This window comes from Perca fluviatilis, chromosome 5 (genome assembly GCF_010015445.1).
Source record: "Perca fluviatilis chromosome 5, GENO_Pfluv_1.0, whole genome shotgun sequence".
NCBI lineage: Eukaryota > Metazoa > Chordata > Actinopteri > Perciformes > Percidae > Perca > Perca fluviatilis.
Window position 1 is genome coordinate 14,780,925 of NC_053116.1, and position 70,965 is coordinate 14,851,889.

General features: G+C 39.6%; 5 protein-coding genes across 11 annotated transcripts in view; 3 read left to right on the plus strand and 2 right to left on the minus strand.

Annotated features, from left to right (window-relative positions):
• Nucleotides 1-311: 311 nt before the first annotated feature.
• Nucleotides 312-24,194, plus strand: LOC120559093 (voltage-dependent L-type calcium channel subunit beta-4-like). 2 transcript variants are annotated; one of them, XM_039800517.1, is made up of 15 exons: nt 312-688; nt 1,431-1,523; nt 11,554-11,673; nt 12,497-12,619; nt 12,711-12,826; nt 12,912-12,991; nt 13,106-13,125; nt 15,560-15,637; nt 16,586-16,644; nt 16,749-16,849; nt 16,942-17,093; nt 17,177-17,272; nt 18,801-18,971; nt 19,175-19,220; nt 21,337-21,464. In XM_039800517.1, exons 1-14 carry the CDS (start codon nt 608-610, stop codon nt 19,202-19,204), a joined length of 1,320 nt encoding a protein of 439 aa, XP_039656451.1. In that variant the 5' UTR covers nt 312-607; the 3' UTR covers nt 19,205-19,220; nt 21,337-21,464. The 2 variants fall into 2 exon arrangements, with proteins under 2 accessions (XP_039656451.1, XP_039656450.1); XM_039800516.1 differs by lacking the exon at nt 19,175-19,220 and having other exon boundaries at nt 21,337-24,194.
• Nucleotides 24,181-33,283, minus strand: ddx23 (DEAD (Asp-Glu-Ala-Asp) box polypeptide 23). Its single transcript, XM_039800515.1, has 17 exons — nt 33,138-33,283; nt 31,954-32,105; nt 31,652-31,771; nt 31,041-31,134; nt 30,884-30,949; nt 30,658-30,796; nt 30,441-30,574; nt 29,766-29,878; nt 29,519-29,662; nt 29,075-29,300; nt 28,672-28,817; nt 28,365-28,542; nt 27,120-27,362; nt 26,849-27,000; nt 26,637-26,745; nt 26,139-26,313; nt 24,181-25,954 (listed from the first exon to the last, which is right to left on the minus strand). The coding sequence occupies exons 2-17, from the start codon at nt 32,103-32,105 to the stop codon at nt 25,731-25,733; spliced, it is 2,415 nt and encodes an 804-aa protein (XP_039656449.1). The 5' UTR covers nt 33,138-33,283; the 3' UTR covers nt 24,181-25,730.
• Nucleotides 33,284-42,781: 9,498 nt separating this feature from the next.
• Nucleotides 42,782-53,007, minus strand: LOC120559665 (rho-related GTP-binding protein Rho6-like). Its single transcript, XM_039801574.1, has 5 exons — nt 52,681-53,007; nt 51,631-51,718; nt 45,895-46,004; nt 45,143-45,277; nt 42,782-45,007 (listed from the first exon to the last, which is right to left on the minus strand). The coding sequence occupies exons 1-5, from the start codon at nt 52,798-52,800 to the stop codon at nt 44,762-44,764; spliced, it is 699 nt and encodes a 232-aa protein (XP_039657508.1). The 5' UTR covers nt 52,801-53,007; the 3' UTR covers nt 42,782-44,761.
• Nucleotides 53,008-58,433: 5,426 nt separating this feature from the next.
• prim1 (DNA primase subunit 1) lies at nt 58,434-63,388 on the plus strand. Its single transcript, XM_039801575.1, has 13 exons — nt 58,434-58,679; nt 58,807-58,964; nt 59,198-59,304; nt 59,389-59,462; nt 59,554-59,690; nt 60,524-60,582; nt 60,746-60,855; nt 60,996-61,087; nt 61,207-61,339; nt 61,434-61,503; nt 61,591-61,694; nt 62,125-62,223; nt 63,207-63,388. Exons 1-13 carry the CDS (start codon nt 58,559-58,561, stop codon nt 63,224-63,226), a joined length of 1,284 nt encoding a protein of 427 aa, XP_039657509.1. The 5' UTR covers nt 58,434-58,558; the 3' UTR covers nt 63,227-63,388.
• Nucleotides 63,389-64,412: 1,024 nt separating this feature from the next.
• Nucleotides 64,413-70,965, plus strand: part of naca (nascent polypeptide associated complex subunit alpha) — an 8,481-nt gene continuing 1,928 nt past the window's right edge. Inside the window, exons 1-3 of one of the 6 annotated variants that reach the window (XM_039799781.1) lie at nt 64,413-64,518; nt 65,103-65,177; nt 68,287-68,712. In XM_039799781.1, coding sequence (XP_039655715.1) covers nt 65,108-65,177; nt 68,287-68,712 — 496 coding nt within the window. In that variant the 5' untranslated portion in view covers nt 64,413-64,518; nt 65,103-65,107. Of the gene's footprint in view, nt 64,519-65,099; nt 65,178-68,286; nt 68,713-69,257; nt 70,701-70,965 lie in introns of all 6 variants that reach the window. The other 5 variants (XM_039799779.1, XM_039799782.1, XM_039799780.1 and 2 more) reach the window with 5 other exon arrangements.

The window sequence follows — 70,965 nt, forward strand, 5'->3', positions numbered from 1 at the left end:
ATGATTATTGTATGTGTGTATCTGTGTTACCAAAAAATCTCCCCTGTATTATGAATTCACAGGTCCACTCTTTGAAGATCCCATACATATTTGACTGTGGTTGTTTGAATCCTCCTTTAACAAACACACATTACACACAAAGGGAACAGGGAACACGGTGATTATATCAACCAACACATCTCTAAAAAGAAAAAGAAAAGATTATAATTGTATACCTGTCCCCTCTTAGAATAGATTTTTGCGCCAGCTAAGCCAACCTCGACACCCCCGGCAGAGACGCACACATAGTACGGACCTGTACGGTTGTTCGAGCGATGACGCTCCAGTCTAATGGTTTATTTTAGCTCCGGAATTTTTCCTGCTCCATGTACATTTTTACCCCCGATTTAGATTATAACACACCTTGTGGTTGTTGTTTTTTTTTACCCTAGCTAGCTTTTTTATATCAGCTGGGCTCGGATACTAATCGCTTTTTCCCCCTCCTCCATATTTTCCGCTCATGCCGCTTCCCCCGCTGTCTTTACTGCATTTTAGATGTATTTTGTGTCCCTTGTTTCCTCCAGTAACCCATGTCTGTGTGCATCTCGCCTCCCTGCGCTCTCAATAGATGGTGCAACTCAAAATGTCCAAATCGCCCGTAGACCCACTGTCTGCTGTGGAAACAGGCTCTCAATCGCACTATTTTCAGGTAAATCCACCAGAGTTATTACTCCTTTATTCACACATATAACGAGAAAAGTGCGGGTGGGGGAAATGTTAAGCTAATGTCTTTGCTACTTGTTGTTGAAATTGATGCGTCGCGATTTGGCAGCGAGCTACTTTTTAAAATATATTTATTTATTTGTTTTACCTCCGCCTTCACTGAAACTGCAGATTGATGCTTGATCGGTGAAAAGCCAGTGGGTATACGATCATCAAGTAGGCTCGCATATGGTTATTATGCCTCTCGTACATAAACACACACACACACACAGGATAAAATCTCCTTACATGTTGATACATTTGCTGCTTTAAGTCTCATCAGGCCTTTTAATTATTTTTTATTATACATTTCAATGCATTTATTTACACTAATATAGGAAACCAACACATATCAGTAACATGAATAGCCTATATGTTTTATTTTATTGGCGTAAAGGTAGAGGCAGACCATGACTGACTCACCTGTAGCCTAAATCTACAGGGCCTGTCAGCACTCTCACTGCAACATCCACGCTGTCTTATTAATGGTTTGTGTCACAAGAGGCCTATAGGAGAAAACCTGTCTCCTCTGTGCAGCTAGATTAATTTAGTCCTGAATTATAGGTAGGCTTTTATTTTGTCAATATTACAAGAAAAAGCCTTAATCAGCATAGTGCAAGCTGTTATCATGCTATCTTTCTATGTATCTTTCATTATTCTTTCCCGCTTGTGTGGCTCTTTCATCACAGCTGCCCAGGAAGTTGCCTAAACGCAAGAGCCGCTTCAAACGCTCAGATGGAAGCACGTCTTCTGACACAACATCCAGCTTCGTCAAACGGCAGGTAAAACAAAAGCTCCCGGAGCCATTTGTTGGCTTTCTTTCTCCTTATTTATGCATGCATTGTAGGCTACATCATGCAGTGGTACATCACAGTCCCAGGCTGATTACCACACTGATTTGTCAGTGGGACCAATGGAACAGGTGTCTCTGCATTGTTTAGTTGGCATTGGTGCAGCGCCTATGTATTTTTCACAGGTTTAAACTATTGCTGGGGAATCAAGGATCCTCTTTTGGACTCACAATAGTTACAAAAAGACATGTGTAGGTCGGTATTTATTATCCTGTTATACAATACATGAATTTTTCTGCTCTGCAGTTTTATCCAAAGAGTTGCATCCTTAGTTTCAGTTGTTTTTTTGCCCAGTAGAGAGCAGCAAAATACTTGAAAAATGGCAGTGAATTACATCAAAATCCCAACACATGTGGAAGACTCAGATAGAGATTTGATGGTATTTAAGACAAAACTCTAACAGATTTCTGAGCCTCATGATGTAACTGCAGGGCTGTTGTGAATCATACCCTCTCATCTTGATCAAGACAGTTTAAATTTACCTCTATGTGTTTGTTTCTGAAGATGTATTTGATTTGATTTGGGTGTCAGGGTTTTAGTGTCACAGAGAGTCTAACAGAGAGAAGAACTTGATCCCTGTACAAATTAGTTTGTGAGAAATCAAGAGATTTCACCGGGCCACAGAAGGACTGTGCATGCAGAGCTCATCCCAAACTGCTGCTAGATCCCGAGGTTGACGAGCCTTGACACATCAAAGAAGAAAAGTCAGGAGTTTGGAAGGAATCAAATATCCCTCCTCAAAAGGAGCCTGATGTACTTATGACAGAAACCACAAGACTCTATACTCCTGCAGGCTTTTACAACGTCTGTAGAATATGTCTCAAGTATCCATTGAGTCTGGATCAATTCATCTAGAGCTGAAACGACTAGCGCAGAATAGGATAGAATAGATTAAAATAGAATAAAACTTTATTGTTCACCACTGTGGAATATTGTCTTTGGCCCTTCATTGAAACATTATATCATACACACACACACACACACACACACACACACACACACACACAAACACACACACACGTCAAATAACAAGATTGACAGTATGATGTAGTTGATTATTCAGTTAGTTGATAGACAGAAAATTAATCTGCAACTATTTTGATAATTAATTAATAATATTAGGTCATTTTTCAAGTAAAAATATAAAAACGCTTCTCAAATGTGAGGATTTGCAGACTTTTGTTTTACAAAACAAGTGATTTAACGTCAACTTGGACTCATGGAAAGAGTCAATTTTTGTAAACCAAACATTTAATTGATTTTTTAAGAAAATAATTATCAGATTAATCGATAATGAAAATAGTTGTTAGTTGCAGCATTTAGACTATCAGGCCGATAACTCCGTATCAATACTACCGTATCGGCCGATACTGACAATGGGGCCGATTTATTCCATTCAATTCTTTATTATTATTTTATTAATAATACATTTATATCTATGCAATAATTTACTACATTTTGTTTTACAAAGTTAGGAAAGCAACTAACTTTCTCAAGCCTGATGTTTGCTTACACACAGAATGATCACAGTCTCTTCCACACAGTGAGGCATAAAGCTTATTAATTAAACCAGTGTTTCCCACACATAGACTAATTTGTGGCGGTGCGCCACACAATCAACACCGGCCGCCACATATTGCGTTTCGTTATTGTTTTTTTAACGCTATTTAAAACACGCAGCATATTCGTTCAGCTGCATTTCCTTTCCCTGCTCTCCTCCGTCTCTCTGTCACTCGCGTCTCTCTCACATAGGCCACACACACACGCACACGCACACACACACACACACACACACACACACACAGCCCCTCCCCTCCGTGCACATAGCATCTGTCTCCATGAAAACGAGAGAAGATGGCAGGCGAAATTCACAAGTTCACTAAAGGTTGGTATCTTGTGAACACCTTTACAAAATCACACATTAAAAAGTGCTATAAAAATATTTTATATTCTGAATACAATGTTGTCAGTGTGTTAATGTTGGAGTCCCGACCCGACTCTTAGCAAACAAGCGATTGGGCCTGCTTTAGAAAGTTAACTAGTCACAAGTTTGCGGTAAAATGCAGTTGAGTTGTCGATGTCAAAACACTATATGTAGCAGCTGTGAATCAAATAAACGCTTCAATCCAGATGCGTATTGAAAAGTATTTTCCGCGACTGAAAAAGGCACGTGTTGAGGATAAGGACCAGGATGAACCGGAGGTATCAGTCCGAAACAGAGCTGAACAGTCCGACCAGTGTAATTAGTTATGTTATTAACTTGTTTACAATGTTTTCAGGCTTCAACCAGTGAAAGACAGGGTCAGGGAAAGAAAGAGATAGATTCGTTAGGCATTGAAGAAAGAGTAGGAGAGGAGGACAGCAGCCAACGGCGTGTCCTCCTCAGATTTTGATACTTGATTGTTACGATCGTGCTCCAAATTGCTTTCTGATCTGTGGGAAACACTGGTATCGTACCGTTACTCGGTATCGGCCGATACTCAAAGCCCAGGTATCAGTACCAGGACAGAAAAAGTCGGATCGGTGAATCCCTAGTTTAAACCAGCTTTTGTCTGGACTTAATCAACTAAACCCTAGAATAAAAATCGTAAAACGTTGTTGTTAGTAAAGAAGTTGAAATGCCTCTTCATTAAATAAAGTCATGCTGAAACGATTTGTATTTTGGATTATCGATTAATCATTTAAAGTGAGAATGTGTAAAAAAGAAATAATTCAATCCTCCTCTTACAAATAAAAAGGTAAACTCATAAGCTCTATTCCGCACACTCAGATGTGAAGGACCCAATGTGATATCTTTGTATTGCTTGTTTTTTCACTTATGATCAATTTTTATGAACTATAGACCAAGCAGATATTGGCCAATTAATTGATAATGAAAATAACTGTTAGATGCACCCTAATATCAAATGTTGCAGTTATATTCAATATGTCAATTTATATTCAAAATAAGAAAAAAGCTTGGCAAGCCTGCTGTTCAACATTCAAAACTGATGCATATTAAATAAATAATCTTAGTGAAATAACATTTAAACAGTTTTTAATGTTTTGTCCACTGCAACCAACGATTATTTTAATTATTATTATTTTCATCCCCTTGATTAATTGTTTAGTCTATAAAATGTTATGTGGAAAAGTCATGGAAAACGGCTATCACAACTTCCCAAAACCCAAAGTGACGTCCTTGAATTGTTTGTTTTTTGTGGCCAACTGTCCAAAACCATAAAATAATTCATTTACTATCATATATGATACAAATCCTCATATTTGAGAAGCCAGAACCAGCAAATATTTGGCAATTTTGCTTAAAAAATGACTCACAATTATCAATGTTCTTGTTTTTGCAGCTCATATCAAAATGTAGTTGAAAAGAAAGTAGATGAAACACTTTATAATCAAAATAAAGTTCCACATTAAAATTCACTCATCAGGTTTTAAGGACTAGAGGCATGATATTTCTTTTCTTACCAGAACGAGTCGTTGCAAGCATTATGAAAAATAACTCAGTTTCATGCTTACTGTAGCACCATTAGTGTGACAGAATGTGGAGCAGTCTAACTGAGAGATGTTAGTGAGAAGGAGAAGGGAAAAAAAGGGCTGAGCAGACATCTTCTTCAGGCGGGGACATTAGTTATCCTGATCGGGGGGCTTAATGACAATCTCCAGATTTCCTGAGAATATTGCACGGCTTAAAATATTCATGAAGCTCATTTTGAGGGCCTCAGGCAATGTGATGTGTGGGTTCATTGTTCACACAAGCACCTTTTAGTTTCTTTTCAATCATTATACCTTCTCTCTCTGCACGCACAACAGGCACCCTGCACCCCAAAGGTGATATGATAAAGTGTTTCATGCAGAAGGAGTAGATTTGTGATAGGGGTGGGGTGTCTATGGAGGTGCAGTGGAGTATGACTCATTTCTGCAGCAGGATACAATAAGCAGTATGCTGCCATAAGTGTGGATATATGTACTATATGTAGGGCATGAGGGGTTGAAACAGGAGGACAAATCTTGAGCTGTGTGTTGCGATTATGACAGCTTTTGTTTTCTTTTCCACCTGTGCATGTTAAAATTGGACTTAATAACCAAGAATGGGATGTAAATTTAGCGAGGGAGGTTTGATAAAAAAAAGCAAAAAGCTGCGTTTTGTGTGTGTGTGTGTGTGTGTGTGTGTGTGTGTGTGTGTGTGTGGTAGGATTGGATGAGGTGGGGTAAGAATAGAAAAGAGGTGTTGCTCAGCTCCAGTGCAGGTCGTCCCTGGTTAGGGGATGGGACACAGTACAGTCTGTCTGCATTTTACAGCATGTAGTGATATAGAGAGAGGGAGGGACGGACAGCAGCATCACCACATTAACTGAGTAAGTATAAATGACTCTCGACACAGTCAGCGCCTTCTTCGCCCCGTCTGAAACCCCTTCTCCTCGCGTCTCCCTCCTTCATCTCTCTGTAGCATTTCCATCGTATTGTCGCCGCTCCTCTCTGTGTTTTGTCTTTGTCTTCCACGCTTCCCCCTTTTCAAAAACGCTTTTGTTTCTTTCATTTCTTTACCTGCTTTACTTTTTGATTGCCATAATCCTGTGTGTGCGCTCTTCACAGTTCCTCGCGGACTCTCGTGATTGATCTATTTGACACACAGTATGCCTGATCTTGACTTTGATATTGATGTAACCACAGAGTGATTCATTGCATTGTGTATCAGAGAGCTCTGTGCATGTGTAACTTGCTGACATTGAATTATGACCGCACAGTTAATCGAACACCTTTTGAAATGGGATATTTGGCTACTGGATTTCCAAATCACTGGAGCTTGCAGGTTTTTTTGTGTTTCAGCCTCCTGAATAATGTATTCTGCTGTTGTGCAGAATCTCCTTCCTGCACATAAAGCCAGAGGACTTTGGTTTTAGCATTAGCGTGCACACGATTTCAAATAACATACTGTTTTGTGCATTTTAAATCCATTTATTGCGAATAATATATATTAAATATTACTACCAAGAATTTTTAAGGCGTACGGTAGATTTTTGAGTTGTGTTTTTCCTGCTATTTAGGTACCCATTGTTTTTGGCCATGCTAGCGTTGTAGCTCTAGGCATGGCAACATTGATCTGTCGGTCAATTTACCACTTTGGTCCAGACTGAAATATCTCAACTATATGATGTTCTGTACAGACATTCATGACCCCCAGACGATGAATTGTAATAACTTTGGTAATCCTGTAATTGTTCATTCAGCGCCATCATCAGGTCAAACGTTCAATTTCTCCAATACTTTGGTTTATGAGCAATGCTAAACAATGCTAAGCTAGTACAATGAGCATGGTAAACATTATACCTGCTAAACATCAGCATGTTAGTATTGTCATTGTGAGCAAATTAGCATCCATAGCATGCATTCATTTAGCTGAAAGCACCAGTGTGCCTAACGTGGCCAGTATGCTTCAACAGAACTGCTTGTCGGACCGTTGAACATCTTCAACCAGTTAGTCTGTTTACAGTCTCACATTGCCAGCCCTATCTCTACAACAGTAAGGTCTGGCTACACAACAGCCTATACATTCCATGATAGGAGAAAAAAAACGCTCTGTTTGCATTTCTTTAAACCAATCACAATTGTCTTGTGCGGCGCTAAGCTCTGCGCAGCCACGGTGGCTCTGCAAAATGGTCTTGGGAAGGAACTTGTTTTGGTGGAACATTTGCACCCCGCAAAAGAAAACATACATAAATGTTCACACATAGTGAACATAGTTAACTGTTCACGCAATACAGTAATGTGAGCTATTTAAATTACTCTTATTACCAGTGTATCGCCGTGTGTATTTTGTCCATAGCAAATCCCCACCAATCTGTCCCTAAATGTCCCAGTTGGATAGTAAATGCCGTAAATATATTCTTTGTAAATCTTTACAATCATGCCCTGAGAGAACCAAACAGGCCCGCCTTGTTGCACGATCCAAATTTTCTTCAAAACTTGCCATTTTCAGTGTGTCGCTGGCTAACTCAAAGTTAGCTTTAGTTAGGAGTTTGATGTTTGACAGTTTTGTTGTTGATCCAGACTAGGGTTTGTATAATGTCTACTCTGTACTGTTAGGGGGGTAGACTGGTTATTGGTTCACCAGTATTATCAGCTGATACTTGAAAAAAACAGATGTATCGTATGGACAAACTTTTAGCTGATAAGGCTCTAGTTAATTACGTATATATGACAATGTATCTGGAGTCTTCCATAGTTTGACATTACCTAGAACTGGTGTGGCCCTTGATCAACAAGCACTTTGTAAGCTGAGCTGTGCTTTTATTTAAACTTTTTGTTTATAAAGCAGACGCACTCCAATTTTTTCCTTCTTTTAAATTATCTAAAAGTTCTCCAGAAAGACATGCTGCTGGCACTACAAAGTAGAGGATTTCAAAACTGTAATCCCCATGTAATGCCGCATGACTGTCAGACCTAACTTTAGTGAGCTTAAAGCAAGTGAATGACAACAAGCCAACCCAACCCTGTCAACATCAGCTCCTTTTGGTCCAGTAGCGCTTTCCTTAAATATCCAATAAGTAATTTTTGGACTATACCAATTGGAGGTACTTACATATATAACTGAGTAGTTAAAGTTATAAATAAAAGGGTTCAAAAACATTATTGATATAAACTAATGTAACTTAAAGTAGTGATAATCAATATATTTATATTAAGAATGGATGAAATTACTGGGCCATTAGAAAGGGAGAGAGTTATCACCTGACTCTGCAGCTTTACGATGCATTCCAGGTTCTTTCAGCTCATTGTTTTTGTTTTCCACCTCCTAATTTTACTGTTTTGAGTCACTCACCACTCTCAACATGGTTGGTTTTAGACAGGCAACAGGCAGTTGTTTGCAGCTAAAAAAAAGCCCTAATAAACCGATTGTACACTACCCGTTCAGCACCAAACAGCAGACAGACACAGTTGGTGGCTAGCTGGTGAACATAGTGGAGCATTTAGCAGCTAAAGAGCCAGATATTTCCCTCAGGGGTTGGTGGAGAGCAAACCAGAGCTAAAAGGAGAAAGAATATTGAACTTCTTGACTTGGATTTATGAGGTGGACACAAACACCACTCCAAATGAATGCTAATGTTGCTCCGTGTCTGCTGGATCTCTACAAACTGTTAAACCAGTGAACAATGCATAAGTAAGATCATGTTAAAAATTAATGTAGAAATCCCCTGCTGTTCTGTCCCAAGATTAGGATGACTTGGCCCTCTCGAGGACTCGACTAGCTGGATGACACACTTCCTTGTTGGCCCCTCCCTGTGGAGTTGAGGCCATCAGTGTTGCAGTGTGTAAAGAATAATCACAGAAGCAGAATAGGAAGGAACAGAGTTAAATTTAGCCCCCAGGCGGGGACATTAGCTGTAAAAAAAAAAAAAAAAAAAAACACTACAAGAAAACAAAAAAAACAAGACATGCTCAGACCAGACGATAAAGATGTACTCACATCATTACACTCTGCATTGCAGCTCAGCTTCACCTGCAAAATACACTATTTTCTGTTCAGTTACATTTGTGGTAACACTGTTTTGTTTTAGTATTTGACAAGGAGCCAGTGTGCAGCAAAGGTCCACAGCCTCATGTCCAAGCATTAATAATGAACAGCAATCACAGCCCAGGCAGCTCTCTGTGTTCTAACATCATGAAACAGCTCTCTGACATAACGCCTTTCACTTGCACCCACCACCATATTTATTCCACTTTTATGTCTGTGTGTGTTTGAGCGCGTTCCCAGTGAAGACAGGGAAACCGTCACAGTGAGAAAAATTCTGATTCATGTCTTTATCAGGCTCTAGCGCCGTCCATCAGCCAGGTATGCAACTCTCTGACCGCCTCTATCTGTGTGTCTCTGTCTTCTCGTGCCCCCCCCTGCCTCCCTCCTGCTGTGTTTTCCCCTCTTGTCTTCTATCTGCGATGAGGATAGATATCTAGGTCTCACTCCACTCCTTCATAGCATTTTATTATGTTCTAATCTCATCTTCCCCTCGAGATAGCCTCGCTTTATCTTGTCGTATAAATCGTTTATACACTCTCTCGTCTCTCCATCACTCAGTCACTCTCCGTCCTCGTAAACATCCTTCTCTTTTCAGTATATCTTGTAAACGATATTCAACAACACCCCCCCCCCCACACACACACACACACACACGAACCACCACCTCTTCTTCTCCGTCTCTCTTTCTATCTTTCCCGTTCTTCCTCACCCTCCTTTTCTCTCACGGTGCTGCTCTGGCACTGGTGCAGTGTTGCCTTGCAGAGCTTGTGAGTGCTAGAAATCAGATCTAGTTATCTAACATAGACACACACACACACACACACACACACACACACACAGAAAAAAATAAACGAGGAGAGGTGTTCGCTTGCCATTTCTCTGGGGCTTGAAGTGGTAAAAATTATTTTGGATTATATGTATGCATTCTGAAGTGCAGAGAAAGCTAAAGGTGGTGGTTGTTTTTCATGTCTGGGCACTTATTTTTTCCATATTTTGAGCCTGAATTTCCTTTTGTTGTGCCATTGCTAATTGGTCCTCCAGAGGATTCGTTTGTATATGTTGGCAAGATGGATGACCAGGACTAAATCACTGCACCCTGGAGGAGAGGACAACCAAAGTGAAAACTGTATTATGTGCTGTTTTTTAGTTTCTTTACACCCTGCTTTATTTGCAAGAATATGTTAGTTACCTTTATCGGAGTGTTTTCTAGTCTGTCTCATTCATCACTTTTATTCTTTTTCTTTCTTGTTTGTCTCCTGTCTCACCTCTCTCTCTCTCTCTCTCTCTCTCTCTCTCTCTCTCTCTCTCTCTCTCTCTCTCTCTCTCTCTCTCTCTCTCTCTCTCTCTCTCTCTCTCTGTTGCCTGACTTGGATTTGTGTTTGCTGCAGCAGTACTCTTTACTGACAGATTTAGGACTGAATTGCTTCAGAGAAGCCAAATAGATACCAAATATAGGAGAGGTCACACACAGTAACCAAACTAGAACATCACTTCATATTCTTCTCCTTTTCATGTTCTTCTCTTTAGAAATCAGCATCATGGTTACTGTCTTATTCTCTCTATTAATTGAGTATTTGTTTTGGCTACAAAATGCCCATAATAATTTACCAAAGTCCATGGTGTTGTTTTCAAATATCTTGTTTTTCTTGTAAACCGTCAAAAACCTAAAGATATTTAGGTTACCTTTATTTAAGACAAAGAAAGGATAAATTACTTCACATTTGAGATGCTGGAACCAGTGAAATTCTGCTATTTTTGCTTCAGAAAAGATTTGAACGATTATGAGAGTCAATTAAATAACTAATCGATTCAGTTCTACAGCTTATGACACAGACATTTAAGTAAATAACCACAGGAAACCACCTTACAGGTCTTACAAGGCAGCAGCAGCACCTACGAAGTGAACTTTACCATTTTACTTTGTGTAAAATGTCTCTTTTTTGTGCTTTTATCTGTCGCTTTTAAGCATAATGTGCTAGCCATCCCTGGGATGTGTCCTTAAACCTCTTACAATGAAAAATGATAAGCAGCATATATTTAGCTAATGAGGAGCTGTCCTTGGAGAATAAACATGGGGAACAGAGGATGTATATGTGCTGCACTGTGGGGGATGATGGAATGGATTGGGGCCAAGAAGGAGAGAAGAGGAAGCAGTTGCCTCCTTTGTGCTATATTTGGTCTACCAGAGGATGGCTGGTGTGGGAGAGCAACGCATTGTGTTGTAGATACATGAATGTGTTCATGAATACAGACACGTATTTGCATGCGCACCAGCACATAAAGACTACAGAACAGAAAGACAGATGAAATCATGAACAGCAGTGGATCTACCTATGTAACCTCATAGTTGTATGCCTCAGTCATCTTCACATGACTAGATGGTCCTAATGTAAGAAATGATTAATTACGGTACAAATAATATTTCCACCTCCGACTCTCTCCTGACAGGGGTCGGCTGATTCGTACACCAGTAGACCGTCGGATTCAGACCTGTCAGCAGAGGAGGACCGCGAGGCGTATCGGCGTGAAGCCGAGCGCCAGGCACAACTGCAGCTCGACAGAGCTAAGGTACGTCATACAGGGATTTACACTACTACAAACTGTAGTGTTTAACTGTTTTAGAAGTCAAAATATGTAGAGGTGAAGTCTGTAGTCACATGTAGGCCTCTACTGCTCCAGAAGAACTTTCATACATGTCTCATACCTCCCAAATGTATGAAATATGGAAAATTGTCTTCCAAAATATTTGTTTACAGATACGTCATCAGATAAAAAGTTAGAAAAGTTATATAAACCAGTTACTGCTGTTGATGAACACATCCGGTTGAGTGTTTTAGAAAAGTTATATATAAACCAGTTACTGCTGTTGATGAACACATCCGGTTGAGTGTTTGTCAGTGTTACACACTACAGGATGATCCAGTCTCAGTCACAAAGACCAGTAGAGTTGCTGTGAACTGACCTCTACTCTAAACTTACTATCTGTAAAGAATTATGAACCAAAGACATAATTTAGTCAAACAAAAGAGTTTAAATCTACAGTACATCCACAGCCAAAATGTTGTTTTTAATGCAAACCAGAGGTGAGAAAAAAAATTGTTTTGCAAGTCTCAAGTAAATCTCAGATCTTGGCTATAAAGTCCAAGTGCAGATCAACAGGTCCCATGTCAAGTCCAAGTCAGAGTGGATCAAAGTATATGTGTCGTCAGAAAATTAAGGAGTTGATTAGCTGCACTCTTTTTAGTTAGTGTAATTTTTCATCTTTGGGCTTAGGGCAGATATCAAGTCAAATCAAAAGTCTAAAGTCAGCAGATACATGCCTGAAGTCCAAACCACATGTTTGTACTGCAGTTTCTGACACTGACAAGTGTTTTTCGTATTGTTTGTACAGTCCAAACCTGTAGCGTTTGCAGTAAAGACGAATGTGAGTTACTGCGGAGCTCTGGATGAGGACTGTCCTGTCCAAGGAGCTGCAGTCAATTTTGATGCCAAAGACTTCCTGCACATCAAAGAAGTGAGTGCTTATCTGTTATGTTGCACACCTTCATTACATTAAAACAAGACATATGTGACATGGTTCTGTTTTGTCTTATTGAACTTAACAGAAGTATAATAATGACTGGTGGATCGGCCGGCTAGTAAAAGAGGGAGCAGACATCACCTTCATTCCCAGCCCTCTACGACTGGAGGCGATGAGACTCAAGCAGGAGCAGAAACAAAGGTCAGTTAATAGTATCAAAAGTCTCAGAAGACTCATTCCCACAATACAAGTTTGATAATTTAGTGTGTTGTTGTTGTTGTTGCAGGAAAACAGGGGGTAACTCCTCCAGTCTAGGGGACATGGTGACTGGGAGTTGGAGGACCACACCGCCATCTGCAGGTGAATGTAAGTATTACAAATATTTCTTTTATTTATGCTGGAACAAAAGACAACTTTTTCCTCTGCTGTCTTCTTCTATCTTGTTTCTTTTATTGATTGTTATTTCCTTGTTTTCACAAGCCAAACAGAAGCAAAAACAGGTAGGTTTTGATACTTTATGATGACAGCATCTGCTCTTTATGATGACAGCATCTGCTCATAATACACAGTTTTTGGCTTTTTTACTTTGAGGGGTGTTTCAGGGTATCTGAAGGTCTTGAAAAGTCTTAAAAAGGTCTTGCCTTCTATAGACAGTAACATTAGTTATAAATTTTATGAATAAGCTGTTGGGAGACGTTATACCTATATATTACTTCTTATACAGTATACAGTGCCTTGCGAAAGTATTCGGCCCCCTTGAACTTTTCGACCTTTTGCCACATTTCAGGCCTCAAACATAAAGATATAAAACTGTTTTTTTTTGTGAAGAATCAACAACAAGTGGGACACAATCATGAAGTGGAACGAAATTTATTGGATATTTCAAACCTTTTAAACAAATAAAAAACTGAAATATTGGGCGCAAAATTATTCAGCCCCCTTAAGTTAATACTTTGTAAGCGCCACCTTTGCGGCGATTACAGCTGTAAGTGGCTTGGGGTATGTCTCTATCGGTTTTGCACATCGAGAGACTGACATTTTTGCCCATTCCTCCTTGCAAAACAGCTCGAGCTCAGTGAGGTTGGATGGAGAGCGTTTGTGAACAGCAGTTTTCAGTTCTTTCCACAGATTCTCGATTGGATTCAGGTCTGGACTTTGACTTGGCCATTCTAACACCTGGATATGTTTATTTGTGAACCATTCCATTGTAGATTTTGCTTTATGTTTTGGATCATTGTCTTGTTGGAAGACAAATCTCCGTCCCAGTCTCAGGTCTTTTGCAGACTCCATCAGGTTTTCTTCCAGAATGGTCCTGTATTTGGCTCCATCCATCTTCCCATCAATTTTAACCATCTTCCCTGTCCCTGCTGAAGAAAAGCCGACGGCCCAACCATGATGCTGCCACCACCATGTTTGACAGTGGGGATGGTGTGTTCAGGGTGATGAGCTGTGTTGCTTTTACGCCAAACATAACGTTTTGCATTGTTGCCAAAAGTTCGATTTTGGTTTCATCTGACCACAGCACCTTCTTCCACATGTTTGGTGTGTCTCCCAGGTGGCTTTTGGCAAACTTTAAACGACACTTTTTATGGATATCTTTAAGAAATGGCTTTCTTCTTGCCACTCTTCCATAAAGGCCAAATTTGTGCAGTATACGACTGATTGTTGTCCTATGGACAGAGTCTCCCACCTCAGCTGTAGATCTCTGCAGTTCATCCAGAGTGATCATGGGCCTCTTGGCTGCATCTCTGATCAGTCTTCTCATTGTATGAGCTGAAAGTTTAGAGGGCGACGCGGGTCTTCGTAGATTTGTAGTGGTCTGATACTCCTTCCATTTCAATATTATCGGCCTGCACAGTGCTCCTTGGGATGTTTAAAGCTTGGGAAATCTTTTTGTATCCAAATCCGGCTTTAAACTTCTCCACAACAGTATCTCGGACCTGCCTGGTGTGTTCCTTGTTCTTCATGATGCTCTCTGCGCTTTACACGGACCTCTGAGACTATCACAGAGCAGGTGCATTTATACGGAGACTTGATTACACACAGCTGGATTCTATTTATCATCATTAGTCATTTAGGTCAACATTGGATCATTCAGAGATCATCACTGAACTTCTGGAGAGAGTTTGCTGCACTGAAAGTAAAGGGGCTGAATAATTTTGCACGCCCATTTTTTCAGTTTTTTATTTGTTAAAAAAGTTTGAAATAGCCAATGAATTTCGTTCCACTTCATAATTGGGACCCACTTGTTGTTGATTCTTCACAAAAAATTACAGTTTTATATCTTTATGTTTGAGGCCTGAAATGTGGCAAAAGGTCGAAACGTTCAAGGGGGCCGAATACTTTCGCAAGGCACTGTATCTATAAACTACAAGTGTGACGGTGGATTGTGCATGTGCAAGGCTGTTTAACCGTTTTGTGTGGCGTTATGTATTATTATTATTATTATTTTGTTTATTATATATTATTACTGCTAGTCACAGTAGCTAGGAAGCTCATCGTCTCATAATAGGCAAGTGTCCATTTAGCAAATAAATGACACTGTAAATCAGTCGATTAGTTTTTCTGCCACTTATCTGGGTCCAGGTCAAGTTAGTGGATTAATAATATTACTAAGAATCATATACAGCTGGAATGTACTGACATACATGTGATATAAATGTTGATCAATTCATGTACTTAATAAATAAGTATAGGCCATAATTGCCCCTACTGGTTTTACATCATTTGTTGACTGTTATGACTGTGAAAAGGGTATTACATTTAATTCTAAGTGGTATTTAAAAGTCCTCAATCTAATTTGATGAACGCTGTAACACCGAAACCCTGATACATATTTTTTAGCTTTTCACAACAAACAAACCCAACCCCCATCATTTCTAACCCCTGCGCTCTCTGTTCTTCATTCCCCTCGTGGTCCCCTATTTCTGGCAGGAACACGTTCCACCCTACGACGTGGTGCCCTCTATGAGGCCGGTGGTCCTCGTGGGACCATCGCTGAAGGGCTATGAGGTCAGCCTCCCCCCATTTCACCTCCAGCAGACAGAGAATGACTCTCACTCTTTTCGCTGATAAAACTGTTCCTGCACTGCTGCAATTTGTTGTCTGAGATACTAAGGCAGATATATAGATATATTTTTGGGGCATTTTAGGCCTTTATTTATATAGGACAGCTGGAGACATGAAAGGGGAGCAAGAGAGGGGGAATGACATGCAGCAAAGGGCTGCAGGTCGGAGTCGAATCTGCGGCCGCTGCGTCTAGGAGTATATGGGTGCCTGCTCTACCAGGTGAGCTAGCCAGGCACTCAGGTAGAGGTATTTTACTTCTGGAACCTGTTCATTACATTATCCATTAATCTTTAAATTTGACCTATTATTTAACATATTGTCTTCTTATCTCTGTAAAGTGCCAAGCCCTCAAAGAGGAACGTTTTAATACAGCATACTCTTTCTCTGGTATATTTTGAGAGAAAAATTAATACTTCTACAACTTTACATTTGCATACAATTTGCAATTGTCCCACTACATTTATTAATTCATTTTATATCATACAGATCATTTATGATAGATATAAAGATTAAGACTAGAAATGATGTCCTGGAAAATGCTTAATCAGAAAATTAGGATATGAATTTATTTGATCAGAGATTGATTACAAATACAGCATACATACATACAAAACATGCATTGTGTTTTCAGTGGATACTTTAGTACTCTTACTCAAGTAATTCTTTTCATGCCTACTTGTACCTCTTCTCAAGTTATTGTTTTTATAAAGTAACAAAACTTTTACTTGAGTACACTTTTTGAGTATTCTACCAATGTACTGTCATACATTGAAGGAAGAATGTCTTTTATCTGGTTGTTTTGGTATCCCGACATTAAATCAAAGCAAACCATAATTTATTTTGGATTTCTTTTTAAAAAGTCTGTCTCTTACCTCTCATCTTCCCACCTAGGTGACGGATATGATGCAGAAAGCTCTTTTTGACTTCCTGAAACACAGATTTGAAGGAAGGTCAGTAAAATGGAGCGATTAGAGAATAATCTCCGTAGATGTGGAATGTTGGGCCTTCAATAAATCTGATCACAGCATATTTTTCCTCTCTACATTTGCGGCAGAATCTCAATCACACGTGTAACTGCTGACCTCTCTTTAGCCAAGAGATCTGTCCTCAACAAAAGACCCATAATGGAGAGATCCAACACTCGCTCCAGCCTAGGTGATTAATGTCAGCATGAAAACTCCTGAAATCTTTGGGAAGAAAGAAGCAATGAGTTTAAACTTAAAATCTAACATGTCTTGTCTGTGCAGCGGAGGTTCAGAGTGAGATCGAGAGGATATTTGAACTCGCCAAAACCCTGCAGCTGGTGATTCTGGACGCGGACACCATCAACCATCCCGCACAGCTAGCCAAAACCTCCCTCGCACCCATCATAGTCTATGTGAAAGTTTCCTCACCAAAGGTACAGTAGGTTACTTCATTGATGAATTTCGGCTGCCTCATCTTCCTCAACTTTTAACGTTATCTTTACCTCTTTTCTCTCAGGTGCTCCAGAGACTGGTCAAATCCAGGGGAAAGTCTCAGAGCAAGCACCTGAATGTGCAGATGATGGCTGCAGACAAACTCTCTCAGTGCCCCCCGGTGAGTCCAGGATGTCTTTCTAGTGCTGTACTGTTTGGTTGTTCCTAATCAACCTGTGCAATATGAATATATTTTATGAACATACATAGTTAGTTGATGAAGAGGAAGAAGGAAGGTCCAGATTGAAGAATGAATACCGTAGTGAATAGTCCAGAGAACCATTAGATGCCATTCAATTGTATGTATCCATTAAGGGAGCCCATAGGATTAAGCCTACTGACTTTGGTGATCCCCGACTTTTTCTCCAGCACCACCATACAGTTGACATCATTGGTCTTTATTAAAATACCTCAACAACTATTGGATGGATTGCCATAAAATGTGGTATATGCATTGTCAAAGGGGTGAGTGTGAGGCAGCAATGGAAGGACCTAAATGCAGACAATGCAGACCAACATCAACAGTAAGAGTTCAGGGCTTTATTGCAAAAAATAAAAGTACATAAGTTCACTGGCATGGGTAGAAAAGTACAAACAGAAGTTGTAGGTTAGAAAAGTACAAACAGGAGTTGTATTGAGTCGATGGGACAGCAGGAATGGCGCAGGCAGGCAGGTACAGACAGGGTTCAGATACAGGTCCAGGTAACAGGGTATCGGATGCAGGTACAGGTCTAGTTAGTGTCGCTTTGCCAGACTCTCCTCCAAAGCGCGCAGAAGGAGGGTCTGGCTACTCCAAATAGCATTCGGGGATGGGAGGAAAACGTGCTCTGGTTTAATGGCATTTCTTTAAACCAATCAGAATCGTCATGGGCGGTGCTAAACTCTGCACAAAGCCACTGCAAAATAGAAGCGCGAGAGAAAACTCAGATTGGACAGACAGATAGTCTAGCTAGCTGTCTCAATTTACCCTGCAGAGATCTGAGGAGCAGTCAACAATAGTCCTCATAAATCCACCAAATTTAAAATTCCAACACAAAGAAAGCGGAAGGAAACTACATGAAAATACATGCACCCGGCGGAATTTCCTACAGCACCGGAGCAATCCCGGAAGTTGAACGCAAAGGATATAGACAAAGGTCTAGGTAGCAGAGGCTCGAAAGCAATGACCCTAAGCCATAAAACCACATTAAGTGCATCTCAGTTCCCTTAAATTGCATCCCTGGTTCCTCCTCTTGCTTCCCTTCCTCGCGTCTTAGTCCGTCCCACCAAGGAAGAATGGGAGAGACAGAGGAAATCATGGGAGGAGAGAGGAAACGAGGAAATGTGGTTCAACCGAGGACCGAGGAGCTATCACATAAGGGAAGTGAGATGCACCTACGGATGATCGGACAGGGAATGAGTGGAAATGGGCATTGTTCACTACTGCAGAGCTGATGAAAAGTCTGAGGGTCTCTGGTGGACAGGTAAAGAATGGATTAACAGGTTAGGGTAGTGGGAATGTGGCTGGAGGGATTGAGGCAGATTTTGTGACACTTCTCCGCTGACCTTTTTATCCAGCTTTCTATCTTTTTTTTCTGACCGAAATGACCTAGCTGGTCAGATAATGGAACAATAATATGATCTTTACAAACATTATAATTTATTTGCAGGATATGTTTGATGTCATTTTGGATGAGAACCAGCTGGAAGATGCATGTGAGCATTTGGCTGAATACCTGGAGATCTACTGGCGTGCCACTCACCTCCCAGGCAACACCCCTCTTAACCCCTTATTGGAGCAGAGTCTAATGACCCCGCCTTCTGCCATCTCAAGTCTACAGGTGAGTTTGTCTAAATCTGTTTAAAAAGCACTGTTTAAATACTGTTTTAAGACTCTTTAAGTAGGAATCCTGTTTTGAACATGTTGAATGTTGTCACTGTCTTTACCAGCTCTTCCCATCTCAGATTGTCACTTTGTTTTGATTTGATTGTCTCCGGTTGTCTTGTCTGTCCTGTCACTCATCCATGCTTAACATTTTTGCAGTTTTCTGAAACACAGGAATTAATTGAGTGATCGCTTACAAAATGGGGTGAGTAGTAGGGTTTATATATATATATATATATATATATATATATATATATATATATATATATATATATATATATTTGCACTCTAATCCCAACAATCCCCTCTTACACACCTGTACACAACACAGCAGCTGAGACAGTGAATGAACAGCATTTTATTCATTCAGATCTCACCACAGAAAAGATTACGTGTTTTTTCTTCATTGCATCCTGCCTCCTTTCCTTTAGTTGATGGTCTCAGGTGAATCACTGCTCCACAAGCTTTCTGGGAGGAAATTCACAAAGCAGCTCCAATTTAATACCATAACTGAGAACGTCACGTTTGGAACTTATAAAATGTTTGTATGAATTGTCGAAATTGGACCATTATTCTCTATTTTCAATCGGGGTTGATCCTTTCCCAAGCATGCTTTGTGAATAACGCCCCCGCTCACAGTGGCGTATTACCCTATCTTGAATGACAATGCTAATTAAAAGCATATGATGATGATGTATTCACTGGAACTAAATGCAATTTACACAACAATAAACTGAGACCATAACATCAGCACAGAAAAATGTTATGTTCTGGACTTCCTAACCATTCATTCAACTGTTTCACTGGCATTTCTTTTGTTCGGTGTCTGTAGTATTAATCTGTGTACATGCAGACAAAACACTGTAAACTAAAAAGGACTTTGAAAAGACTTTGCAAACACTGCTGCATGCCAATTATTCAAAGGGATAGTTTGGAATTTTTGAAGTGGGGTTGTATGAGCTACTTATCCATAGTCAGTGTATTACGTACAGTCGGCACACGCCCAGTTTGGAGAAGCAGGAAGGAGTCCCAGCATGAAAGTTAAACAATGTGCTGCTGTGGATGGGGGCAGCAGCTAAATGTATTTTAGCCATCTAAAAAAGGCCCATCTTGTGGCCGGGTTGGCTCAGTGGGTAGAGCAGGCGCACATATACTGAGAGGTTTATGCCTTGACGCAGAGGTCCAGGGTTCTAATCTGACCTGTGACAATTTCCTGCATGTCTTCCCCCTCTCTCTCACCTAGCTGTCCTGTCAAAAATTAAAGGTGGAAAAAGCCCCCCAAAAAATAATCTTAAAAAAAATAGGCCCATTTTAAAAAATAATATCAGTTTAAGTGTACACTATATTTAGAATATTTTCACCATTTTACCTTGCTGTCAGACAGCCCTGGTTAAGTTGACGTGGGGGGGAACTGAAGCCGTTCTATGCTCTCGTCAAAGCCACCAGACTCCATTGATAGAAAACATTGATAAAAAACGTAAATTTATCTCGCAGAACACGAGAGTTGCTGGTCTACACCTGTCCCAATCAGTCAGTTAGTTGTGTTATTGTGTGGCTTTGGTGTTTTAAAGGATTTGGATCTAACAAACCTAAGAAATGATCAGGGCAGCGGTAGACCATCAACTCCCGTGTTCTGCAAGGAAAAAAATTCTGTTTTTTGTCAATGGCGTCTGGTGGCTTTGGCGAGAGTATAGAACAGCTTCAGTTCCCCCCCACATTAACTTAAACAAGGCTTCCTGCCCATATCTAGGTTGAAACAGTTACTGGTCGCTGGGATTGTTCCTGCTGGTTGAACTGGGTGTAAAGAGATATCTTCCTAAAGCGACTCCAATGTAAAACAAAAATGTTTATGAAATTAATGATAAAATGAAATATTTGGTTAAATATCTCTCCGCTGCAGCTCAGCAACAAAGCTGTCTGTGAAACCACAACAACAGATTATTGATTTTACCAATTAACTTTAGCTGAAGCCTCATTTTAGTTTCAGCTGAATTTTGAACTTCTCCTACATTGCAAATAATAATAAAAAAACCTTTAGGAAGTTGATGTGTTTGCAGCCAGTGTGGACAAGAGGAACAATTGCAGCAACCGATAACTTTTTTAACGTACATATGGGCATGTGAATGTTGTTTTAAGATAGAGTTCCTTCAAAGTTCAAAGTCCTTGATGTGGTGTTTGCATTATTTTGTCTACCCTCTGTGTGTTTGTCTATGATGTTCTGTTAACAGAAAGTCTGAAGCTGCTTTGAGATGTTGACCTGTTTTCGGGAGCTTTCTTTTGACTCTCTATCTTCCCCCTCCATGGCGACTCAAATCCTCCAGAACAAGAACCAGCCACAGCCTTGTGAGGCCGTGGGCTTGGAGGGTGAGGAGGAGGAGGCGGGTGAGGAGGCCCACTCCCCCCTGGAGCAGGACAGCCTTATGCCGTCTGACGAGGCCAGCGACTCCCTGTCTCGTGGCCGGAGGGGGAGCCCGTGCCACCGGGGGGGTGCGGAGGATGAAGAGGAGGAGGAAGAAGAAGAAGAGGAGGAGGAAGAGGAGGAGGATGAGTTTGCCTCCCCCTGCCATGCTCGCACATACAGGGACATGTACCCCCCTCACCGTGGGCACACTGGCAGCGCCCACAGTGCCAATGGGCACGAGTCACAGGACAGGCTGCTCCAACGTGAAGCTCAGCAAGGTCACAACCAGAGGAACAACCGCCAGCGCAGCCGCCCCTGGCCCCGAGACACCTACTGAGGAACGAGGCCCCCCCACCCCCGGCCTCCAGATCAGCACAGAGAACCCCCCACCCCCCCGAGCCCTCCAACTGTCGTACGTTCCCAAACAAACAATTTAGAGATGAAAAAACTTGCACCCAAATCAGCTCCAAATCAGAAACAGATGCCCCGTTATTAAGTAGACAACTTTAGGTCTATTTTTTTTTTAAGAATTTAGAGTCACTCTCTTCCAGACTCCCACTTATAATTTATCTTTAGGGGATGCACTGACCTCTCCAGGGTTATATAATTCAGATTAAAGTCAACAGGGCTACTCACCTCTGCAATGGAAAGGTTTCAGGCTACCAGCTGTAGGCAAACTCAAACTTTAGCTGCTTTGCCTAAGGTTTCTCTATTGTAGGATGTCTCATATACTGGCCTTAAAATTCCTTAAAGACTTTTAACTATCTTTACTATTGCATGTTTGAGTATAATTCTTTTAAAACTATTTGCACATTAACGTCAGAACAGGAACAGAATGATCTTTACGGATAAACTAATGTAGGAATGTCTACTGTTGAATCCATTTATGGGAAATAGTAATGCATTTGATCACAATGTATATACTGAATGGGCACCTGGTTTTGTTTCATTGCTACTATATTTGTTTGATTTTGTTAATATGGACTTGTTTGTTGTTTCAGAAAAAATGTTGCCACCCATGTGTTCACTCATTATACTCTGAAGACGGTGAATGGACACTCACACACACACACACACACACACACACACACACACACATCAGACTGAGAGTCTCTGAACGGTCACAGGCTGCAGTACAGCGTCAGCGTCCCCTACAGTGCAGTGTGTTCTGGGCATCACTCGCCTTTGCTGTTGCACAATCACTCTAAACACCTCGAAGAAATAGAAAAAAAACAATCTCAAAATGGGCACAGAGAATGTAAAACACAACGTAGAAAGGGGAATGTTATCTTTTAAAGGGTGAATTATTTGCCAAACTTTGCTTGTTTACATTGAATCCTTCACATATGATTAAGCACATATGCTGCACATGCTGCAGCTCCTCTTCAAATCTTCAGAGAATGTAAGCTTGCATGCCTTTTTGCACCTCCAACACCACCCGGTGTCTCCAAACCCAACCGATCGCCCTGTAATTCGATTGTAGCACGTTATTGATTGTAGCATCCACAGTTTCTACACTTCTCTCACTCCCCTTGTGTGTCTTTTTGCCAAACATTGCGTCACGTACTGCAGTTTGATTCGATTTCTATCAAAGCAGATCCTCAGGTGTAAGTCCTATACACACTCATCGCGCTCAACTCCACGTAACGAATGTGTCGTGCTCCTGAAGGACTCGTAGCACCCGTGACACGATGTCATTCTGTTTCTGCACCCTCATTTAGTCCACGAGCCGATGAGGAGTTGGACGTGATGCAGACGAGCAGCGACCCGCTTCGTGAAATGGGGTCGATACTGTTAACAGCCGGCTTTAGGAATTACTGGTTTACTGCTTCCATGTCTCACAGGTATCTCTAGCTAGTGTTCTGTATATTTTGAAGACAACAACAAAAAAAATTAGCATGATTGAAAAAAAAAAAAAAAAAATCTATGCAAGTGTTGCATGAAATCTGATTGTTTCTTTTTACAATTAAGTATTTCAGTAATGCATTGATTCTGATTCTCCTCGTTGTCTTGTAGTGATAGTCTTGTCTTTGGGGCTACTCACTCCTCACACACTAACATCACTATTACTGAAAAAAAAAAAAGAAGAAAAAAAAATCAGAATGCATCACTTTATTTATCCACAAACATTAATATTGGGGAATTTTTTTTTCTATCCACAATATTGGGTGGACACTGGTTGACGCACTTTTAAAAGTCACTCGCTTAAAAATTGTCCCGGTCCAAGATCAGGCCTACAATTTTATTTTTTTTATTTGTGATAAAAATGAATGAGTGAATTATTAAAGCCCTGCATGTTTTAGTTCACCAATTAGCTATTTTCATTATATTTTGGCAGAGTATGTTTTTCAAAGCGGACCAATTTAGCAACTGATGAAGCAGTTGAGGTTTTTCAATTTATGAAGCACAATTTTTACAATTTACTTTCCTGTCTTATTCTGTATGCAATACTAAGCCTAAACATTGAAAAACTTTAAACGCCTTAGACCATCTGGACTTCCTCTTTTTGTGTGAGTAGAAAAAAAAATTGCACTACTTTTCTTTGGGATGGTTGCTTTGTAATGCAATAACTGCACTAAATATAACCGTGTATCCACCAGACTACCACAGCGTGCTAGCGTGATCCAACACGCCTCTTCCCTCTATTTATCAAAAGAGACAGCAAATGTGTAAAAAGTGAGACATTTCCTGCCTGATGCTGTATAGAATGCTTTCTATTTGAAAATATTCACAATGCTAAGTAAAATATGACTTCAAATAAACATGACATTTTATGTACTTTTAATTGTGTGGGTCCCTTTTTTGTTTCACTAATGCACTCAATTACTCTTTAGTACGTGCCATGAACTTTTGCACAGACGTTGATCGTCCCCAGAGTTTGACTTTTCCTCTAGCGCCACCATGAGGTTGATACTTGTGGCTTTTAAGTGACCAACTATTGGATGGATTGCCACACAATTTGGTGCAGATATACAATGTTCCTTTTTAGGATTAATCAGAGTAAGTTTGATGATCCTCTTGACTTCTTACGTTTAAGTACCACAGACCGTATAAAACCGGCCACATAACTCTCGTCACAACTGGATTCAAACTGTTGCTAAACTCTCGATTGCTGCACAGAAATCCATGACATCACAATTTTCCAAATGGAGGTTGTCAAAAATGAGCGAGCAACATTTTGGTCGAACATAGAGTGTTAACGTAGGGCCTCATCGTCCACAGTAAATAATAAAATGTTTTCAGGGCCTTTAAACAAAGACGTTGTCAGCTGTTGTCTATGAAATTCAGAGATAATCTGACTGTTCTTCACAGATACCACAGAGGTCAACACTTTTAAATATAAGAGCAAACTTCAGGCACTCACACGTAGAGGAGCAGGAGTAACGTGGCATTTTGATTAAGTCTTTATTGGTTACATGGCTTGTTCGTAATTCATCAGAATGAATCATCCTCAGCAGGTAACTTACACACACACACACACACACACAACACACATTTTCGAAAATTGTTTAATGAACAATTCATGTAAACAAAGCTGTTTTTAATCAAAACTCAACATCACTCCTGCACCTCTTTGTTTGAGTGCTTTAAGTTTGTTCCTTTGTACATTTCAACCTTTTTTCTGCATCCCAAGATCCACCCACTGAGCACTATCAAACTATTAAAAAAAACTTCTTGCCACAGACAGAAGTCGTTCTCATACGTTTTTAGACAGTTGTGAGACAGACGTCGCTCAAATTTGCTGTATTCACTACGTACAAAGGTTTCTATTTAAAAACAATGAAATGCAGAATGCATTTGAAGAAAATGGCTGGGACTTCTGGCATTGGTCTCTTAAACAGTCAGGAAACTCTAATTATGGTTAACAGAGAAGTAATAAAGGATAGCACTTACTACTCATCTACACTCACATCCTGGTTGGTATTTCTTACATTTGATAACTGAAGAGCAAGATCAGTTACATTATCACATCTTGGTTATAGAAGAAAAACAAAACAAGGACCACGGACTTCACATTTACACATCTTTGAATGAGTAGAAATATTCAAATTCACGCACATCGATGACAAACTGCCCATGTTTGAGTTTAAAATCCCCAAACCAGTGTGGTGATGATTTTTGCACCAGTGAAAGACAACTGCCTGGCTGAAAAAGACAAAAACAGACCAAAAGAAAAAAAGGACCTTGTGACCAAATCCTGAATGTAAAACAAGAGAAATTCTGTGCAGAAACAACATGATGAAACACGAGACGCTGATGAGTGTGTGTTCGGCGTATAAAGTCCGATTCTCGTATGGAAACATCCTTGATAAATCAGGCAAAGATGGTCTCCTCGCGTCTCTTCTTGGTCAGGATGGTTCCGGGTTTGTGCTGAGCTTCCGGGTGGTTGGTCAGCTCTGGAGGACAGGTGGAGACCGGGCTTTCCAGGATGGCCTGCTTCAGGTCGTAGAAAACTGCAGAGTCCTCTTTGGTAAGGAAAGTCAAAGCCATACCACTCTTACCGGCACGACCCGTACGACCTATACGATGGATGTAATCTGCAGGAGGAGGAAGACACCAACATGGCTTAGTAAATACTTTGTTTTATATGCATTTTATGTTATGAATTCTTACATGTCACCAAACAAATATCCAAATATCCATCCATCCATCCAAATATCCATCCATCCATGATGTACAGACAAGAAGGAAAAGACAAATGGTGAGAATGAGGCTTCTTACCTTCAATGTTCTTAGCCATGTCATAGTTGAGGACCATGGAGACGTCATGGATATCGATACCTCGACCAGCAACGTCGGTGGCCACCAGGATATCTTTGGCTCCTGCCTTGAGGTTGGAGAGCGCAAACTCTCTCTGCTCCTGGCCTTTGCCACCGTGCAGCGTGCAAGCATTGTACTGAGTGAAGAAAAGACAACTGAGGTTATATTTTGAACGCTAACACAATGTTGTTTAGCAGGTTTAGCAACATTAATTAGCACTAAACACGAAGTACAGCTGAGGCTCACGGGAATGTCGCTAGTTTTGCAGGTATTTAGTATCAGACAATATAACAACATTAGAAAATGTGACCGTGTTTGTACCAATCGTCATCTTCAATCTCATTTGATTGTTGCTTATTTAGTGGACACGAACATTCAACGTTGTGAAGAAAAACGTAGCGTAAAGTTTTCAGGTGATAAAAGACATTTTGGACCCACTGGTCCAGTCCAGTGACTTACCCCCATCTTCTCCAGAGACTTAGCCAGCACGTCACAACCCTTCTTCTGGTTGACGAAGATGATGATGGGAGGCTCGAAGCCACGCGACAACACCTCCAGCAGCTTCTTCCTGCACCACACACAATCCAAAACCACTCAGTAAGACACCTTGACATAAACAAACGAGATATTTGATTTTGACAGTTGTATTTATACGTTTGTGTCCGTCTCACCTCTTCTCTCCCTCTGACATTAGCAACACCTTCTGTTCGACTCTCTCGTGAGGTTTGCCAGCAGAGCCAATGTACACCACAGCAGGACGTCTCAAGTAGCTCCTGGCCAGTCTCTCTACAGCTGCAGGCATAGTGGCTGTGAACATGACCGTCTGAAAAGGTGCAAAAAAATGTTTTTAAATAAAAGCATGAAAACACAAATAACGTGTGAGAGCAGCTGGCACCTACAAAACAGTCTCGTTTATAATTCACATTTGACCGATAAACATACTTGTCTGTATTTATGTTTTCCAGATTCAAAGTTCAGCATCATTTTCTCAGGGTCCTCTGCTTCGTCGGTGTCTGGTTTCTGATTGGTCACTGGGATGTACTCCAGAATCTTCTGGACGTCGGGCTCGAAGCCCATGTCAATCATACGATCTGCCTCATCGAGGACCACATAGGTGCAGCGGCCCAGAACCAGGTACCGGTTCTCCAGCACATCGATCAGTCGGCCGGGGGTGGCGATCACAATCTGTTAGAGAAGGAAAACACAGCTGGTGAATATGTGCGTTTTGCGTACGAAGCACTGTTACCTTATGACATTAGACACTTTTAGACATTAGAAAACAGTCTGTTTGTTTACATTGTCTGAAATTGTTTTTGTTAAAAAGGTCTGGTAAGCCAAATAAACAGCTGCTAAGAATCACACCAACCAAAACATATCCTACCACATATTTTCCTCCATTTTTAGGCCTTTATTTGTTTACATTTTGGCAAATGTGTACCATTAAAAAGGTATATGGAATTATCCATTAGCAGTTCTTGTATAGCTGGATAACTTCCAAACGTGATGATTATCAGGCAAGATCTGAAGTGTCTTTTTTCTATGATTTCTAGTCAGATTTATGGTATTTTAATTAAAAATAAAAAGAAAAAAAAAAAAAAGAAGGAAATATAAGTATTTTTTTTTTAATTTTTTTTTTTTTTTTTTATTATTAATTATAAAATTTTATATTAAATTTAAAAATTTTTAAAAAAAAAAAAAATTATAAAATAAAACAAAAGCAAAAGCCGCAAAAAGGGGCGGACCCCCCCCGCCGCCACCCCTTTTTTTCCGCCTCTATTTTTATTTATGTTTTTTATTTACTTTGCTTTTTTTTTTTTTTTTTTTTTTTTTTTTTTTTTTTTTCTTTTTTTTACTTTTTTTTTTTTTTTTTTGTTGTTTTTTTGTTTTTTTTTTTTTTTTTTTTTTTTTTTTTTTTTTTTTTTTTTTTTTTGGTTTTTTTTTTTTTTTTTTGGGGGTTTTTAGCAGACGGGGCGGGGGAGAAAAAATTTAGAAACAATAATTATAAATTTTTTTTTTTTTTTTTTTATAAAAAAAAAGCATAAAAATATATGCGTGTGTGGGGCTTTTTGTTTTTTTTTTTTCCAGTGTTGCCCTTAGTGAAAATGAGTTTGACTTTAGACACTTAGATTATCTAGTTACTGTTTCAGTGGCATTTCCCCACACAGGTGTAAATACTAAATGTTTCACCTCACAGCCCATTCTGAGACGGAAGCCCTGGTCCTCTCTGGAGATTCCTCCAATCACAGCCACTGTGCGGATGCCAAGCGGTTTACCAAACTTTATGGTCTCCTCTTCAATCTGCTGCGCCAACTCACGAGTCGGAGCCAGGATCACAGCATAAGGACCCTGGTCTGAGTCTTCAATCCTGCATGTACAGCCAAGAGAGCAGAGAAACGTCACAGACAGTTACGTCAGTAAAAAAAATGCCAACGGAAAAATGCAGCGGGACATTGTTAGTTGGTTTACTGGAGATGATTTGAGCATGGGCTGTTACCTGTCAATCTTTGGCAGGGTGGTGATCCAGACAAGCAGTGGAATCAGGAAAGCAGCTGTTTTACCGCTACCTGTTTCGGCCACACCAATGATGTCACGGTTCTGTAAACCAATAGGAATGGCTTGCCTCTGAATAGGTGTCGGATCCTGGAATTTAAGAGAGAAAAGTAATTATCAGTGATTCAATTTAAATGAACCAGTGAAAAAAAAGTGAGGATATATCACTTTGTAGGTCAATTAGAAGAAAATAGAAAATTAAATTAACTAACTATTACAATCATGAGCTTTTTACCTAACTCTGTGCACAACTGGAACTAAAATAACAGCTTTATTGGCTTGTGAAAGTTAAAAAAAACACATATTCCTCTTATGAAAACTTCAACATGGAGTCTCAGTGCGCCGACCTTGTAACCACACTTTTCGATGACCTCCAGGATGTGATCGGGCATTGAATACTCCTTCCAGTTCCTGATGGGGTTCGGGATCTTTCCTCCCTTGGTGGTGATGCTGTAGTCCTCTCTAAAGATTCGCCAGTCTCTGTCCGTCATCTCATCCAGCTTCTTCTGAGACCAATGTCTGTCGTCCCAGCGCTGCTTCGCTTCCTTCTTACGCATCTTCTTCAGTCTTGTCCTGAGAAGAGAGAAGAAAGATACTGTCATCAAGTTGTTGAGCCAGTACCAATTGTGTCTACTTTATGTGTCTGACAAACATTTTTCATTGCATAAACACATTTTTAGACAGATTTTCTAGTCAGTTTTTTATTTTTAGGTTTTTTTAGTTGCTTTTTAAAAACCACCAGTATCCTCTTTAAAACCACAAACAGACCTGATCATCTCTATTTTACTCACTCTTCCTGCTCCTTCTCTTCCAGCGTGCGCCTTCTCTCCATTAGGTCACCATAGAAATGTGACTGGTCTCTTTTCTGCTGCTTCAAGTCGATGCCCGCGATGAAGCCTCGTCCGTACAGCTGCACGTGGTGCTTTTCTTTGTAACTGAGACAGATTGTGAACATGTTGTTCAGACTGGTACACATTCTGACAAAACAAAAAACCTGCTTCAATTCGAGAGTGATACAACGTGTTCATGTTTACTCACATTGGGTTGTAATCGACTGAGGTGTCTTCAGAAGCGTCCCACTCGAACACAAATTTCCTGTCGTTCAGGTGACGAGTTCTCCGGCGTTTCTTGAGCCCACCCAGGTAACGCTCCTGTCAAGATCAGATATTTAATTTAGTTCATTACATCATTCAAGTTTGATCATGTTTTAGAAGGTCAACATTTTTTAGTTTGCGATGCTTGAATACCAAAACTTAACAGGTTAACTACAAATAACAGTCAAGTCACTTTTTTTTTTTTTTTTTTTATATATATATATATATATATATATATATATATATATATATATATATTCAGTTAAGTCAGTTAGGACAAAGAACACGTTACATTGTTGGCTTCATCTGTATAAGTGATGGCTTTTCAGGCAGAGGTGTCCGTTACATAAATCTTTGTTACGGTTCTATTCAAGGATGAAAAGAGCCACAACACTAATTTGATATTTGGTACCTGCTGGTACCGAGAACAGCAGTGACTTGATGTGTATTTTGCCGTTGAAGCATTTACAAGGACATTGCTCCGGACAGGATTTACTGTAAATTACAAAACGACCAGTGATTTGGCAGTCAGAATGGGGCTTCAGACTTTATGCAACATTTAAAATTGCCAGTCACAGCCGTCATTCATCTGCTCTACGCAATTTCTCATGAGACTAACCTTGATGGCGTGGAGTTCTTTGCTTTTATCTTTCTCCTCTCTGAGCTTTTGTCTTCCATCATCGTCTTCATTCCCGTTGTTTTCTCTCTCCATTCGCTCTCTTCGCTCTCGTCTCTCTCTTTCCTGGGGGTCCTCTGTAAACACACAGTCTCAGTTATGATCATTAAGCTTTCATAAACAGCATGCAGTACTGAATGAGCCAGAGGCTGATACACACCCATCATTTTTCTCCCCATGTCCTGGAACATCCTTCTCTTCTTCCTCTCATCTTCCAATAATCTCCTCCTTTCCTCCGTCTGTTGCTCCCTCCGTTTTAGAGCCTCTGCTTCTCGCTCTGTCTTGGAGAGGAACTTGGGCTAAAAAGAAGAAAAAAAAGAAGTAAGGAAAAGATCTTCTCCGGTTTAAAAAGAAAAGTCAAATGTGAACCTCAGGAAACTTCTCACCTTTGCCTCTGCTTCCTCTTCTGCCTTCTTCTTGGCGAGAAGCTCTTCCAAAGATAAAGGTTGGACCTGGACAGAAGCAACACAGGTCAAACACGCAAAATAACAACCTAAGAAATGATGTAACGCTATGAAAGATTCAGCCAAACCAGATTTGTACCTTTTCTTTTTTCTTTTTTTCATCTTCTTCCTCTTCTGTTTTTATATCCCTCTCTCTCTTTGATTTGGCATCCTTTGACTTGGGTGAGAGACTTCTACAATGGAAAGTTAATTTTGAACAGATGTAATCAACCTCTTTCAAAGTAACAATCACTCTTTTGCTTATTTGATAATTTCAACAAACAAAATGTTCATTGTAACCTAACCTACTCATACACATCCAATGACCCAAAAGGAGTCACAAAAAGAAACAGCTTATATTAACTGACACAAATACAAATAACATAAATACAAAAGGTTCGCCATTTGACTGACGTAGTAGGTTTGGCACTTCTGCATTACCAAGTGCCGAGTCGAATATACGAGAACTGTCAGTTTACCAGTTATAATTACAACTTAGCCATTGGCATGAATGTTGTTTACAAGTTGGAAACTGGTAATTACAATAACTCTGATATAACTTGAACGCAGCATAAATGTGAATGATTATACAGTTGTTTGAGAATCTTTAGAGTTGTGGCAAAAACATCTTTTTGCCCGAAGAATGTGAATCAACATTCACATGTGATCCTTCTCCATCTCACAAAGCGGTGTATTTCAGCATTCACATACCTGGATCTCTTACTGCGATCTTTATCACGTCGATGACCTTCTCTGTCCTTACGGCCCCTCTCTCTGTCCTTATCTCTGTCACGCTCCTTGTCTCTATCCTTGTCTTTCATGCGTCGGTCTCTGTCATTATAATACAAATCATATACAGTACAATGTTTAATTTCAACAACAGACAAACTGAAGGTTAGTTATGCAACAACAAAAATAAGACAAATGCTGTGTGTGTAATTATGCAGAAACAATAACAATTAGAACTCTAATATATTGTTAAAGACAGGGCTGCGCTCTTGCATTTTAGTTACCTTTCTGCAGACTTGGAGCGATTTCGTTCACGAGAACGATTGCGCTTGCGTGTAGGCGAGAGTTTACGTTCTCGTGAACGGCTGCGTTTCCTCTCTCTGTCTTTGGACCCTGAGGATTCAGCATCCTTCTTATCTGTGGAGTCGGCTGCCATCTGTAAACAGAAAGAGCCTGTTGTTACTGTTAAAATCAGTTATTGAACATTCACTTGGGTAGGTTTTTGATAAGGAAATGTACTACTACTACTTTTGAAAGGACATTAATTAATGAACAGCCTACAGTTACACTGTTATTACATCGCAAGGTAGACATTACATTTAAATTTGCTTTAACAGTTTTTCCTCACAAGGTAATATAGCATATTTGAGTAAACCTTATAGATAAGACACTACGAAGTAAACACCTAAAAAGTAACCAGGTGGATAATTGAGAGCAAATCATAAAAATCTAAATATGCAACACAAAACATTACAGGCATGGCCACTAACCATATGCCAACTACATCTTTCTTTGACATGAATTGCTGAATGAGTTTTAGCATGTTTTACATAATTTTATAATATAAAATTTGTATTTAGTTTTTCTGTTACTTTACGGCAAAACAAATTTCACCTTGGGGACAATAAAACTTAAATTAAAGATGCAAATTTGAAGTTGAATTTTGTCTAGCAAGTGCTGTTTGTATACAATAGACAACACAGTCTTTCAAATACAAAATAAATGAGAAATATTGAATGAATACAAGGTTTAAGACCCATGCATGTCAGCTCTTATCCATAAGGTTGTTGGCTTATCCGCTTCATTTTGCATTACTGTTAATGTAGCTAATTATCCTGAGAGTATCTGACTAAGTCCTCCGCTAAAAGATTCAGGCTTATTTTAGTATCATATCAAAGGTTACCATCAATGTTAAGAACACCTAACGTGTCACAACAGACGTAAACAATGAGATCAAACGTTAACGTTACGTTTACTCTGCAAAATGAATGCAGATAGTGCGAACCAGCTAGCTAGCTAGCTAGCTAGCTAGCTTCTGACGTTAGCTAACAACTAAACGTTAGAAAAAAGGCAAACTATCTTCAATAAACTTCCTAAACATGCAACACTGAAACATAACTCAAGTCAAACGTTTACACGTTATAAACACAACAGGGGAAATGTGAAGCGCACTACATTTAAAACTTACCTTAATAATTTGTCCACAAAACACTTCGTTGCGATTTATGTACGCTTCAAGAAGACGCCATATCGCTCGACACGAGCGAACGCCAGCAAGGGTTTGTGGGAGTCGTAGTACTGAGAGTTCCTCACAAGGTGCAGCAAACGACTGTTTATACTACATTTTCAATGGATGACATTTCCCAGCAAAGTATGGTTGTCAGGGCCCCGATTGTTTGGCACATGAACACCTAAAGCGCCTGATCAGAAAAGAAAAACTTGTCTGTATGCCATTTTAGGCACAAGGTGGCAACCGTGTTACAAGTTAGCACAACACTGATTTTTGTTAAATTAAATCTAGAAGAATTTGATAGTACATGATAGGTCTAGATTTTTACAAATTGTTTGTACTATGTTAGGCTTTTAAACACTGTTGGTGCATTTTACAGTTTAAAGTATGGATAACGTAACGTTGTGCTTTAGGTTTAAGGATGATTTTTTTCTTTACCTTTCGCGGTTTAAGTCTAAAGTAACTGCATTACTCAAGCTTAGTCAATTCAAATCCCCACTCCCCTTTCTCCTGTAGTAGCCTATATCTATCTATCTATCTATCTATCTATCTATCTATCTATCTATCTATCTATCTATCTATCTATCTATATATCTATATATCTAGCTATCTAGCTATTTGTCATATAACAACAATAAGAAGAGAAGAATTAATAGCACTTATGTTGAAAGACTGAAACTTTAAAACAATGAAAATTGTGAAATGCAATCATAAGAAAATGATTAAAATGCCCATCAGTCCATTGTTGACCATTGACTATAGTGCAGCCATGAAATAGCTCTTCTATTCAGTATGATTTAAAATCACTATCCTCTGCAGAGACCAGACCGTTTTTTCTCTAATCTAATCTGTCCTCTGGTGTGTACATGTTCCTGAAGACAGATAAAAGATATATATGCCTGACGATAGTTTGGATTGGCCCGATGCTGATTCATATTCAAGACTGGCCTTTTCATCCATGGGGAGATCAAGAGAGATTCATGGAGCCCTTTTGAAGGTGAAACTGTTTCAGTAAAAACAGATCAAAGTTGATGGTATAAAAAAAGAAAAAGAAAAACACAAAGGAGAAAGATACAGGGGAAGAAAACAATAGACTGGTAAGACAGTAAAAGTCAGATTTGTATTTTTTATACTGCACTGTGGTCATTAGCATTTCGTTGTTTTCCCTTATAACATTTTTGGTTAAAAGTCTGAGGATGAAAGCTGCATAAGAAATGAATTTCAATCAATCAATAAATCAATCAGACTTTATTTGTACAGCACTTATATAAAATGTAACACAAAGTGCTTCACAGACACCACACAAAGCGATAATGAATATGAATCCCCTATGCCTCATACAGTAATTACTATGCATACTTTGCAAAGGGCTATCTTTAAGGTTTCAGGGATACTCTCAGCACTGGTGTAACTAATGACATTAACAATGGCTCTGTTCCATTTAGGTGTCCAAGTAAGCCATGTCAGTGAACCAGCATGCATAATACCATGGCCCTGAAAGTTGAACACCTAAATGTCATGCAGCCACGATTAATGTTATTCATTACACCTGTGCTTTTATTAATATTGCATGCCAAAATCTCAGCCATGAAGGGTTAATTCTGTGAATCCTTTGTTAATTTTTTTCTTAATTTCACTGGATAAACGTTAAACTGATAAACTGTCATTGCAGATAAAGCACAGGTGTTACTAATAACATTAACAATGCCTTCGCTCTATTCAAGTGTCCCAGTAAGCCTTGACAGTGTGACAGTGAGCCAGCATGCATAATCCCAGGACCCTGAAACAGAAGCAGCTAAATGGAATTCAGCCATTATCTCTTTTTATTATTTAGATCTGTTGCTTTTCCTACTGTGACGCTGTGAAAATGTCTTTTGTGAAAACATCCTATAAGCAAAGGCAGGCAGAACAGAACTGTAGGCAAATGCAAGGAGTATGGGCTCGATATATACTCGCATTAATTTGGTAAACAAGGAGCAGGAGTGCAGGCAGGTAATTAGTCAATTGATGAGTAGATGGGAGAACTCAGTGCAGATAACTGGTGGGTTAAAGATTGTAATGAGAAGCATAATCAGATGTAGATGAGAGGATGAGGCCATCATGACACTTCGTCGCTGATTAGTCATGTTTTTTATGTTTTCATAATATATCAGTACAGTGCCCGTTCAAAATGTGCCTGTCAGAATGGGCTGATTGCTTGGCCTCTGATATTGCTTGCAGCTTTCTGCAAAACCATTGTACCCCGAAATAACTTACATAAGGCCCCCAAAGCACCAACCCAACTGTATACAGATACTTTCTTACTTGTACTTCTGAAGAAAACATAGTACTTGACACATTGTGTTACTGTTACAGTGCATATTCAGATTTTACTTACAAAATATCACAATTAAAATATGATGCAATAATATTATATCCAGCATTATATTGGAATTGAAAGCTCCATCTTGAACAGACATTAAGTCAATGCATTTACATTGTGCTGATAATGCTGCTCTTTGACTCTTCACTTAGGTGCTGTAATGTGTGCATGTATGTCATGTAAGTATATGGTGCTAACTCTCTCTTACAGAACTAGTAATGTATAACGGTAAAAAGGAGAGTTCTCTGCGTTTCTGCAGACCACAACAATCCGGTGCAACCAAGGCAGGACACAACAGTATAAAATGCAACACAGATGTCTTCTTACTTAATACTTAATACTACTTAATAGTTTAGATGTAACCTTACATCGAAATGTTAGTCACTGTTATGCACCTTAAGAAATAAGACTATTAAGTAAGAAGACATCTGTGTTGCAGTGGCAATTTTTTTTGTTATTTTAGTAATGTATAACATTTGTACAGAGGTAGCAGTTAACAGTAAACAAAATACAGACACATTGTTCATTAATATAGTGTAAAAAGTGAATTAATTACCATATTCTTATAGATTTATTATTATTCATTCATCACAACTAAAGAATGAATCATGAAAGTGTTGATTTATATCATTTTGCCAGCAGTTTTAGGTAAATGCACCGGAAATATCAAGGCGGTGTTATTTCTACTTAGTGCCCATGACATTTTGTGTCTCTGCCAAGTGCTGACATAAGTCACTCACACACAAACTTCACTCTTGCCATGACTATGTGTTTGCCATTAGGAGGTTGTGTTATACTTGAACAACACTTACCTCTAGCTAGTTATGCATAGACTGAAGATTTAGTACACCAGTTGAATCTCAAAAATATGCTTATTAGCATTACTCTCATTTACCTTTTGCTTTATTTTTGCTGTTTCTAATTTAAGCAGAGGTACAGTGACAAAAAGCAGGAAGATGAGGAGAGACAGGACATGAGATAAACCCATGCAGGCACAATTAACTGAAGATTTATGACTACTTTGTTATTTATCTTCAAATTGATGTGTCATTAATGTGCGTGTGGAGAACATTTAGGATTAAAAGCAAAGGAAAATAACAGATCATTTCTGTAAACAGGCAAAAAAAATAAAATTTTACCCCCCTTTTGAATGCATTTCTTTACCATGGCTCTACATGTTTTGTTTGTTTCACGGCCAGTTAATGATTCTTCAGGTCAGGAAGCTGGACTGCATTGGGTTTATAACGTGGATATTTGCAGTTTTGAAGCCAGACGGACTTGCTGGGGTCTCATGATTGGATTGCAAAGATATGAGTGTGATTAGCTATTATCCAGATGTGCACATTGCATGTCTGACTGTAACTCTCTCCCTCCAACTCCTATCTACAGTCGACCCCCAACCCAAGCACCTCATGTGCCCCAGCCTTTGCTCCCTTCCCCCCATATTCCCCAATGCCAGGCATGATTGTCTAATTAAACCGCTAGAAGAGCATTGACTCATGACATGCCCTCAGGGTGTGCCACACGGGGCACGTAGGCATGAAGAGGGGGGTTAGATCTGGTGAAGGTGAGCAGTGTGGGTAAATAGGGGTTTCTGGGGGTGTCATAATATGCCGGATGAGGGGAGGGGGGTGAGATAGTTATACCAGGGGAGCCCATTTACCTCTAGCAGGGACACAAGGGGTCTTATCATTCCAGCAGACCTGAGCTGAGCGCCGGTGTGTGTGTTGAACCTGGCTCACCTCGCTGCACTTGGGGAACGAGAAAATATGCAGAGCGGATAAGATAAACTGCTTAGTATACACAGCACACACTGACACACATTCATACACCAATTCACATGTACATCGTCACGCATGGATGCCCTTAGCTGCAAATACAGTACCAACAGAAAAACACACGAACAGGCACAATTGTAGTACTAACACCCAAACGAGACAAAGGAACTTGGTTGAATGTATTTACAGCATTACAGCATTTATTTTTTAATCACAGATGAAGCGTCATATCTATTGAATATTTGATTTGGTTTTCAGGGCACTATGCACTGTATGCAAATGTTAATACAGCTTAACATGGTTAATATTAATGAGTCAGTCCTCAGGGTTCAGGGCTATAGAAAGGCTGTGGCGTCTGCTGTCTGGTGATGTCTGTGTGCCTCATTGAGTCGCCCAAAGCACAGACATACACAGGCTGAGAGCTGCTGTCATATTACAACAGCTTTGGACTGAGCAATAAGACAGAGATGGACAGATTGATTGAAAGAAACTTTACTTCAATAAATCTGGTATAGTCAGAGAAATTCAGCTTTGATTTTTGTTATTTTGGTGCCGGTTCTGGCTGCTATAGTCTGGCCTTGAGAGACACGACACATTTGAAAAGCTAAATAAGATGTTTAAAGGAATAGTTCTACATTTTTGGAAATATGCTTATTTGTTTTCTTACCTAGAGTTAGATGAGCAGCACAATCTTGTATCTGTCCAGTAAATAGTTAGCTTGGCTAAGAATAAAGACTTGAGACTAGAGGGATGCAGCTAGCCTGCTCTGTCCAAAGGAAAAGAAATCCTATCTGTAAGCTCACTAATCAACACACTAGCTCATGAGCAAAGAAATAGTCAGGCACATAATCCCCTGTACCACAACTTGTCTTTTACACTTTGCTTTTCGAATAGGATTAAAATACAAGATATAATGTGTTAGTTTGTGAGCTTTAGAGGTGCTGGTAGTTTACCTCCGGACAGAGCCATTCTAGCTGTGCCACTCCTTTACAATTTTTTGCTAAGCTAATCAGCTGCTGGCCGTAGCCTTATATAAACCGTAAACGTGAGTGGTATCAATCTTCTCATCTTATTCTCTGCAAGAAAGCAAAAACATGGACAGTATTTCCCAAAATGTCAAACAATTGCTTTACAGTACATTGATTATGCACACAGCGGGAACATTTTTACAAAAACAATATGTGGGAAGACATCATAGTGGCCACGTCTGCTGGACAGAACCACAGAGAGGCCAATGCCCTAATGGGACACTGGAGAATGTCACTCCTCACCCAGCTGAGCCTTTGACATACAACCCCATTTTCCATCCAGAGACAGGAGTTATGACACTGTCAGAGCAGCTGTGGCAAAGCTCACTGTTATAGTGCCTTGGGGGGGTGTTCAGTGTGCTCGGGCATATAAGGGAATGTAACCTATATGTCAGTCTGCAGATAGCTCATCAGTAACCAGGCAGCATAGCTTTGCTTCCTTTTCTGCCGCTGTGGTGCTGGAGATGTCTGATAGGTTGATTGTGCGAATGTGTTTGAGCTTGCATCATGTGTGTGTTTTTTTATGTGTGTCTGAGCTGCCATGTCTGACAGATGATGTGCTTATGTGGTAATGAGCCACGCTACACTGCAACCATTTTCTCTGACTCCCTGAGAGGGTTATAGATGGCAGCACTCTTCCCTAAATCATCCTCCCTCTGGTTCCTGATTCTGATCCTCAACGGTCTCACCGTCTCGGCTGCAGGCACCTATCCATCTAGAAAGGAAGGGACAAATGTCAAGACTGCATAGATCACTTGCTGCTGACCTGTTCATTATTTTACATCAAATGTGTCAGTGTCATACATGTGTCTTTGTTGGCCTATACAAATCTATTTTCAAGCATCGACAGACTTTTAGAAATTCTCCTGGACATGGAGGTAATTTTATCAACAAAATCAGCATGCAGCCTCCCATTGTTTTTCTGTGATTAAATGTTTTCATATACACACTCAAATTAAAAGAAATTTTTTTTATAAATTATATACAAACAATAACACAATCATGTAACATCTAATTACAAAATCATAGCGAAATCCGTATCAATCTTCCAATCTCACTCTCAGCAAGAAAGCAAATAAGTGTATTTCCCAAATTGTTAAACTATTCCTATAACTGGATAGCCATGGTATTGTATGCCATATGCCAAAGAACAACTTTGAGGGAATAGTTTAACATTTTGGGAACTACACCTAATCGGTTTGTTGCAGAGAGTTGGATAAGAAGATCAATACAAATGTAATGGTAAGTAAAGCTACAGCCAGCAGCCATTTAGCCTAGCATAGCATAAAGACTGGAAACAGGGAGAGCTTGGCTAAGTTAAGCTAAATGGTTGTTGGCTGTAGCTGTATAATAACAATATAGCAATGGGAGTTGTATATTTTAAAAAAAGTAGTTGAACTATCCCTTTAAACACAGTCTGCAGCAGAACCAGCACAAAAAGCTGAAAAGAGTAATCCAAAAAGGTGCAGTCTTTGTCAAAGGCAGTGCACACTATGGTTGTACAGTATAATCATGCCTTGGAGAAACATGCCATGGATGACAGGCTTAAAGTGCTCATATTATGCTCATTTTCAAGTTCATAATTGTATTTAGTGGTTGTACCAGAATAGGTTTACATGGTTTAATTTTCAAAAAGCACCATAGTTTTATTGCACTGCACATTGCTGCAGCTAGTCTTTTCACCCTGTTTGTTGAGCTCTCTGTTTTAGCTACAGAGTGAGGCATCACACTTCTGTACATAAAAAAGCATAATATGAGCACTTTAATACACCTTTTTCAAAGTTTAAACAGATTTTTACATTTTTGATAAATGAGCATATGTATCTGTGTGAGAGAGACAGGCAGAAACTGTAGAAAAAGATAAGAACGAGGAGCGTTGTAGACAGACAGGGTGGCAGCCGTGTTTATCCAAAAGACGATCAAACCACTAGTCCATTTCCAGCTGCAGAAAATCAATGTTGTAGCAGACAAGACAAAATGTATCTGAGACTAGTGATGCAGAGTATATTCTCACAATTTCCTTGTCTTCTATTGTATAACGGTAATGGATAAGGAGGTCATGAGTCCCTGCCATATCCTGTGTGTGATAGTTCAGGAATGGCAAACATTCAGCTACTTCATCCATGTCTTATCATGAGTGGGCAGAGTGACAGCAGGACACAGCCACGGAGATCCTGATAAGAGCCAATATCATTCAAGGGAAAGACTAAACAAATACAGTAATGGAGGTCAGGGAGGATGGCTGGTTACAAGAAAACGCAAGAGAAAAGGAAATGGCAAAAACAGCAGTAGCAGTGGAGAAAAAAGGAAAGTTTTGATACCTTTGTTGGTAGTCTTTGTTCAAATCTTATTTTTTACAGTCTATGGTTCAAATTAGCCTCGTCATCACTCAAGTATTTAATATGTGGCGTTAAACATTACTAAATTATGGGTTGCAACACACAAACTATCCTAAATGACTATAACAAATAACCTAAGCATCAGATTTCCCTCTCACTATAAACCATACATTTTTTCACTCTAAATCACCAATTTTCCATGTCTTTATACAAATAAAGTCATACATACAGATTGGCAGTTAATATAAGTTATATAAAAAATGTAGTTTTGTATATAATTTGCCCTCCTAAAAAATATTTTTTGGAGGTATAACTTGTGATTCTAGGTAATACACACTACATCTAGCTAAGGCATTTCTCAAGTTCTGAATGTGTAACACAATGGTTAACAAGTAACAACTGTTACTCAAATAGCAAACTGATAAAACTAACGTTACATTAACCAGTTTAGAGTGACGAATACTAGCGGTAGGTATCGACACTTCCTGACACTTGATACTGTTAAATAATTATATAAACTCGAAAGACTTAAATTACATTTCCCAAAAAACACAATATACTTCAAACGACTAAACAATATGCCCAAATAATGTTGGGGGATTTCCCTCTCACTGTACAGTGAAGAATAAAGCAAAGTCAAACACACAGCTTGGCAGTTTATTTGATATAGTTTTATATTTTGTCCTAAAAATATATAGTATATCTCTCGATGCTATTTACTACACATTACGTCTTTAACTAAGGCATTTCTAGTCTAAAGTTCTAACGGTGCAACACAATTTAATACATCACACTGTTACTTTAAGGTGAGATACCAACAGAACTAACGTTAGCTTGCTGCTAGGCTAACGTTACATTAACCAGTTTAGATTGACGAATAAAAGGTAGAATATGGTCGACACTTACCTGACACTTCAATCAAGATCAAGATGCTGTTTAATAATGACATAAACTGGGAAGACTTTAAATGACATTTAAGAAAAAACTAAATAACGTTAGCTTAATCGGATTTCCCTCTCACTGTATACTAAAGAAGACTAACTCAAGCACATATATAAAGCAAATCATATTTATATTTTTGGCATAAGGATGGCATAGGGAAGTTATTAGGAAGGACCTTTAACAAACTTTGTGAAGGATTTACGAATAGTTGGTGCAAGCCAATCCTGGGCTGCTCAAGTAGGACAACATTGTAATCCAAGAAAAAGTCCCATTTTTTACAAACAAAACAATATAAAGTGGCAAGTTTTCAAAACTAATCATGTATGTAACATGATGTATGCATGTAGCATTGGACATGTGGGTGTGTGTATGTGTGTTGGGGGAAGGGTTGGTCGCTTAAGGCTGTGTTCATGCTTCAGTGGTATAAAATCCGCAGGCTTGTGTTGACACCATACTGTGTAGCTGCCGTCATCATCTAATTGTAGGCCACACAGTCCTTAGGGACTGAACAAAAAAGTTGGTTTGATGTCCAGAATTATAAATGAATACAAACCTGACTGCACTTAATTTTTTAAAATAAGCTAAAACTAGAGCCATTTGTGTAATTTTGTAGAACTAGGTAATAAACACTGGAACTGTAGTCTGTATCAGTTGGCCTTTCATTAAGACATACAGTAGAATAATGTGTTATCTTTATCATGGATTTATTAGTGTGAAGTGAACTACTATGCCCTTATCAATATCAATCACAAGACAAAATAGACAATGTTCTGGGAAGCTATCTGTCTTTCTTTCTCTAGTGGAGCCTTGAATTTGATTAAATTCCCCAAATAATGTCTTGTTCTAATTTGATACAGCTCCTTGAACTCATCTACATGAAAAGTGCTGTTTGTTAAACATGAATAGATCAATACAGAAATAATTTAAATGGACATAAAGGGTACACACAAAAAGGTCCTCCCAAATGTTTATCTTGTGTGAAAGTGTGCAATATATAGTGCTGCTATACATTTTTATACCGTTTCTCTTTCAGTTCTTGTGGCATTTCCCAAATAATGTGTATTTCTATATAATTAGGGATCAGTACATCCACCAAAGGTTCAAAGGTCTATTTATAATGGATTTAATGCAGAAATAAACACTGACTTGTAAATGAACATCAGACATATTTATTTGAACAAAGATTTAAAGAAAGGAGCATATGACAATAACAAATACAGAATTCAGTCAATAATTTAAAGCCATAATAATAGGCAACTTGACACAAACATTTTGTTTTGCTTCAGTAACATTCTTTTTAGGGATTTCTAATAAACAGATTTATTAGAAAGGATATGTACAACAAATGAAAGTCTGTCCGTCAAAAAACGAGCAAAAGAGAAATAGTTCAACGACGGCTGTATATAGAACTACATGGAGCTTGTTTGAAATAACGACTGAAGCAGAGCTACAGAGACATGTTTTAGACGTCATGTGGAGATCATGAGCAGTCCGTCGCTCCCTGAAATGTCCAGCCGCCCCCTTCGCAGTGGCTTCTGTCTAATGCTACAAATAAAAGGTGAGGCGTCCTCTCGGAGAGCCATCCCTCCCTCTCTCTCTCTGTGAGGCAGGAACCCCGCTCACGCCTGCCCCTGCTCACATTGTTGCTAGGCAACACGTAAAATTCCAGTGTTCCGTACATCCAGAGAACTCTGGGCTTCTCGGTGCAGACCTACAAATCCTCAATCCTCCATTAGCTGAGCTGTCAACAGCAGCTAATGCTAGAAGACTCAAGTAAATACAAGAACAACATCAACAGCCACAAAACAAAACAAAGACAGCCACAAGCAAGTAGAAACATCCAGACAAAAATTTTCTTTTTTATAAATGGAAAATGTCAAGAATACTTTTCAGGGAAGTTGAAAAATAAAATGAAAATATTTTTTTTAGAGAAAAAGGAAAGAAAATTCTTTCTTCAGACAGGACCAGCCTGTTTTTATTTGTGATTCAAATCAACCTTCCCACCTATCATCTCAGGGAAATTTAGTGTTAATGCAACTATCCAGGCTGGAAATGGCAGCAGGTGCATCTTCAAAAAAAAACAGAGATTTCTAAGACTCCCTTTGGTACAAAACAGTTTGGCTTGTGTGAAAAGAAATCTTTTATGTTTTATCTTTAAAAAAAGAAAAGAAAATTAGTTTTTGTTGGAACAAAAGCTGATATCCATTAAAGCAGCTCTTAAAGTATCAGTGGACAGTGAGAAGATGCATCATTAATGTAACATCTCTAAAATCAAGCCTTGTGATAAATAACTGAACAATTAATACTGCTGTGGTGATGGGTAATAAAAGGGGATCTGACAAAAACATGCTCCGACGGTCTTTACATGGCCTAGGATTTTGTGTTTGCTATGTCACAGCAAGTCCACCTAGACTGTTTTATAGCTCATGGGAGTGCTGAGTCACACTGGCTCCTTCAGACGTGTGCTCAGTTCATCCTCTGACTGCCTTTGCAAATGAACACTCTGCTTTGCCAAATTGCTCCTTTTTCTCCCCTTTCCCCCCACTGTCAGCTTTTATCTCCAAATGTGAGGGGTCAATGGGGGAATAATTTATACGAGGAACTGCTGTTTGAAATTCCCCGAGCCGCATTTCTGTAGGTACCACTTCCTGTCACTGTCAGATTTTACATTTCATCTCGTCACCTCAGCCCATATCGTGACCTTAAAGAGACATTCGGATAAAGAGATGGATGGGAAAGGGCAGCGCTATCAAAATTTCAAATGAATTTCATCAGGGTAATGCAGTCAAATGCAGTGTTTACAACCACTTGGGAGTCACTGACCTTATTTAAGCTCTCACAGCAACCTTTATAAGGAATCAAGAAGGTATTAAAATGCCTGTTATGCTCTATTTGTACAGCTGTAATTTATTTTTTTCACTCTGTCTCTGGTGATCAAAAGTCCAGTGTCAGAGTTGAATATAGAGAGTGTAGCAAGTGTAATTCTTTTCAGTGGCTGACGAGGAGGATGCTGCAAAGGACAGAGATGCATTGTAGAAATCATTCCTTTCTTTCCCCTGCACACCCTTAGGCCCCCTGCTGAATTACCTACTTGTCCTTGCTTTCTTTTCCCCCCTGCATGCTCCCACAGTATTCACATGATGGAGCAGCTCTTGGACTTTTCCTTGCTGAAGGTGGAGGAGAGCAGCTCTGTCTTGCTGGGCAGATGTAGGAGTCTCTTGGAGAGGCGGCGGACGGGACTGGGTTTATTGGCAGGCTGGAGTTTGTTCATGCAGGCCAGAGCCGCGGTACGGAAAACACTGTGGATGCTCTTCTCGGATGTGAAGGCTGAGCACTCCAGGTAAGCCTCTGCTCCAAGCTGCTTGGCCAGGGACGAACCCTACAATGTGAAGGAAAAATATACGTTGAGCTCGGGGAGATTAAAACAAAGAGGGATTTCTACGACTACCCAGTGTGGACGGGAGACAGAAACCTAAATAGATGCACAGAGGAAGAAAAAGTAGTCACGGCAAACCTGTTCATGGGAGATGGGAGTCTGTTTCTGATTGGACAGCTCCATGCGCGTGCATACGTCTGTGCGCAGGTCTGTCTTGCAGCCTATTAGTAGGATCCGTGTGCTGGGACAGAAGTCCTGGATCTCTGCTTTCCACTGCAAGGAGAAGAGAAACAGGTATCAAGAGATTGTCACTTGAAAGTGCAATTAGTAAACAATACAACATGTAAAGAGTGAAAATGGGGGAGGGCAGATTACTGATCAAGGAGGGGCTACCACCTGCAAACAACGAGTAAAATTAAGTTGTGGTGAGGTCAGGCTGTCATGTTCACACTAGGGGTGGGAATCAACAGAGGTCTCACAATACGATATCATCCCGATACTTTTGTCACGATACGATATAATTGAGATTTTAAACATATTGCAATATTCTGCAATATATTGCAATTTATTACCTTTTTTCCCCAAAAGGAAACTATTTACTGTATCTAAAAAGATACATTTCTCTGTTTGTTAATCTCACTTCATTTTTATTGCTGCAAAATGTAATAGTCAAGCAGACAAACTGACCAACACATATATAATAATGGATGGATACTTGGCTTCCGTGTATCAATACAGTATTGCCACCTAAAATATTGCGATACTATGCTGTATCGCAATATTATATATTATTATTATTATTATTATTATTATTATTATTATTATTATTATTATTATTATTATATATCCCCACACCTAGTTCACACTGCAGCAGGTAATAATATTAATACCTTCTTCAGCACACTGTCTACTGTGTCTGGTCGGCTGATGTCAAAGCATAAGAGCACTGCATCTGAGTCGCTGTAGCAGAGTGGTCTTACGTTGTCGTAGTATGGAGAACCTGGAGAGACAAAGTCACACTTAGGAATACACACTTAGGTCTTCTGCAACAACATACAATTTTATTGATGTGATTTAGTAAGGTGGTTTTGACACTGACACTTTTATAATGTTCTATCACAACCATCCTCCTCACTTTCACACAGTACAAACACAAACAGTCACATACACCCCAGCCAAACTGATAAAAGAGCAAATAATGTCACTAAGCTTGACACCTTCACACTTACAGGAATTCTTCCAGTGAAGTAGACTAACTCACTGAGTTACGGTCAGTGCAACTCTGCACCAATCACGTCTTTCCATTATTAGTCAATATCAAACTTTATTTACCCAACTTTTGTTTGAGTGAAGAAGAAAAAAAAACTGATTTCCTGTGAAATAAAATTATCATCATACTGTAGGATAAACTTTCCAAGGTTTTCTGTCTGGCTTACAGGTTCAGTATCTGATAAAAAGCCAAAAATGCAAACACTATGTCTGGGCAAAATTAAAAGTATTCTTCAAGGAAAGGTTTTAACACACTGCTTTCTAGTGGAGGGTTAAATATGAAGCTATGACCGGTTAGCTTATCTTAGCACAAAGGTAACTAGCATGGCTCTGTCCAATGGTTAGATAACCCCCAATGACAATTTGCTGTTTTACGGCCAGAAAGCAAATTTATTTATTCATAATACAAAACTTATTTTACCGAAAATGTCAAACTATTTCTTTAAAAGGTTAATTCACAACATAATGCTGTTATTAACAAACATTAAGTAGAACTAAAATGGGCATTTTCTTCAGAATTTGTGTGTGACTGCTGCCAGATACTGCTACTGGAAAGTTGCAGCAAGACTTGTTTCAAAAGTCAAACATTTGAATCGGAACTGCAGTGCTGCCCAGAGGCCAATCACTCCCAAACTTTACACCGTCTTCTGAGATCCACTATTGCAAATAGTTGCAAGATTTTGTGCTGCTGAGCATTTAAATTCTTGTCAAAGTGATGCTTTATTAACCAGCAACCACTTTAATTTTCCAACAAATCTCTACTGAGCCATTAATAAACTAATCCTCAAAATGATATCAAACACTATTCATCAACTTACTCAGACAGTCTACTCTGATTGTTGACTCATAAATACAACACCTTAGTTATGATAATGTGAATTACAGTGTGAAGGAAACACATTTTCCCCACATTTCTATAAACAGCACAGCTATATGTAGAAACCTTTCCTTTAACTCTCAGGAAGGCTCCTGTGCTAAAACCAGACAGACAGGATGTCCGCTCTCTATTGTCATTCCTCTGCCACCTAATCACTCCCCACACCAACACTAAGATTTAATTTCCTACTCCTGTCCTCAGGGGCCAAATGTGCACCAGAAGCTTTCCTTGAAAATAAAAGAGGATATAATTATATCAGGAATAGAAATTACGAATAAGCAACTAACAATAATGTTGTCTTAATGAATTCTCTCCTAAGACCTTAATGAAAATGTTTTTACAACAATATTCCATCAACAAACAGTACTGCCATTCAAAAGGCCCTTCTGGTTAACTCAGTCTGACAGAATGTTTGACTTAAATGTGCAAAGTAGGACAACTTATACAACTACAATCTATCAATAACATTTTATTTTAGAGGGAATCAAAGCGCTCGTCACATAACTATTCAGGGTGATGTACAGTAAGGCTTGAGAAAGAGGAGGCAGAGAGATCTAAAGAGGACACAACTTCCACTCCCACATATTAGCAGCCCCCTGCCTGGACACACAAACACACAAACCCAACACATACACCCTTTCAGATGAGCAAACATTAGTTTATGTAATGAAACTGCCCTCTCTACTCTCAAAGAAAGAAAGCAAAGGGAAGGATTTGGACTCAAAAGACAGGATAAGACAGTGTGTCTTGATAAAAGATGCAACGTGAACTGAACAAATGTGCTTCTGAGCCTTTTTATTATCAAAAAGCGTGTGGTACACATACTGAAGAAGTAGGTGAAATGTGTATTCTCACATCTGTTTTGTATGTAAAAGATCATATTATATCAGAGTAATTCACCTAAAGCTGTGTTATCAGAGCTGAAACGATTTGTCGATTTATTCAGTTAATCGATCGGCAGGACATTAATTGACTATTTTAATAACCAATTAAAAAAACAAGACATTTTATTTTTTTAAATTATCATTTCTTTGCAGAAATGCCAAACATTCTCTAGTTTCAGCAGGATTTGCAGCTTTTCTTCATCCTATGTGTAGATTGTTAACTGAATATAGTTGAGTGTGGACTGTTGGGCAGACAAAACAAGACGTGTGAAGAATGTCAACTTTGGCTTTAGAAGACTGTGATTGGATTTTTTTCTGAACTTTTCAATATTTTCTTAAAAAACAAATTAATCGTTATAAATATAGATAATAAAGACAGAGAATGGAAAGAAACATACATAAAGATTGACAGGAACTGTGTTTGTGTGTGTTGAAAAAGTAAATAGGTCTTATGCAATGTTTTCCTCTGGAAAGGGTGACTGTCCAGAAAGTTTTTACTCCGTGGGAGAAAAACACACAAACCTACATTAGTTCAGTGCTGGTTTCAGTTAAACATTTATTTTTTTTTAGGCTAACACCAAAGTAGTAGGAGTCCATATTTTGCTTTCTGTGCCTTCAAAAAAAAAAAAAAACAACACACACACACACACACACACACACACACACACACACACACACACACACACACACACACACACGCACACACGCTTCCACCCCCTGCATGGACGAGGCATCCCCCTCTCCCCTGTGAAACAACCCCTCTGCAGGCCAACTGGCACTGCTCAACTTCCTCTGAGCTTCAGCCTCAGCCAATGCTATTATGAAATAAATCTATACTGGAGGCGATTTTTTATTGATACTATTTACATAATTTCCCCATATGTTTAATGTAATTACTGTATGATGTCAGTAGGCCACCAATACTTCTCTGAATTGTATATATTAGGGCTGCAACTAATTTTATTTTCTTGATTCACAACACTTTTTGTCTATAAAATGTCCGGAAATTGTGAAAAATACAGATTGTCATTTTAAATTATTTTTTCCATATCGACCAATAGTCCAAAACTTAAAGATAATCAGTTTACAAAGATACAAAACAGCAGACATTTTTAAGATTTTTTTCTAAATCTTACTGATGAGATTGAAATACTGTATAGCTAACTTGGTAGCCATAGAGATTTTACATTTCTTGTAATAGATCAGTTGTATTTCTCAAACTGGGGCCTCTGTTGGTCTTTGATTGTGATTTTCTTTTTTTGCATTTCCATGCAAAACTGTACATTTTGGTCCTAACTTGGTTAGACAGGCTTGTTGCTCAGGTGTGTCGTTCATTGCCCCACTGAATCCCAGTGAGTCAATTGCACCAATCCACCAAGAAAGAACGCTTAAGGCCAGACACACTGAACCAGACGGCCGACCCTCGGCAGAAAAGGCAGTTGGACTGATCGGTCTCCCCGAGTTGGTCAAAAAAGTGCCACGGAACACACCAAAGTGACGAGACGTAATACATAGCAGCAGGCGGCGCTAATCTGTATAGAGAGCCCAAGTCCCGCCCTTCTACTTCCGGTCCATGGGACCTTAATTCGGAAAAAATATGAACAAGAGTCAATGGAGAGATAATAATTATTTTTTGATCCCGTTTGAATTGAGCCATGGATTACAAATATGATTTTTGTCAATTTAAAACATTATTTTTCAACCGAAGAAAGTCTCAGTTTATTGTTAAACTGTTGAAGTATAACACTGTGAAAATACGTAATTAGAAAGACTACACACTTCATGGATGATGTCTCGCTGAAGCTACGATGTCTGTGTGTATCGTACCGGGGATGTAACATTACTCAAATGAGCAGAGGATCTTGCTTGTTCTTTTGCTTATCTGCTGAAAACACTTCACTGGATTAAACACAGCAGTTAAGATAACGTTACTGTTTAACAGCGCTAAGCTAGCTAGCTAGCGAGCAAGCCGAGCATCAAGCTAGGTGAGGTAGATTGTGTGAGACGGGAGATGTAGTTCACTGAGCGGTTTCACACAAAACTAAGTGGTCATATGACAAACCTACGGCTAACTGAGACTTTCTTCGGTTGAAAAATTATCTTTTAAATTGACGAACATCATATTTGTAATCCATGGCTCAATTCAAACATAATTTGCTTCTCGCCGTTCACTTCCGTTCATATTTTTTCTGAGTTAGGGTACCATGAGGTCCACCGGAAGGGGCGTGACTTTGGCTCTCTATTGTCGCCCAAAAATGAAAACCGGCAGCTGATTGGACGAATGCGTCATGTGGGTCTGGTTTCTCCGGAAATTCAAAGACAGACTGTCATGGCGGCTGGTTCAGAATACAATTTCATATTGTACTAAAATAGTTCACCGAAACGTTTCTGAAAACATTTTAAGCAAGAAATGGGCCATGCAGTTGCTGAATCTGTCTTCATTTCAGATCAACAAAGGTCAGTTTAAAAGGTTTTCGTCAGATTTTGAGAGACTCCCCGCTCCCCGTTTCCGGGTTAGCACTCTACCAATCAGATGGGTCATTTGAGTCCGACTGCCGGCAGTGCCCGCAGATTATACATGTCAAATCGACCAAAATGAAGGCCAACGGCCCCTCGGATGGACAACGGCACGGAACACACCGAACAGACTCAAGTCACTGACCTCGCCAGACTGTCCGACGGCTGATTATCATAGACAGTAAAAGGCCGATTATCGGCTTAGTGTGTCTCTGGCTTTAAACGTGGGGTATACTCGCCGCAGCCAACCTGTCGAGCGCCAGTGTGACGTCATGGGAGCGCCCTAACTGTTTATATTTGTGCGTGGTGGTCACAACACTAGTTGCAGTCTTCTCCTGAACAGAGGTGGCGCTAATGAGGAAAGGCTACCGACTTTGCTATTTCTACGGACTAGAAGAAGAAGAAAAAGGTAAACAACGGCAGAACAGTTAGCAGCATTGACATCAATGGTTCGATTTGATTCGATGACCTACTTCGTTGGATTAAGCCTTTCATTCGCCATAAAATAACTCATCTTAACCCAGTAAGTTTACAAGAGAGACTTGCAGTCACTCTGAGAGTCCTGGCATCCGCTTCCCCTCGAACTCAGCCATACTTCCTGTTTCCGCTATGTCGCGTGCCGCTGAAAGTGTCGCACACTCAAAATCCTGGCGCGCCAGCAAGATCTACTTCATTTTGACGTCACATTGCCGTGCACGAGCTCGGCTGCGGCGTTTGTAAAATGGCCCTTAATGGATTTCACACCAGTGAATCAAAACAGGATTGGCAGATAGTGATGTCTGGGTAAATAGCAACAACACTGTTTGTAAAACAACGAATGAGATGGAGCTTCATTAACAGTCGTTACTCGACTCCAGGCCGACTGTGTTGTTGTTGGGAGGGTAAACAAGTTCCACAAATCTGCCCATGAATACAGCACTGAAACTGACTGCTTAACTTATTGCTCAACAAACATGAAAGCTTGGGGAGAATTTTAAATTGGCAGTGAGTCAAAGATAGAGAGGAGAGGTGATCACATCCTTATCTTTGACAGATTTATTAAACTGTGGTAATAATAAAAACCCAAGCATAATCCTAACCTGATGTGTCCCAAAGGCTGAGTTCAACACGCTGGTCTTCAAGCTCCAGACAGGCGGTGTAGTTTTCAAACACAGTGGGGACATAAGTCTAGAAATGGAAAAAGGAAAAGGTTTAGGGAGCATTTATCACAAATTTACATGGAAATGTTTAAAGAAATTCATCATTTAGAGAATAAATAGAATAAATGTCCATCTCAAGTTACCAGGGATTCAGTTAATGAGGCAACAGCAAAATGTATTACATAATTATATAAAATAAAAGACAAACAGATATTTACATCTGTGAAGCATTGTGATTTTTAAATGACTAAAACAATCATTTTGGTAAAATTAGCAGTGACTACCTTGGCTTTAAAATCAATTAATTGGTCCAGCAGTGCTCAAACATATATCACCTATCATTCCCAGTGTAAAGGGTTTTATGTAGCCCTGTCTAAATTACTAAACTAAACCTATGAAAATACAGCATATAATCAAATATCCTTTACTACACATGTATGCCAATCCAATAATACCATAAGCTATATGGCACCATGGGAGTTATAGAACTAAGGTAAGAAGAGAGGAGAGGGGAAATGTGGTTGTTGCAGCAGTAGCCTACAAGGACAGAAATAAGTACAAATAAATAGAGTAAAAAAATTAATAAAAGAATAAATAATAAAAGGTAAAGGCTACAAAAATAGAAACTATAGAATAGCAACAAATAAAGACAAAATTAAGAGGTAAAGTGACAGTGGTGTGATTAATAATAATAATAATAATAATAATAATAATAATAATAATAATAATAATAATAGGCCTCTAATAATAAATAAGATCACTATTTAAATGTAAATTAAGTACTACTGGCATAGGTAAAGTAGCTTAATATAGTGAAGGAACACTCTTCCAATCAAGTCTTCTGGTCCATATGGGAGTATTTGGGTAATATTTATCCTTCCTTGGGGTAGGAAATGAATACCAAAAGCATCGGTATATTTTCAGTCCCAATCAAGATGCATCCAAAAAAGAACTGTTGACGTTATTGTAAAAGATATCTCGTGACGTTACCTCTGGATAACAGTCCTTGGCCAGGACTTGTAGCATCGCTGTTTTACCGCATTGGACGTCCCCGACCAGCACGAGTTTACACCTCGCTACAAAAGGCTGCGTGAGTCTTCTTTCCTTCATGGTGCAGATGAATTAAACGGGCAGACTATCACAAAGAAATAAGAGTGGGGATAATAACGAAGTTTTGTAAATCCTCTCTGTAACCGGCTGTGTTTCTGCTCTTCTTCCTCAGTCAGTCAGTCAGTCAGCCAGCCAGTGAGTGAGTGAGTGAGGCAGAGCAGCAGTCAATGAGGGAATCACTGCGGAACTTTATATTGTCGCGCCAACCAATGAGTGCTGCGCAGTGCACGAGGTCTCGTCTTGTATGGTGGTAATGGTGGATGGTGAACTGCAAAGCCACAGCCGGGATTTAAGAAATACTGACGTCCCCTCAATGCACCACGTAAACCACCCTGAACCTCTCATTTGTATATAATACTACGCATATACTTAATGGCTAATACAAGTAGAAATACCATAGTCTAAAAATACTACATTTCAAGTAAAAGTTCTGAATTAAAAATGTTACTGAAGTAAAAGTACAAAAGTGTTTTATCAGCAAAATGAAAAGTATAGCCTATAAGTAAAAGTGTTCATTATGCAGAATGGCTCCTTTCAAAGTGTTGTGTTATAGAATATTACACTATTCAGTTTTTATCACTAACAATACATGTAAGAGCATTTTAATGTTGTAGTTTGTTAATGTGGAGCCAATTTTAGATACATTGTATAGGCTACTACTAGATTAGTAGTATAGTATTGCATCATATCATATGTAAAAAGTAACTAGTAACTATAGCGTGTCAAAGAAATGGAGTAGTGGAGGAAAAAAGTGCAATATATACCTCTGAAATGTAATGAATAAGTGTCCAAATTTAACTTACAGTACATGAGTAAATGTACTTAGTTACACGCTACCACTGTTAGTTGAAACCCACAAAATGGGAATTATGGCAGTAGTGGAATGTAACTAAGTACAACAACACTGTAGTTAATTACAATTTTGAGGTATTTGCACTTGAGTAGTTACAGTTTATGCTACTTTACAGTACTTCTACTCCACTACATTTCAGAAGGAAATATTTTACTTTTTACTTTCTATTAAGTAAACACTATAGGAACCTGTTGGCGTGTGAACACAAGTTAACGGGGAATTTTGTCCTCTCATGTCCTTTCTGTGGAAAACCCCTGGTTATAGTACTAACATCTAATTTTGTTTGAGTATTGTGTGTGCATAATAGTCACAAGAAGTCATCAGAAGTATTTCATCTGTTATCTGACTTGTGTCAATAGTGTGTGCTGGTCATAGATTAAATTTCTTTTTGGAGTTTTATGACCTCAAAGTCTTTTAGTATCTCAGTTCAGAGGTCGGAGCTTCATCATTTTGATCAAATAAATGGTAAAAAAATGTAAAGGCTATGAAAAGGTTCAAAGGTGGATATTACACAGAAATTTAGCCAATCAGAATTTACTTTAAATGTTGTCTTAATGTCTGTTTTAATGTGATGTTTTGTGTGTTTTATCATTCAGACCAATTGTGGGATACAGCCATGTGAAGATGCATGCAATTATTTTTACATGAAACATATGAGTGACTGTAAGTGTACATATGTTTATATAACACATAGTGCGGCCTCCCAACCCTGAATAGATGACAGATGGCTTCATCAATCTGTATAACAGAGAATTCAAGAGTGCCAGCCATTTGGAGAGGAAGTGGAGCATGGTTAGTTGTGCAGAACATAAATGGAAACAATTGTTACAGAGGGCTCTTTGATGCCTTAATGTACAGCGTGAAACTCTGGATGGGGACATGAATTGCACCTGCTGCCTGGAGCAGAGAGAAACAAGGTAAACAATGTCCCTCTCTGTTTTGCTTCATTGGATTTCTATCTTTGTGCTCTCAAATGCATTATAACATGCAAACTACTTATCATAATACTTCACTCCCTCATGCTCCATTTATCCCTTTTAGTGGTTTTACTGTATCTCTATCAGATTTTCTTTATATGAAACTTACTTATTTAATTGTTTGCAGAATAAACAACCTTTAAACGTTGTCCCTTATTAACATTTGATAGACGAGAGCGCTGAGTTTTAAGTTCCACATTTTGGGAAATACTGATAGCGGCTCTAGGGAGGGCACTGAAATATCTCAACAACTGTTGGATGGATGTCCAATAAATTCTGTACAAACATTCATGGTCCCCAGTGAATGTATCTGACTTTGTGAAAACCTGCCTTTTTATTTAACGCCACCACATTTGTAGTTTTGAGTGAAATGTCTCAACAACTGTTGGATGGATTGCCATGCAATTTGGTACAAACATTCATGTCCCCATCAGGATGAATTATAATAACTTTGGTGATCCCTTAACTTTTTAAATCAAGCGCTATCATCAATTTATTGTTAATTTGTCCAACACTTTGGTTTATTACTAAATACCTGCAAAACTAATTACCTTTAAATCAGCGTGAGCTGTATATGTTTAGGGCTAATTACTGTAGCAAATGTAAGCATGCTAACACACTAAACTAAGATGGTGAACATGGTAAACATTAGACTTGCTAAACATCAGCATGTTAAAGGTCCCATGACCTGGTGCTCTTTGGATGCTTTTATATAGGCCTTAGTGGTCCCCTAATACTGTATCTGAAGTCTCTTTCCCGAAATTCAGCCTTGGTGCAGAATTACAGCCACTAGAGCCAGTCCCACAATGAGCTTTCCTTAGTATGTGCCATTTCTGTGTCTGTAGCTATTGAGGAGGAGAGAGGAGGGGGGGGGGGGCAAGGTGGATGTTGGGGGCGTGTCCTTGACCAACTGCCACTTTGCTCGTTTGAAAGCCATGATGTCTCTCTCTCATGGGTTGGCCAAATTCTCTGGGCGGGCAAAGCAGAGAAAGGGGAGGTAACCTTGCTCCTTATGACCTCGTAAGGAGCAGATTCCAGATCGGCCCATCTGAGCTTTCATTTTCTCAAAGGCAGAGCAGGATACCCAGGGCTCGGTTTACACCTATCACCATTTCAAGCCGATGGGGGACCATAGACAGGTTGAGGGAACGCATATTAATGTTAAAAAACCTCATAAAGTGAAATTTTCATGCCATGGGACCTTTAAACCTGTAAAGATGTAAGCATGCTGATGCATTTAGCTCAAAGAGTCATGCTCACAGTCGCTAGCATGGCTGTAGACTTGTTACATCATGTACAGATTAAACAAACAACTTACATGTTAATTAGTGAATTTAAGTTCTAGTAGGGATGTTTTAGATTGTTGGAGTGAGTTATGCTGTTTATAGTCTTTATGTTAGTTTTTTATCTCACTCTTGGAAAGAAATTGAATATGCATTTTTTCCAAAATGTCAAACTATTCCTTTAAGGATAATCTTACACCATAAGGACGTTCCTGATGATGGAACAAATAGAGTTTAGACATTAGCACCATCAAACACAACGTTTGGTAACGTGATCACTGCAGACTGTGGTCGACAGAATTTCTAACCTATGTGTCCCCAATGTTTTCCTGATGAAAGGCGACAACACTCTGAAACTGTGGCACACTTTGGTCATCTTAGGATGCAGCGACTTTTATATCAACCCCAAACTATGACTCCTTGTATAGGCCTACAGCTAACACAATGACCTACAGTGCTGGCCAACATGCCATGGCCACCTGATGTATGTCTGACCTAGATTTATCAGAGACACAGCTGAAAGTTACATTTTCACCCCTTGTTTCACCTTACATCTAACTCAACCCACTGACATTTAGTTTAGTTGTGTGTGTGTGTGTGTGTGTGTGTGTGTGTGTGTGTGTGTGTGTGTGTGTGTGTGTGTGTGTGTGTGTGTGTGTGTGTGTGTGTGTGTGTGTGTGTGTGTCAGTGGATGTTCGTAAGCACTGTTTTGTCTACTACTGTATGTAATGTGCATTCATTTGCATACATACAGTGGTAGTGTCGGTAGAGACAGACAGTGTTAATCCCAAATCCATTTCAAATAATTTCTAAGAAAGGTCTAACCACATCCCCTATGGCTTGCAGTGAAATAATTTGCATAATTCAAGTAAGATGTGGTTGAAAGCTTTTGCATTATGTAAATCAGGATATGATTAAAGACTATTTCCATAAAAACAAGCGCAATCATCAAGTGGAAATGTATTGGCATGCTTGTCTATTAATTGCTCTTGAAAGTGGCACAGTTCAGTGATGCTGCAAAGGAGAAAGTAGTTCATTACCATTAATCTAGTGCACAGATATTTCACATATTGTAGCATATTATGCTAACGCAGCTGGCTAATTGCAACTGTGGAACGTAAGACTCACTGTCAGCATCTACATGTCAAATATGTGAAAATATTGATTTCATTTCTTAAAAGCTTCATATTCACATGATGTCATTAATGTATGATATAATGAGATATATAGGATTTAATACATTTGATGGAAGCTGCACTGTATTTGAAAAGGTTTGTATTTCCATTTTGTTTGAAATAAAGACAAAATGACAGAGGCATGGAAGGAAATTATAGAGAGACGTTTTAATGACAAAATTGGAAAAGTCAGGAGATGAGATGAGACAGAATGAAAAAAAATTGTAGAGCAACTCATATTTAATATGCAGCCACAGTACAATGGCCGACTGTTATTTAATATCAGAAGTACAATAAATGACGAGAGCTCTTATCGCTGCACAGCCCTTAACCTTCAGTGTGAACAGCGCCACTTCAGTCCAATGAGTTTGAGACTGGCTAAAAATACAACAGTGAAAAAAAAAACATCAATATTAAGCAATAAGCACCACCCTTGCCTTTGAATTCAAAGTGCCCTTTTCAAATGTCAAAGCAAATGTTGTCCTTGTACTAGTACGTACCTACAAGTGTCTCTGACTAAAGAGAAAATGACATTAGAGAAATCTATCCAAAACAAAAGAGGACAGTTGTATGAAAACACAAGCACATCTCGACCCTGCATCCCGGGCTATCTCTAAAACCAGGGCAAGTGTCCTTTTTGTTTTCCACCTCTTTCCTGAGAGTATCTGTGTATCTTCATTAATTTTTCATTTTGACTGTTTCCATAGTCTTTCTGTAAGAAAATAAATGTTCATAGTGTTTCAGTAGGCTCTGCCATGATGACAATTACTATTGCGTTCCCTGAAATGGGGCTCTGGGTGGCAACCCTGTAAAAGTTTCTCATGAAACTGTACTGCCCTCTAAAGGTGTAAGAAAGAAATTAAAATCTAAACAAAGTCATTAAATCACAACACATTCAACAGGATTCAGTAATAGTTTTGTTGCTGGAGTGATTATAGAATACTTTTCTTCCGTACATTGCATTATTTTATCTATTTTCGCTTAAGCTATTTATTCATTTATTTTCTTCTTATTATTTGTTTTTATTTGTTGCATTTATTTCATTGGTTGATCACATTTTTGCAGCAGAGTAAAATGACTACACGTCCCATGATCCTCTGTTCGCCCGGCTACACTTCCGTTGAAGGACGAATATTATAAGGTGCGGACAAGCTTTGAGAACATCAACTAACATAGCCTATTATATGGCACCGCAATCAAGTTAAACTCTTTCGTAAGTACTTGTCTTTACTTTTTCTTGCGGGCGGATCTAACAAAGAAGGATATTGGGGGAAATATCGATTACTTAGGAAAACAATTTCCGCGTTTCGTTGACGTCATTTACTCATCCTTGTCTCATTGGTTTTCTCCTCCGCGTAAGAGTTTTCCCGCGCTACACTTGGTGTAAGACAACACACCGAACTGTCAGTCTGTAGCAAGCGTCTTGCTGGCAATTTAACCTAATTTTACAACGGTACCGTAGCTGTTCCGATGTTGTCACTAATGTCGTCCTCAAATTACGACTCGGCCTGTTTACCGGACTTATTACCGCTGTATTACCGACGCCTGTTCCCCTTCTCCCAGTATTATCGCTGGCTGAACTATGGAGGAGGTGAGTAACGTTACAGGCCGGGAAAGCCAGCAAAAAGCAATGCTAGCAAGTTATGTTAACCAATGTTATTTGCGATTTAGCTGTCTGTATGTGTTAATGTGTCCTTTTTTTGCGTCTACAACCTCAGTGCAGAAGAACTACTTTCAGAACCGAGAGTTCTCCTTCACACTCAAAGATGACATCTATGTCCGCTACCAGTCTTTCAGCACACAGACCGAGCTGGAGAAGGAAATGCAGAAGATGAACCCTTACAAGATTGACATTGGAGCCATATACAGTCACAGGGTGAGACAGCATACATCTACTTTTGCTTTTCACTTGCTTTTTTGTGTCACTGCAGACATTATATTGATAAAGTTGAATCTCTTTGTACATAACCTTAGTTGTCAATTGTTTATGTATACCTTGTTCAGCTTTGTTGTCATTGTTTTTAGCCGTATGTCTATTTATGTGCGAGCAACAATTTCCTTGTATGTGTTTACAATTATCTGGCCATTAAAACTGATTCTGACCCACAGCCCAATCAGCACAACACAGTGAAGTCAGGGACCTTCCAGGCCCTGGAGAAGGAGCTGGTGTTTGATATTGATATGACAGATTATGATGATGTCAGAAGCTGTTGCAGGTGAACTGATTATGGGGTTTATCTTGTTTAATTCATAATATCTTGACAGTCGCATCACTGAGATAACACAAACTCTCATTTTAGTGCTGCAGACATTTGCTGCAAGTGCTGGACCCTGATGACCATCGCCATTCACATCCTGGATAGAGCTCTTCGAGGTTTGTTTGTCATTGATTTTGTGTCGTGTTATCTTTGATTTTTGGCAGAATTAGCATCAAACACTTATTTTCGATGTATGTGATCTTTTAGAGGACTTTGGTTTCCAACACCTGCTGTGGGTTTATTCTGGCAGAAGAGGAGTGCATTGCTGGGTGTGTGATGAAGCTGCTAGGAAGCTCTCTGTAGCAGCACGCTCTGCAGTTGCAGAATACCTCAGCCTGGTTAAGGTAACCGCTTTTATTAGATGATTAGAACACATGTAGCCTATTTATTAGCAGCAGGGTGTTGTGTTCAGCATTGTGTGTGTATCAGTGTGTTTCTCTCGGGTAAAATAGTGCCCAAACAATAAATCGTCCATTTTATCTCAGGTATAGTTAAGACCCGGGCAGCCTTCATAGAGCACTAGTCTAGCACACGTAGGAAGCACTGTAATCTTTCAAAGCTATGAGGTAACAAAAGGTTTGATTATTTATCAGTCAACTATTCTTGTTCTGTTATATTTAACAGATATTATTGGGCATGAGTACAGTGTTAGTGTGGCAGGAAGTTATTCACTGAAGCAGATTTGCAAAGATGAATTGATAAGTTAATCAACAGAAAATGAATCGGCACCTATTTTAATAATTAATCTTTGTAGTCATTTTGTAAGCAAAAATGCAAAGCCAATTTCCTTGTGCCAGCTTTTCAAGTGTGAGGATCTGATGCTTTTTTGTCATAAAATATGATAGTAAACTGAATATCTTGAGGTTTTGGATGTTTGGTCGTATAAAACTAACTACCAGCATATGAATACATCACCTTGGGCTGTAAGAAATTAAAACAGGCATTTTTCACTATTTTGTGACATTTTATAGACCAAGCTATAGATCGATTTAACGCTAAAATTATAGTCAAGGTAATCAATAATGAAAACATTGTTAGTTGCAGCCCTACACGGAACACAAGAATATTCCTTTCTTTCCCATCAACTGGATATGTTTTTTTTTTTTTTTGGACTATCTGTATAAAACCAATTAGTTAATTAAATTTTTTTAATGTTCTATTCACTGCTGTTTTATAGGGAGGCGAAGAGACGCTGAAGAAAGTTGTGCTCACAGATCCAATTCATCCTTTTATCAGGTAAGAATCAGAGTATTTTATTAGTGAAGCTCAGTATGGAGCTGTAACTGTTTGTTCAATTAAGATGTTTGTGTCTAATTGCACCGACTGTTATTGAGTTCTTTGCCTTTGACGGATGTTGCGGCTTCAGCTGTTAAAAAGTCTGTACCTGTGATCTCAACAGAGAGTCTTTGGCAGTGGTGGAGCGATACTTCCCTCGGTACGCACTACAGGAACAGGACATACTGGGACGCAAGGAATCTGTAGACAAAGTGCTGGCACTCACGCCTGAAGATATCCTTTTTACAATATGCAGTAGAGCTGAGAAAAAAAAAACTGAATTTTCTTTCTCTCAAATATGAGAGTGGTCTCTTTCAGTTTGGTTAAAACCTTTTGTGAAAATAACTGGCCTTGACCTTAACTCCAGCTTTTACATGTAAGAAAAGAATTACAGCAGGACTTCCAAAACGAGAAGAAACCTGAGAACCGTTGGAAACTGGTGAAGGAACAAGCCAATAGGAAACAGGTTGGTAATTCTGCTTGTATTACATAATGGCGGTTGTTTAACCTAGAATTGATTTTTAAATATTACAGCAAGAGAGCTTATAATAAACAGATACGATGGTATAATCTTTCCTTCTCCAGGGCACTGCCAAAAGGGGCCAATACTTTGAAAAAGAAATCATGCTGCAGTATTGTTACCCACGGCTCGATGTGAACGTCAGCAAAGGGGTGAACCATTTGCTGAAAAGCCCCTTCAGTGTCCATCCCAAAACCGGTGAGCATGGATCTAAGGAGATTTAATCAAGATGGCGTGGTAAATACACCACCAACAGTCTCACTGTGACTTCTCTCTCTTGAACTCTGGGCAGGGCGTATTTCTGTTCCCATGGACCTCAAAGAATTAGAAACGTTTGATCCTTTTGCTGTGCCCACAATCGGGTAAGCGATAATTGAATGTCTCGTGCTCTGTTGTGTGCAGCGTTTGATATTCAACAGAGCTAATGTCATAACTTTTCATTTTTGTAGTCAGATCTGTGAGGAGCTGGATCGACCCAGGACCGGCGAAGAGGAAGATAAGTCAGAGGAGAAGGAAAACGAGAAGGACGCAGCAGAGAGACGAAAGATCAGAGGTGAGATTCTGAAATTTGAATTTCAAGCTTATGGTATATCACACATACGAGCTGTACCTCGTTTTTTTTTTTTTTTTTTAAGTTATAGGCAGGGCAAGTTAACCACAAGTTAATCTGTCATTTTTATCCTGGCTCAAATGAGGCAAATGTGGTACATCAACTTTGACACGCTGAACCTCAATTTATTTTTCCTCAATATCAAAATAAATTCAAACATATAACAGGTACTGAAGAAATGTGGGGCCTCTCCTATTGTAGGATAGGAGTCACTGAATTATTGACCCTGTTTTATTATAATTTTGATCATTAATAAAGATTCTTTTTACATGATGAGATATGCTAACTATCAATGAGAACCCATGGAGCTTTAGTTTATTAAATTATTTATAGTTTATTCTAAATAATCTGAGTAACTGATTACTTTTAACAGATTACAAAAGAACAAGCCTGGCGAAATATGTGAAATACTTTGATCAGTTTCTGGATAAGATGGCTCGCTCATGGAAAGGAGAACTTCTCAAAAAAAGTGGTAAGTTTTATTCTTAGTAGATGAAATGAAGGCGACTTTAAAGGGGCGCTATGCAGTTTTGGCAATTTCGCTTTTTGCTCGCAGGTTTCTCTATAGAGCTCCACCTACAGCTTCGGAATAGATATTTGGCAACACCATCGTAAAAACTCGTTGGCGACTCTTTCCCCCCTCCCATCTTCTCCCTCTGGTCATGTGCATTTGTTTTCAAAGAAGCCGGCGAACGCACGGAGCCATGTCCCCTGAGGTTTTTCTCGGAATATTACCCTTCTCTGCGGGTCCGTAACATTATTCTTTTTTCCTACAATGGCCTTAGAATGCTGTCGGAGCAGAAGCAACTTGCGTTTGCCAACATCAAGCTGACAAGAAAACTCGGTGGCAGATAAAGTTTCTGATCAAAGATACTTACAAGTGCAACAGCAAGAACGCCAGGTCAGCATCGGATTTGCAGGCTTCTGTTTGTCTCAGTTCTCGCCATTCTGAAATCGCAGGGCCGATGTTTACTCGTGTCTGACTCCTCGCTCGGTCAGTCTGCCATTTCCTCTTGCGCTATTCCTCCGACAATACTTTCCTAGCTTTTTGCCAGCTCAGCCATGACGATAGTGTGAAAAACTCCATCGCTACCTAGTTCTTATAGCTAGCTGGGTGGTTTTTCCACACGCAGGTGCTCAACCCTAAAAAAAAGTAATCCAACCATTCCAATGACTCCGAAGCTGTTCAGTTAAGGTAAATTAAGCTAAAATAACTGCATAGTTCCCCTTTTAAGAAGTTGGTTATATATATATTTTTTTTGCCTTTTTATATAGTACAGCTAAATATTTGACAGGAGAGGGAGGGAGGGAGGGAGAGAGAGACAGACAGCAAAGGGATGGGGGACAGAGTCAAACCCAGGCCTTAGTATATGGGTTGCACACTCAACCAGGTGAGCTACCAGGGCGCCACAGAAGTTTTTTCTTTCATGTAATATATTTTTTCCTTTCTTTTAGATCTTCAGAAAGACTTCTGAACTGGATCAACAATCAGGAAGTGCTACAGAAGTGGAACTGTGAATAGCTCCCTGTTACTTAATGTGGGTGATGATGCAAACTGTCCTGTTATGAGGGCTTCATGTTGTGATAAAGAATTGATATTTTTTCTGATGAACAAATAAACAAAATCAAAAACTGAATAATTTCATCCCAATCAGTTTTATTACTCTTATGAAGCTCCGTAATAATACATTCATAAACAAAACACAAGTAAATGATGTCCTTACTATAGGATTGTATGTTGTTTGTCTTTTTCTGCCAACATTTTTCTACTGTACAGTCATTTGTGAAAATAAATCTATTTCAAATGTTTTTAAATCTTGTATTCCTGTTACTTTTAAAAAAAACAAGAATTTTTTTCAGATTTTATTTTTTATCTTGAATAGCAAACAAGTTAGTTCATTTGACATTTATTCTAAGTACATATGAGAAATTGTATACTAACTCTTATTCCATTACACATCAGAAGGAAATGTTATTACACATCAAAATTAAACAACCATATATATATAATTTGATTATTACAGATGAATTAATATATAAGCAATATATTATTGTGGTAGTTATGTCGAGATCACTACCAAAAAGTACTTTTGTAAACTTAAATTTTTTTGAGATTTTAATATTGAATTTAAACAGGAACATTTTACAATTTATCATATTTAATATGTTGGTCATATGTATGTAAAGTCTTTATCTGTATCGGTAAAATATAGCGGTCAGATAAATGTAGTGGAGTAAATAATATTTCCCTCTGATATGTAATGGAGTAATAGTAACATTTCTATATTCAAAATTAGCAAACTATGGCCAGACATTTGTTAAGTTGGCTCAGCTGGTTTGGATGTAACCGTTATTTTGACTGACATTTGTAAAAGTAGAAGTTTAAAGTAGATATAAAATTAAAATAAGCAAGTAAAAATAATCAAAATTGTACTTGAGTAAAATAAAAATCTAGTAACAGGTGACAGTTATTTTAACAGGTGGCATAAAATAAAAAAAATACAATTACAAATACTCACAATTTTTCCTTAAACATATTTCTTGAGTAAAATACTGCTTTTCTAGTAACCTAACTGTTATACATCATAACATGAAAATACAAAAGTTAGTTACAAATATTTAAAATTGTAACGTGATATGGTAACATATCACTCATTGTGCCTTTAAACAACCCGGAAGAAGAAGACCGCTCTAAACAGGATATTACCGTGAAACAGAGGTTAGAATTTCTCTCTCACAGCCATCTTGGATATAACGTCCCGAGTCGGTGAGTGTCTCCGTTGAAAATCCAACATCATCCAGCCGTTTTTCACTTATTACCGTCTGTATTACACGTTTCATGCCTTAAAGTAAAGTAGTGTCATCAAGCTGGTACAGATATTGGTTCTATTTTGTGCCTCTCTTCAGTGATATATGTGCCGTTGTACTACCGATTACCTGCTCAAAATGGGGGAACATGACTTCCAGTTTACTAGCAGCCAGTCAGGGCCGCAGTGAGCTGACAAGTGGTGTTAGGTTGATCTGTGTGACAACTTTTTAAATTTGAGTAAAAAGCGATGGTGTGACTCTTAGCTTTCCCCCGTTGAGGCTGTCAGAAGCAGTTAGTTAAATGTTGCTTCACAAGAGAGTAACGTTAAAGACTGGGCTAAAGCATGGGCTCCGTCACCTGTTCAACTTACGTTAGCTAAAACGTGAACAACTGCAAGTCAGTGTCTGAATCGGCTAACTAGTCCCTGCTAACGTCAGTGAGCCGTTAAGTACCACACGTCTTGACTAAATTTGTCTTACACCACTAGTAACGTTAGTTTTTAATACTTGGCTTAAGCTAATAAACTGCCTTTTCCTCAGCAGCAACCATGCCTGGTGAAGCTACAGAAACTGTCCCAGTCACAGAGCAGGAGATGCAGCAGCCTCAAGTGGAGACCGGTTCGTATATTTTACCTTATCATAAATGTGCATGCAATAATTCATATTAAACAACGGGGTCCTGGAACTCAAGGAATGTAGAAAGATTTTCCTGTTTTCCTTGCTGGAACTCGAAGAACGGGTGAATTGTTCAGCAAATGGCCATCTATGGAAGGTAATTTAAGTAAAAGGACAATATTGATGATTGGACAATTATTTGGCTCAGGTAGTTGTCTCAGCTGGCTGGACATTGAGTTGATGTAACAGGTGATGGTTGTTTTGACTGTCCCAGCCTTGTGTTAGGACATTTGTAACCATAGTTTACCCACTGCGGGATCTGCAGTGGTGATGTTGAGTGCCTTGGTTTGAAAAGAGTAATCCAGGACCCCCCTCTTTTTATTTACACAAACTCACAATGGTGTGTGCGATGACTTGCACTGACAACTGGATTTAGCCCACAATGCATGGTGTTGAGTGGTTTTCCCTGTGCACACTAAATGCCTTGAAAACCTACTTTGTGTAGATTTGTTGTCTGGCACAGATCATTTTGTGTTGCATGTTTATTTTAGCCTGACGGTAACCTCTTATTGTAGGATAATTATTTTTTTTAAATTTAAACGCAAGCTATATTTGTAGGGTCATACTGCTTGTAAGTCCTTTTCTCAAGTTTGGTTATACTGGCATGTAAATATAATGTAATGATAATTGACATCTTTTGATCAGTTAGCATGTTGTACATGGTGCTCTTTTGACCAAAAATTAGACAATATCTGGTTAATAAAGTGAATAATGGATTTGTCTGAAGTCCAGACTGTCATATCCTGAATGTGTTGCTTTTGTCAGGGCGCGTGTTGCATAAACATTTCATTTGTATTAAACAGTGGCTCATAACTATTCTGCATAATTCTCCAATTGTGAACTACACAGGTTTTTATACTTTTGTGTCACTTTTCACCAGTATATGTAAACCAGTGTTTTCCTCCAGAAATGGGTCTGTATATGGGTGATGTGCTTGCTCAGGGGTGGGGCAGGGACTTTTATACCAACGGATTAGTTGCAGCAGTGGAACTTGTTTGCACTTATTTTGGACTTAACATCACATTATCCTTATAAAAAAAAAAAAAAAAAATACTCCATTGCAAAAAAAAGACCAGAGAAGTTCAGATGACGTTTGAGAAGGAAAGACGTCTCATTTCAATGAATGCAGGGCTCTAGAGTGCGACCAAAATTTGTAAGGGTGCGACTAAGATTTTTCCTAGGTCGCACCGGTGCACCTAATGTCCTCGCATCCGCTGCCTCTCCACGAACGAAGCATTGTCGTTTATATTGATATGTGTAATGTTGCGTTACATGAACCATTCCTTCTGTAAAGCCGTGCCTGTGTTTAGATCTGTCTTCCGCGCAGCCCCGCTCCCTTGCAACATGGAGAGACACAGTGCTGCCGGTCCAAACTGCTGACATTTGTCTACAGTTTTAATTGTTATTAACACAGTTGTGTATTGTTAATTATGAGAGGGAAACATGTATTGGTACCAGTGTTTCCGCTGGTAACTCTGTTATTGCGGCTGCCACGGCGAAAAACACAGAAGTTATTAAATGCAACTAACTTCAGTTCGTTGAGTATTGGCGTGTAAGACTGAGCCTGCTGGACCTGGGGCGAGAGATGTGACCCATGGCCACATTATCATAGTTTATAAAAATGCAGCGCATTGACGATACAGACATTTCATAGCCTACACAAGACGTGTGTAATGCCGCTGACCTGCCAAAGTGCATTTGACCCGTGCTGGACCCATTCATAATGAGTCAGCCGTCACTATGAGTAGCATACGCTTCAGTCCATTGCACTCCCTATGTCTTTCGTTTGTTTTTTATTTATTTTTTTAAGATTTCGGCCTTTAGTTTGATAGGAAAGCTGAAGACATGAAAGAGGGGGTGAATGACATGCAGGAAAGGGCCGCAGGTCGGAGTCAAACCTCTATATAGACCAACTGAGCTATCCGGGCATCGGTTATTGCCCAATAAAGAAAATACAGCGCTATATATCGTGTATCGCCATTCAGCGTTAACAGCGATGTAAGGAAAAATTTGGGTGCACCTAAATTTTGTGCTGTCCCCCTAAATAAAAAAAGTTAGGTGCACCAGTGCAACCAAGGCAAAAAGTTAGTCTGGAGCCCTGGAATGTGTTTCCTTGATGACAAAGGTAGGGGCAAATACTGATGCAGAATCAACCACAGATGAGTCTGTACTGACACTACTCAAAATAAGGGCCAGTGTTGGGTCATTATTTCATAGGGATTGAGTTTGTTGGCATTTTCTCACACTATTAATGCTGACAAATGCTCTCCTTTAGAAAAAAAGGTCTTTTGAAATAGATTGCAGTGTGAATTTTTCCACAAAGCAGTAAAATTATGTACACATACTGTACTGTCTAATTTGAGGTTTTAGTTAGTCGATAGATTTATATCTTTTCATACATAGTTGTGCATAGATAGTGTTTATTTCACATAGGGACACTGCATGGAGTTTGGGACATGGGGTTATTTTTTTGTTTTACGTAGTGCACCAAACACTTTCCCTTCTTTTACTTTGGTAAAACGCAAGCCAAGCGACATTAAACTTCTCACAAACACGTATTTTCTGTTCACGTGTGGAGCACCTTTTTCTTTTCCACTTCACGGTGTAGTCATGAAGCTCTTAAAATTTGCGTTTAAGTAGAATTGCTCGCCAAACAACTACTGTGATTGCCCTTCCCCCTGTTACTCTTGTTGCTTAATCTGCCTTAATCCTTAATCAGCTGTAGGAGTATTGAATTCTTCTGCTCCTACTGAGATGGCTGTTCCTGAGATGGCCATTCCTGTGAGCAAGGCAATCCCACTGGAGAATCCTCCAGAAACCTCTGTTCCAGCTCAAGAGATAGTCTCCCCTGAAGAAGCTAGCATTCAGACGTCTGGTGATCAAGCAAATGGTGTAGCTGCTGGTCAAATGACCATGCAAACTAAAGAGACTGGGTTGGCAGCAACACCTGTCTCTCAGCAAGAGGCAACTGCTGACCCAGCCGGTGCTTCAGCTGACACGCCAGTTCCTCTAGAGTCAGTGCCTTCTGCTGAGACTCCCATTGTTTCCTCAGAAGGACCACCCACTGATGAAGAAGCCGGTTCGTCTGTGAAGGTACAAAGTCAGGAGTCTGTTGCAGCTGAGGAATCGGACAGCCAAGAGGTTGAGCAGATTTCTGTTGAAGTGGAGGCCTCTGGAGGCAAGCCCAGTGCAGTGCTAGAAGAAATTCCCGATGATCCGAAACAATCTGCTCATGAAGACGTCATTGCAAACTGGGAAGATGTGAAGGCCACTAATGCCCCGAAGACTGAGGTAGAAAACTTAAAGAATCTTTGCCTGGTCGCAGCTCAGGACGAAGTATTGCCTGTTGATAATGTCGCCGTGGGTACTCAAAATGAAGAACTTGACAAGAAAGCTGTTAGACTTCTCTCCAAGGCCATTCAGTCAAAGGAGTCCTCCAAATGTGGAGGCCCACCTCTTTCAACTCGCCACCTGTCAGGTTGGTTTATCCTGAAAAGCAGGCGCTCCCCTCTCCCCACTTTGTCGCAATCATTTGAATGCACCTTTTTTAAGTTGGTTGGGCATATGTATTCGCAGGTGGTAACATGAGTGGATATTTGTATCCATATTGATTTAGACAGATTTCAGAGGAAATGCCGAATTGTACTTGTGTTTAATTGCATAGGATTCGATAAGTTTATTTTTCTCGGTCAGGTCAGTTCTACATTAAAGCACGAGTTCAGTGATAGCTGGTGCATTTATGCACTAGCTAATGTGCAAGGGCGATATTTCGTGATGTGGCGATGTTCATCGCAAATATGATTTGTGTGTTTTCACTAAATTTAGAATGTGGTTTTCTGTGTGGAAGTAAGTAGTATGGTCTGCATTTTGAGTGTTTTGCATCAAACTAAAGCTAGGCAGGTGTGTCTTTTTCCTAACCCTAAGCAAGAACATTGCGTCTTGGTTTGGTCATAATTTAATCCGCATGAGTAAGACTTCCCCTTCTCCTGCCAAAAGATTTAAAAGAGTGATTTTTCTATTCAGCTACACCTCCTGCCCCAGCTTCCTCCCAGAAACCTCAGGCAGCTTCTGGCCCTGCAAAGCCCAAAGGCAAAGATGCCAAGAATGTGCAGGGTTCCTCTGCCCCAAAGGCTGTTCCTGGCAGAAGAAAACGTTCCTCCATGTCTGCCTCTTCCTCTTCTCCCACCTCACCAAAATCTACTCCAAAATCCACTACCCCCCTTTCACCTGTGCCATCTCCCTTAGCTACCTCACCTGGCCTCACTAGTGAGGCAAACCGCTTCACCCCAAAAGTTGTCAAGGCTGGCAAAGCTAAGAAAGGGGAGGCATTTGTGCCTGCTCCTTTGGCGTGCAAGGTCACACCAGCAAATGAAAACCATGTAGAGGCTAGCCCTAAGCAAACTGTAGTTGAAGCAAAATCTGCCCCAGTTGAGCCAAACAAACCCCCAGCAGCTGCTGCAACTCCTGTTGCAGCCCCAGCTGCTTTTAAAGTTACCTCAAAGCCTGCTGTGGCAGCTCCCGTTTCATTTTCAGATACTCTTACCTCTGGCCCTCCCGCATCAGTTGAAGTTAAGCCTGCTCAATCAAAAGCTGCTCCTGTTATTGCAGCTGCTGATGATGATCTCCCTCCACTTATCCCACCTGAGAAGCCAATTAAAATGCCACAACCTGTACCCACTGTAGAGGTGAAGGTAACATCCAAACCGGATATTGAGCCCACGTCTGTGCCTGTAAAGGTTGTTGCAGCAGCGATGGTTAAATCTGCTCCTGTTGAAAGTGCTGAAGTTGTTGCTGAAGCCTCAACTGCAGCTGTTGAGGCTGCTAAACCAGCTCACATTGAAGCTCCAAAAACAGCCCCAGCCAAAATTGAGGCTAAGGAGGCCCCCCCAAGCAAACCTTCTCCTGAGCCAGCTGCTGAGGCCAAACCTGCTCCTGTGGCGGCTGCTAAGCCAGCTGCTGAGGCCAGACCTGCTCCTGTGGCGGCTGCTAAGCCAGCTGCTGAGGCCAGACCTGCTCCTGTGGCGGCTGCTGAGGCCAGACCTGCTCCTGTGGAAGCTGCTAAGCCAGCTGCTGAGGCCAGACCTGCTCCTGTGGAGGCTCCTAAGCCAGCTGCAGAACCTAAACCAGCGGCCGCTGAGGTTACCAAGCCAGCCCCTGTGATGGGTGCTAAGCCGGTCATTGAGGCTGAATTGGTTAAGGCGGCACCAGCTGTGGTTGTCAAGCCTTCCAAACCACTAGCTGAACCTTCATCTGCTCCCTTAAAACCTGCTCCAGTTGAGCCTGCTGTTCCTGCCCCAGCTCCCCTTAAACTCACATTTGCTGAGGCAGTTGCAAAACCTGCCCCTGTTAAACCTGAGGTTGAGGTAATCAGTAAAACTCCGTCCGAATCCGTCTCAACACCCAAACCTGTCCCCACAACTGCTAAAACCCCAGTCAAGGTGGAGCCTGTGATCAAGAACGACAAGGGTATTTTCTTTCTTTCTTTTGTGCAATCTGTTTTTTCAACTCTCACTGCGTTGCAACTGGGTACTGCTCAGAGGCTTAGATATGTTGTTCTCTTAAAAAGCCATGGTTGTGAGGTATACATTAATTTTAAACTGTCCTTTCTTAAAGATGCAACCTAGTTAACATGGATGCTCCTAATTTTGGAAACCGTTTTGTTGCATATGGTCAGCATTGTTGTGCAGTTTCATGTGTGCAATGATAGGATTTTTTTAGTCTGAAGATGTCT

Bases quoted from the DNA above. Each gene is read 5' to 3' on its own strand.
- LOC120559093 (XM_039800516.1), top strand. From the start codon at position 608: ATGGTGCAACTCAAAATGTCCAAATCGCCCGTAGACCCACTGTCTGCT. The intron at 16,850-16,941 runs GTGATTAATGTC...TTGTCTGTGCAG, and splicing joins CAACACTCGCTCCAGCCTAG to CGGAGGTTCAGAGTGAGATC. The intron at 17,094-17,176 runs GTACAGTAGGTT...CTTTTCTCTCAG, and splicing joins TGAAAGTTTCCTCACCAAAG to GTGCTCCAGAGACTGGTCAA.
- ddx23 (XM_039800515.1), bottom strand. From the start codon at position 32,105: ATGGCAGCCGACTCCACAGATAAGAAGGATGCTGAATCCTCAGGGTCC. The intron at 31,135-31,651 runs GTATGTGAATGC...TTTCCATTGTAG, and splicing joins GATCGCAGTAAGAGATCCAG to AAGTCTCTCACCCAAGTCAA. The intron at 29,879-30,440 runs GTTAGTCTCATG...TGATCTTGACAG, and splicing joins AAGAACTCCACGCCATCAAG to GAGCGTTACCTGGGTGGGCT.
- LOC120559665 (XM_039801574.1), bottom strand. From the start codon at position 52,800: ATGAAGGAAAGAAGACTCACGCAGCCTTTTGTAGCGAGGTGTAAACTC. The intron at 51,719-52,680 runs GTAACGTCACGA...TTCCATTTCTAG, and splicing joins CCAAGGACTGTTATCCAGAG to ACTTATGTCCCCACTGTGTT. The intron at 46,005-51,630 runs GTTAGGATTATG...TTGTCTCTCCAG, and splicing joins CAGCCTTTGGGACACATCAG to GTTCTCCATACTACGACAAC.
- prim1 (XM_039801575.1), top strand. From the start codon at position 58,559: ATGTTGTCACTAATGTCGTCCTCAAATTACGACTCGGCCTGTTTACCG. The intron at 59,463-59,553 runs GTTTGTTTGTCA...GTGATCTTTTAG, and splicing joins CCTGGATAGAGCTCTTCGAG to AGGACTTTGGTTTCCAACAC. The intron at 61,695-62,124 runs GTGAGATTCTGA...TACTTTTAACAG, and splicing joins AGAGAGACGAAAGATCAGAG to ATTACAAAAGAACAAGCCTG.